This window comes from Haliotis rubra, unplaced genomic scaffold, assembly GCF_003918875.1.
Source record: "Haliotis rubra isolate DU_JTF1 unplaced genomic scaffold, ASM391887v1 Scf101, whole genome shotgun sequence".
Lineage (NCBI taxonomy): Eukaryota > Metazoa > Mollusca > Gastropoda > Lepetellida > Haliotidae > Haliotis > Haliotis rubra.
Window position 1 is genome coordinate 1,934,933 of NW_025764904.1, and position 60,948 is coordinate 1,995,880.

General features: G+C 38.5%; 2 protein-coding genes and 1 long non-coding RNA gene across 4 annotated transcripts in view; 2 read left to right on the plus strand and 1 right to left on the minus strand.

Annotated features, from left to right (window-relative positions):
• The window catches only part of LOC124268896, a 16,814-nt gene extending 4,292 nt beyond the window's left edge, over positions 1-12,522 (minus strand). Inside the window, exons 1-2 of the long non-coding RNA XR_006896368.1 lie at positions 12,508-12,522; positions 6,932-6,936 (exon numbers count right to left, since the gene is read on the minus strand). This is a non-coding gene — a long non-coding RNA (uncharacterized LOC124268896). The remainder of the gene's footprint in view (positions 1-6,931; positions 6,937-12,507) is intronic.
• LOC124268884 (fucolectin-4-like) overlaps positions 1-16,404 on the plus strand; it is a 24,306-nt gene extending 7,902 nt beyond the window's left edge. The window contains exons 3-4 of the mRNA XM_046703912.1: positions 10,429-10,674; positions 16,095-16,404. Coding sequence (XP_046559868.1) covers positions 10,429-10,674; positions 16,095-16,309 — 461 coding nt within the window. The 3' untranslated portion in view covers positions 16,310-16,404. The remainder of the gene's footprint in view (positions 1-10,428; positions 10,675-16,094) is intronic.
• Positions 16,405-32,080: 15,676 nt separating this feature from the next.
• Positions 32,081-60,710, plus strand: LOC124268722 (potassium voltage-gated channel subfamily C member 3-like). 2 transcript variants are annotated; one of them, XM_046703741.1, is made up of 4 exons: positions 32,081-32,282; positions 41,849-41,889; positions 42,857-43,678; positions 59,706-60,710. In XM_046703741.1, the coding sequence occupies exons 3-4, from the start codon at positions 43,238-43,240 to the stop codon at positions 60,594-60,596; spliced, it is 1,332 nt and encodes a 443-aa protein (XP_046559697.1). In that variant the 5' UTR covers positions 32,081-32,282; positions 41,849-41,889; positions 42,857-43,237; the 3' UTR covers positions 60,597-60,710. The 2 variants fall into 2 exon arrangements, with proteins under 2 accessions (XP_046559697.1, XP_046559687.1); XM_046703731.1 differs by lacking the exon at positions 59,706-60,710 and adding an exon at positions 55,576-56,792 and having other exon boundaries at positions 32,083-32,282.
• Positions 60,711-60,948: the final 238 nt, after the last annotated feature.

The window sequence follows — 60,948 nt, forward strand, 5'->3', positions numbered from 1 at the left end:
ATTTGAAGCTAAAGATATTATTAAACATACCAAAGATTACTTTCAGAATCTATATACTAGTAAAGAAATAAAAGTAGAACTTGAAGAACTTTTTTAAAAATTGCACTATACCTAAAATAACTGAAGAAGAATCTCAATGCCTGGAAGGCGAACTACGTATGAAGAAGTCCTTCAATCTATTAAAAATACGAAAAACAATAAAAGTCCTGGACCATCTCGATTTACTGCAGAATTTTACAAATTCTTTTGGCATGATGTTAACAAATATTTGATTAACTCGTTGAATCACGCATTCAAAACAGGTGAACTTTCGGTAAGCCCAAAACAGGGCCTTATAACATGTACATGTATTCCCAAACAAGATAAACCTAAAGACCAATATCACTCCTTAAAGAACCACTAAACTTTGTTTTTTGTTACTCTTTTAACCATTACATATGAAAGATTTGTGGTTAGTCTTATGCGGAACACCAAATTTATTCTTTAAAAACTTGTGGTTAATTAATACCGAGCGATTAAAAGTGGCCAAAAAGTCGCCTGCTTCCCTCTCGCCCGCCAACGAAACCACAGACAGGTTACGTAACTCTGTCGCCAGAGCACTGCAGTGACGTCATATGAGGAACGATTTTCAGTTAGTTGTATAGAAAGTGTGTAGCACGCTCATCATTTTGTTGATTTCTCGACATGAACGACGACATGCCGAATCGTTGCTTTGTCGTCAATTGCTCCTAGGGGTCGGGTGATGGTGTCACCATGCACAGATTTCCACAGGACCCCGCAGTTCGTGCTAAATGGGTTATGTTTGTGAGTGCGAAGCGAGCGTTGTGGAAGCCTGAAACGATATCTTACTTGTGTTCAGATCGCTTCACGGAAGTTAAAGAATCAAAACTACTTACTAGTGATAGTAAAATATGTATATGATTGATGACCATAAAGATTTTCCATAACACAACTTGTAACATAACGATTTCTTCCTCGGAAGTGAGGTTGTGGTCGAAGTAACAATAATATTGTAAGTAGTATTATATTGACACCCACCTCGCTGCCAGGAGAGAAATTGTTATGTTATACGCTATGTCATGCAAAATCCTATTGGCCATCAATAAAATACATATTTTACTACCAGTAGAAAGTAGTTTTGATTTTGTAACTCGGTGAAAACAAACCTAAATAGCATTTATCCACAGACTGGCGGATGTTCCCGACAGGGCGCCGCCATTTTTGAAAATCGTAAAGTCTGTTAGAATTAATGAGATTATAGTTTGTTTTCATCAAGTTAGCAAATCAAAACTTCTTTCTACTCGTAGTTAAATATGTATTGGAATCATAACCAAAAGGATTTTGCATGACACAACTTATAACATAACGATTTCTTCCACGGAAGCGAGGTGGGGGTCGAAGTGACAATACTGCGCGATACATTTCTTGCTACATTCACATGGTTAATGTCCACTCACCAGTATGTAGATACTAGTCAATGTGCGTCTTTATATTTGGTCTTATAATCCTAATTAGTTTATTATCATACTTTTATGCATTTTGAAACTAAATAAAAAGCTGACGATCTGCTGATACTTATAGTGAATTTATAACAGAACTGTAATATCTAGACATTTTATAGTTTGCCAATGTGAATCATAATTCGCACACCCACCCTAGTGTATGTTGTCTGTCTCATTACACTTCACGGCGAAAACAATGATTCTGTTGAATGCTACGACAAATGAATAAAAAACAAAATGCAAATATTAAAATTAAAACAGATTAAAGTTATAGGAACAATATCAGGCCATTACCTTGTTTGAGGAATGTATCCATCAATATCCACAAAACTGTTCCAAATGATGTGTCTTTTAACAGTTTAATATACGAAAAAGTGATAAATCTTTTCAGGTATTGGTGTATAGTCTCATTGGTCACCCAAGATAGCACACCTGGCAACGAATTGCATAATGTCCGCCTTTCATTAAAAACAGTAATTTAGTTAGCCAATAATGGGCAATCAATGTATTGCCGGTTAATCCTTTGAAAGAAGGACGTTGTTTTTACGCAGACACCGACACGGCAGAGTGTATTCAGTATAGATTAGTAAGTCTACATACATAAACACTACCTTTTCACAAATCCGCTGTGTAAGATAAAAGTAATTAATCAATCAGCGTGTTATCGGTTAATCCTTTGATCGATGTTTATAATGTTGAATATTTACTCCAGACACAAGAAATGCCAAATGGGAACCTTTGTCGGGTAATCTAAGTGTGTTACCACTAATTATACCTGTTATAAATTCATTAACTGACCATCAAGTGAATGATGACAAATAACATGTGTAGGTTTATACCACCTAACACGGGTTACAACAAGGGAGTATTAATTGCTGTATTGCATGTGAAAACTTATGGGCCGACACTGTTTTGAGAATACAAACAGATTTTTACATGACATGATTAAATATCGAGGTAAAAAAACACAGAAATGGGATCAATTTAGATCAGTCATTATACAAATAGAGCCTAACGACACCAATCAATTGTGACAGAAGCGTCTATGAAAACAAGTTGTAACTCGGAAACTAGGCAAAGCAGGAGACAAAATTAAATGCCAGTAGATTGTGAGAACATATAGCTTTCATTTTCCACAACAATTGTCACGATTTCAGGTTTATACAAGACTGTAAACAAGATAATTTACCCCTAAAATGTAGATGAATTCTGCATCGGCCCTCAAAGCTATTCCTCATATGACGTCACAGAGTCGCGCCGCTCTGATTGGTTGAAATTTCGTTCGCGGGTGAGAATTGTGCACTGTTGTCAAAAAGGTCGATTTAAGTCAATTAAAGGTCGAAATGAGTAGTTTTAATGACGGGGTTTCATTTATAACGATGCCAGTTAGTGATTTATGTATTTTTAACCCCTAGGGTTTATGTGACCTTTAAAGGTCACATGCAACCAAAAAATCAAACATAATTAAAACACAATTATCACTTATTCATGACATATAATATACATTGCTGGTTATGAAAAAACATATAAACAAAATTATAAGCGTACAATCGCAAATCAAAGTGCAATATTGTGTACTTGGGTTAACTTCCCAAGAAACGAAGCAGCCGGGATACCGAACCCAGTCAGAGCGGGAGGGTGTGCACTCAAGTGTAACGGCTGGTTCATTTGCAGATGCCCTCACGGCTCATTGTGTGTGTATATAGAGATGTTGGGTTTTGTAAATACATGCTCATTTTTTGTGTATAACATTTTGCAATCAACAGACATCATAACATGTCATGTGTTCAAGTATCACACCTGCCTGTCTGTGTAATTACATAATGTGACAGAGACCGAACTCGGGCCATAAATCAATGCGTTTTGTTTATGGTGTATAGCCTGATTGGTGTTAAGTTCAAATTGCATGTGGTCAGTGATCGCAGTTGTGTATTGAATATTGTCATTAGCAGACAGGCAGGCAGACACACAGGTGTCAATAAAACAAGACATTGAGTTTTGTCTGACAACGACATATCTATATCACAGTTAGAAATTCTGTCAACGCTAAATAGTGACATTGCTTTTAAGTATCGAACTGAGAAAGTGACTCGGTAAGAAGAACGTGTGGTGAAATAGACAAATGAAATTATATAAACAGTTTATTTACTGTCATAACATATAAAAAGCTCGCGCCTGTGAAATATCAACAAAACATTAGGAAAATAGCTCACACCAAAGCCTTCACCGAGTATTCACCGGACAGCCCGCTTCCAAGTAGCGCGGACCTATTTCACTGCGCACGTGCTATGAGCGCAGCCCAGCTGTTGAAACCAGTTTTCCCCCCGAAAAGTCAGATTTCGCGGGGTTTTTTTCATCGCGTTATTTTTCAACTTTAAAGGTGAATTTGCATTTTTGATGATTTGTTTCGGTAAGTCCATACCGAAAGGTATCATAATCTGCAAAGTTGTGTTTTACGTTGCATGTGACCTTTAACATATCGTATAAACTAGCCTCGTCTGTAATTTCAGCGCGAATAAATCGTGTACTCCCGAAAATAATAAGCGACGATCAAAAAGGCTTCATGAAAGGTAGATACATTGGCGAATGCACGAGACTGGTCAGTGACATGATGGACTATACAGACTATATGAATATACCAGGATTATTGATAATGATAGACTTTGAAAAAGCTTTCGATTCCGTGGAATGGTCTTTTATTGAGAAATGTCTTAACTTCTTTAATTTTGGACCATCAATCAAACACTGGATTAACAAATTTTACAATAACATAAATTCTAGCGTTTCAATAATGGTTTTGCATCAGGCTTCTTCCACATTACTAGAGGCTGTAGACAAGGTGATCCTCTATCGCAGAAATCCTTGCTCACATGTTACGTCAAAATGACAAAATAAAAGGGATAAAAATGTTTGACTTAGAATATTTGCTAACACAGTTTGCAGACGATACAACTATAATCTTAGACGGGTCTGAACGTTCTTTTCAAACAACATTAGAAGTGCTTAAACAATATGCATCCTTCTCTGGTCTTAAAATAAACATTGATAAAACTAAAGTAGTGTGGATAGGTTCTAAACAATATTCCAGTACACAGTATTGCAGAGACTATAATCTGGACTGGACGCAAAGACCTTTCAAACTGCTAGGTATCATCTTTCAACATAATAAGGCAAAAATGGTGGAAAGAAACTATAAAGATAAACTAAAGAAAATGGATAAATTAATGAAACTTTGGTCACTAAGAGATCTCACACCATTCGGCAGGAGAACTATCCTGAAAAACCTAGTATTGCCCACACTCAATTATCTATTTTCCTCACTACCAAACCCCAAAATGAATACAATTCAAATGATCCAGAAAAAGATCTTCGCATTTATTTGGAGAGGCAAACCAGACAAAATAAAGAGATCTCTGATAATCAGAAATTATAAAAAAGGCGGCTTGAAAGTTCCAGATATACTAGAAACTATAAAATCTAAAAATAATATCATGGATAAGAAGGTTATTTACAACAAACTCTAAATTCAACCATATCTTAAATAACACGGTAAAAAATACAAACCCAATAGAAATGGGCTCAAATTACCTGAAAACACACATCATCCCAAAACTTAAAAACTTTTTCTGAAAAGATGTTCTGAGAGCTTGGGCTGATTTACAAGAACGGTATTCTTACACGAAATCCGACTTTTGCAAACAGTATATTTGGGCAAATAACAATATAAAAATTGGAAACAAATCTATACTATATGAACACTACTTAAAAGCAAATGTAAAATTTATATATGACGTATTAAAAGATGACGAATCCTTTCTGTCTTTCACTGAGTTTAAAGAGATGTATAGAGTAGAGACAAATTTCTTAGAATATGCGGGAATATTATCTTCAATAAAACAATATTCTAAGCAAGAAGCTACGATATTGACAAAGCAAAGACATTTACCCTTTATTCCCCCGAATGTAAAAATACTCTATGGAAACAAGAAAGGCTGCAATAGTTTCTACACAACACTACTAAACAAGGTTAAATCTATTCCAAGTTTAGGATATCAATGTCAATGGGAAAACGACCTTCATCACAATTTTCCACCTGACTTATGGAATACCTGTCATTTTATACCATTCAGAGCTTTTTCATAACACTAAGGAAAGATGGTTTCAATATCGTATTGTCCACAGAATTCTCACGACCAATAAAGACCTATACAACTATAATATATTAGAATCACCACTATGTACGTTTTGCAAGGCTGAAAAGGAAACCATTGTTCATTTGATGTTTGAATGCAGATACGTAAATAGGCTGTGGCAAGACCTTTTAAATTGGATTGAAGATAAAACAGACACTACTATAAACCTGGATCCGAAAACAGTCCTTTTGGGCTTTCATGAAAAACGTAACGATGTTCTGAACTTGATATTTATCATAACAAAGGAATATACATATTCCAGAAAACTAGCAAATATACGTCCAACCCTTGAAAGTCTCAAATCCAAATTAAACCACTGTTACAATCTCCATAAATATAATGCATACTCTGTATGCAAATATAGCAAGTTCACGACTTTCTGGTCATCATACCACAACTTATTTACATAATCTATTCGATCTCACTTATGCTTGTTTTTTAATTGTGCTATGTATTTGGAATAGTGTTGTGTATGAAGGATAAAACTGTACCAGTGCGAAAGAGAAATAAAGTGAAAAAAGAAGAAGTTTAGATCAGTACATCCAGATGAAGCAGCCAAGTCATGCGAAAGTCCACGGAAGCATTGTGAGACTGTGGACACAGGCTTAGTCAGCGAACATTGCCATGTGGCTCTGTATTAGTAAGTGGATCTGAGACAGTAGTTTCCGTTGAAAAAGATAAACGTTATGTTTCCACCACTGATGTTAGCCGAGTTAAGCAACTGCAAACCAAGAAACGGGGGTGCGGCGGGCTAGTTCACTGTATTAGTGTGAGTGAGTGAGTGAGTAAGTTTAGTTTTACCCGCATTAAGCAATATTCCAGCTCTATGGCGGTGGTCTGTAAATAATCGAGTCTGGACCAGACAATCAACAGCATGAGCATCGATCTACGCAACTGGGAATCGTTGACATGTGTCAACCCAGTCAGCGAGCCTGACCACCCGATCCCGTTAGTCGCCTCTTACGACAAGCATTGGTTACTGAAGGTTCATTCTAACCCGAATGGTCACGGGTTCACTGTAGAAGGCTGTACTTTGACAACTGACATGATTCGTGGCTTCTGTCACCAAGTATACGTTTGATTAAGAGGGGGCGGATTAGAATGTCCTAGTGACGTACAACAATGTGACGTAATGCTGAAAGTGTCGGCGTCTTAGAATGTGTCATATCTAAATGGTACCATCTAAATATGCTCACGGATCTTTAAGCAGAAAAAATCAAATACAAAATTAGCAACCCATGCTTGTCGGAAAAGGGGAGTAACAGAATGCGAGAGTCAGGCTCACTTGGTTGGTGTTGTCATTGTATCCTCATTGCGCGGATCGATGATTATGATATGAATCACAGGAATATCTGGTCCAGACACGAGGGATGAGGGACATTGGTGTGTGCGCCAAATAAACACAAATACGAACACAATACGACGTTGCTTGATTCCCCAAATGGGTGCAACGTACACGCACGCCCTCACGCACGCACGAACAATGTGTTATGTTTTCACCTTGGAGATAAGGGGCACGGGGGATATCAATGACAATGTCTTCGTGTCATTTATCACCTTATGCTCTATTTCCTGCTTCACTGTATAGATTTTTCCATCACAAGGATTAAATATTTCAATGTCAAAACATTGAAGGATCTTTTTTATAATGTTAATTATCATTTAATTATTGAATTTTTACACGAAATTGAATTGATTGATAAATTCTGAGAAATATGCTTTGTAGATAGATGAATTTTTATAATCGAAGTTTAAATAAGTAACTGATATTGTTACCCAGATAGCATTGATATGTTGGCCCATAGTTGGCCCATAATCACCGGTTTGGTTGGCCCATGGCTGTCAAACTGACGATGGGCCTACTTGGATATGCTCATCGGCTCCACCGTGGCCCATCATGTTGGCTCGTTGTTGGGCCAACCAATGAAAATTCACACAAAACCATGGCCCATAGTTGGCCCAACGTAGTGATTTTGTTGGCCTTATGTTGGCACCACTGTGTTACAACATTTAGCTCTTTCTTGATCTTTGTACTAAAACATGGCCCAACGATGTGATTAAGTTGGCCTTATGTTTGCACAACTGTATTTCAACATTTAGCTCTTTCCTGACCTCTGCAATCAGAAACATATTTAACAACACAACAAGTTAATCAAGTGAACTATTTAATTCTTTTTTTTTCATTGTTATTTGAACATTATTGTATTCCTTGAAAATATTCTTGTCTTAGGTCTTTTGGCTGTCGCCGCTGACAGGTTTTTCGAAGTGCTCCTGAAGAAAACCCCGAAAAATGTCATGAAACTGTCAGATATCATAATTTTAGACATGAGAACTATCGTAAAAGGACATAGTATTTGACCTTATGTTTTATTTGAAACGTACAACGTAATGATTGAGAACTTCTTGTTTATTGCGCAGAGTGACGTTCGGATTAGATTCTTACACTGTTATCAAGCTAAAACCAAATGATTAGAAGTATATATGCGTAGTATGTTTTGACAATCAGCAGATTGACATTAACAACATGTAATTGAATATCAACTGGTACATTATTGGAAAGGCCAGATGGGGACTAAGAACAACAAATGGAATGGTGATGAAGCCAATAAACAAGGGGAGATTCAGTTGTAACAACAAGCTGATAGGGTGCTTTGATAGAGTCTATAGTTTGATTAGTTCTTCATTGGTCTGTCGTTTTCATGTGACTGCAAAATTTGGTTTTGTTGCAATTACTAGATTTTGTGTTAGTGAGCAATTCATTGGTCTCAAATGAAATCAAACAGACTATGAGTTTGTGGGTTACTGGTTGAGGCTCGTGAAGACATGTTGTAGGTGGTTCCGCTCATGTTCTAGGTCATGGCTGCTGGAGCAAATTTTCTTAGTGTGCTTGATCAGGGTTGAGATGACGCCAAAGTTAGTTTTAGGGGGCTGGTTTGACAAATTCGAAATCTTATCCACCAAGAATCAGGACTTCACAAAAAGAAAACTTTTGGAAGCCATCGAAATCAGCCGCCACAAACCTTTGATCAATAGAGACCAAGGATACTACATACCATTGGGATATGAAGAATTAATCAAAGTAAAGACTCTATCAAATCCCCCTATCAGGTTGTTACAACCTAACACCCCTCCCCCCTCCCTTCCTTGTTAATTGGTTTCATCACTAGATCCATTTGTTGTTCCCAATTATGTTTATTTTACAAAACATACTATGTACATGTATATATACTTCTCATCATTTGGTTGTAGTCACTTTTAGCTTAATAACGGTGTAAGAATCTGCATCGAAACGTCGCTCTATACAATAAACAAGAAGTTGTCATCCATAGAGTTGTATGTTTCATTTTTGACTCACCAACTTCTATACTGCTGTTCAAACAATGTTTTATTTATTTATTTAAATATGACGTGCAACTTCTACAACTGTGACACATACCGGTATATATGATATGATGATGTTTAGCAACTATTGGTTGTAAAGATGAATAATAGAGAGAGTTTTATATGGAAACAGGAGTGTAACTGACAAACACATAATGTTAATAAAGTAAACACAATAAATTTAAATAATTTAAAATGAAATGAGATTTATCAAAGTGGTTAAAACAGGCTACCTAAAGAAAAGAGTCAATTAAATCTTTTATCTACTCAATCAATTGCCTTTCAATACAGTATGTGTCAGTTTCTTTAGCCTAAATGATGATTTAAACCAATTATTTCACAATATATTCGCAATATATACACAGAAATAACAATACATATTTACCAGTTGAAAGCCTCCAGAAATGTAGTGTCGTCTGCTCTTTGAATATCAGGTAAAGCTATCAATGATGACAAGTTTGGCATTCAATTTGGAGAAAACAACGCTGTAAAATTCACTGCATCATAGTTGAAAGACAGGGAAACGGATTCTTTCTTTTTGACTGTGTAATTATGTCAACGTTCATTAAAACATGGCTAAAAATGGCCGCGTGCTCACTCTTTTATTCACAATGTTGGGCCAACGGTGGCCCAACTTTGTGAAATAGGTGTAAGATCAGGGAAAATAGGCAGAGCTTTTCAAATGTTGGCCCACTGTTGGACCAACGTGTCAAAAGCCATGGTTACTTTTAAGTCATTAAGATAACGTTTGGCCAATGTTGTCAAACTGTTGGCCAACCAACCAACCATATACCAACATTGGCCCAACACACCTTTGCTATCTGGATAGTTGCTGTATCCTTAAGGGGCGTTAAAGCATTGTAAAATTATTGTCCTCCTGAGAGGATACGTAAGTCCCAAAACATTCAAAGTCAATTTAATCTCTCCACTCTTTTTTAACCGTAGCATATGTGTGTTTTTAATTTATGGCTACATTTGACTCCATTTACCTTTGGCTGAAGGGATGGTGTAAATCCAGCTAGGTTCCATGCAGGGAGCAAAAGTACTCCCCATGGCCCCTAGCATGGTGATCTACCTTCAGTTGCTGGTGATTACCAGCCTGTTTTTATATTGTATTGTCTGTACTATTTGTGTAATTTTAAAAGTTACTGGCTAGTTTTAATTCACTGTGATAATCTAGTTATCTTACCGTCCTTAGTCAAGAGGTGTTAATATGATTTTATTGCGTTTATTGTTAATTTAAAACTTTCATAGTCACAATATGGCTGAAATATTGCCGATGTGACTATAAATTGTAACTCACTCACTCATACTCTATTTGGTGGATCCAATTGCTATACTTTCTTCTGCAGATGAGAGACTCCGTAACTTTGCAGTCAACCTCTATTCCAACAACCCGGTTACATACCCAGGACAGGCTCCCAAGACATGCTACTACCACGCTGGGCCTGTTGCAAGAGGAGCAACGGTCACTTTGTCCTGCATCAAACCCGTTCGTGGAAGATTTCTGAGGCTGGATGGCGATGCAGGCATTCCCGGTGAAGACAACCAGTTCACAGTGTGTGAAGTGCAGGTCTTTCAGGCTAAATGGTTATCATGTATGTGCATGTACCTGCTCAACTTTTGTGTCGTAATTTTTCCAAAGTGATATCCGTGCATTTTATCAAGGTAGAATTACACTACGCTCGCTTTGTCTTATCTGCAAGAAAATTGTGAAGATCCGGGTAAGACTGTATCATAAGTATCACCATGCTTGTCGCAACGGGGGCGGTGGGGTAGCCTAGTGGTTAAAGCGTTGGCTCGTCACGCCAAAGACCCGGGTTCGAATCCCCACATGGGCACAATGTGTGAAGCCCATTTCTGGTGCCCCCCCCCCGCCGAATATTGCTAAAAGCGGCGTAAAACCAAACTCAGTCAGTCAGTCAGTTGTCGCAACGGGATCGGGTGACGTACAACAGAAAGTGGTGCTTCGTTGTCTTGGTTAACTCATCGTATCCCAATCGGATAGACCGATGTTCTTGCTGTTGATCACTGGCTTGAGCTATTGTACAATTATAACACTGTCATCCCTAGTGTAGTGGCCTCCCTTTGATTGCTGGAGAACAATAACCCATTTTAATAATGTATCGTTATGAGTAGTGCTATTTTAAGGTTAGAAACTGGTTATGAATTATATAACCTGTTGATCAAAAGAAAATATTACATACAAATTCACAAAAATGAAAATGCAGTGATAAAACCATACTGAGCCATGTCATACATGTACAGACCCATCTTTTTCGGGAACACACGGCGAAACAAGTTAACGAATCGCCTACACGTCGCAAAAAATTCAAACCGACCTTTTTCTGAAGTAACACGAAATACACGTGCATATTATTATATTATTATATGATATTTATATAGCGCACATATCCAGGCAACTAGTGCTTGCTCAGGGCGCTGGTATTTTTTCCCTCGATCATTGGTTGTCAGTCTCAACGGCACATGGTGTTATCAATCTCAACTCCCTGGGAATCTTACAACTCTTGCAGCCACTAGGCGCACCGAGTTATTGTGGCCTTCTCATCCTAACGAGGTACCCATTCACAGCTGGGTGGACTGGTACACATAGTCACAGTACTTTGTCAAAGTTCACTGCACGTTGCTGTACCCGCAACTAGGTGTTTGCACGTATTTATGTGGCCACCATGTGGTCATATACCAACGGATTCGTGGGTTCTTTTAAGTGCACAGGGATGTGTACTGTGCACTAGGGGTTGTGCCAACACTGAAAGAGTCTGCACACAAAGTTGACTCCGGGGTCTTTACACCCGGTCACAGATGGGCTCGATCCCGACACCTCAAGCTCGCTGGATCACTAGCCTGGCACCTTAGCCAGCTCGCCCACCGCGCCCACGGTATAAAACATACCGACGGTATGAAACAGCCAATGCGACACGTGAGCAACACAGTAGTAAAAAGAACACAAAAATATGCCACTTTTGAGACTAATCGATCGATACTGAGACAGGCCTAGGAGTGGTCGACCACGCGTGACAACGTCCGGTGATGATCGCCACAACCGGACAATTCATCTGAGAAATAATTTTGTAACGGCGACGTCAACGGCAGCGACGTCACTAGGACACCGCATCAGTCGTACCGGCGAATAAGAGAACATGGTATTCGAGCACGTCGACCCTACCGCGAAGAGCATCTGACTCTTCAAAACCGACGTCGTCGATTGACATGGGCCAGGCGAGCTCGACGGTGGCAGATGCCTGATTGGCGACGTGTGATGTTCACCTACGAGAGTAGGTTTTGTCTGTACAGTAATAAATGTGTGTAAATTTAGGTAAATTTATAGTAGTATAAATTTATAAGCCCAATGTCTCGTATGCATAAAGCCCTACCGTTAAAAATAAGCAACTATGTGAAACCCGGTCTACGTATGCTCCCATAAACAAATCTGTACATTTGTATTTTGCTCTATGTGACTATTGTGATCTTCGTAAGAATAAACCATTGAACGTTTAGCGCCTAATTGCTTTCAGCAAGTCCGACCGTTTGGAGCCGGTAGCGTGATGGCGTGGGGATGGACCTGCGGCGATCTCAAAAAGAGACTATTGTTCATGGCAAGCTGAATACTCGAAGATACAGGGATGAAATTTTGCGACCAGTTCTGTTGCCATTTATCCAGCAACAACTACGATGTATTGTCTACCAACACGATATCTAACGCTCGGCCTCATACACCAAGACTGACAAACGACTTTCTGCATAACACTATCATCGTTGGTTTGCCATGGCCAGCATGTCCTCCCGATATGAATTCGATAGAACACTTATATATGGGACTACCTGGATCGACAAATCAGAAAACTACCAGCGCCACTTGTCACCTCTCAACAACAAAAACAATGTCTCCTACAGGAATGTCAACGGATCATTATATACTCTGATCCATGTTACAGTCACAATATGGCTGAGACATACCGACGTGACTTAAACTTTTTACTCACTCACTCACTGTCAAAAATAACATGAAACATTTGGTTGAAACTTTCAAATGTTTAGGTTAAATGGTTATCATCTATGTACATGTTTATTGGCTCAGTGGTATACTGGAGAAAGCCGTGTGTCCCAGGTAGAATTGACAATGTTCACATAAGTTTGAATACAGGCTGGTAGATTCACCGTCGTAAAAATCCATATATTTGCACTGCTCCAGAACCTTTGCCTTTCAACACCATGTCTCTGTGTAAACGTTAACGACCTGTGTCACATTTGATTTTAGCCCTTAAGAAACTGATATACATGTTGTTCAAAGCAGCGTTATAAAACACTCACGTTAACGTCAACATCCCCTGATGATAATGAACTATCATTCCAGTTCATTTTCACACAGGATCTACAATAACTGCTAATCTCCATGTAAATGTTGCTTGCACCTCTTGTACATATATTTGAGGAGGCGGTATTGTTTTCTAGTACTTAAAGCGTTCGCTCGTCACGCCGAAAACCCGGTTTCGATTCTTCACATGGGTACAATGTTTGAAACCCATTTACCGGTGACTTCCCAGTCAAGCATATACTTGAGCCATAACTCCATGTTATAGAGGTGTGTAACTCGAAGAGAACCATGTCCGTTATAATAAGATCTCTTTACTAAACTGACGTACAAAAGAAAGTGGTGCTTTGAATATTTTGAAAAGTATTTTTATTTACAAGTCACAAGTTGGCAACAAATATACAATGTTAGTGTCTTAAGGCGTTCGCTCGTCACGCTGAAGACACAGTGTCGGCTCCCCACATGGGTACAATGTGTGACGCCCATTTCTGGTGTCCCCCGCCCTGATATTGCCGGAATATTGCTAAAAGCAGCGTAAACCCAACTCACTCACTCGACCACATGAGCATATGTTGATGGATCACTACACATTGTGATGATACTATTGGAGAATGCCTAACACATTGTAGAAACACGATGTGATCCATCATAAACACGTGCAAAGGAGAGTACTTCTTTCACCTAAACGCTATGAGAACATATGATTGCGTTGTATTTTCCATCATAAGGGATACATATTTCAATGTAAAATCTGTAAGGGATCTGTTTAGTAATGTTAATTATCATTTTATTATCCAATTTTTCAAAGAAATAGAACTGATAGATGAATTTTGATTCATATCTTTTGTAGAAAAATGCATTTTTAGCATTGGTGATTTAAATTAGAAACTGAATTTGTGAGTGGCTGTACCTTCGAAGGGGGTCGACGTAGCGTAAAAATATTGTCTTCCTGTGAGGGTACGTAAGTCTCAAAACATTTCAAGTAAATTTAAGTCTACCAGGTTTTTAATCGGAGTTTTTTTTGTCATTTTGATGTATGGCTAAATCTCAGCATAAACGCCAATGGCTGAAGGGATGGTGTAAATCCAGCTAGGGTCCATGCAGGTAGCAAAACCAATGTCCCCATGGCCCCTAGTATGGTGATCTACGTTCAGTTGTTGGCTATCGATAGCTCATTTTTACAATGTATTGTCCAAAATAGTTGTCTACATTTAAAGATATATGCTAGCTAGTTTTAACCCATTTTGTGATAATCTAGTCAATTTACTGTCCTTCGTTGACAGGGTGTTATTAATTATGTTTATTGATCATGAATTTAGAATTTGTTTTAGTAACGATATGGCTGAAAAATTGTCGAAGTGACTTTAAATCTTAACTCAGTCACTATGAGAACATAAACATCAGACAGCATCACACTGATTAGTCAAGTTCGATTAACTGAGTGAATGAGTAAGTATGGTGTTAGGCCGTTTTTAGCAATATTCCAGCAATATCACGAAGGGAGATACCAAAAATGGGCTTCACACATAGTATTGATATGGGGGAATGGAACCCGGGACTTCGGAGTGACGAGCAAACACTTTAACACTAGGCTACCGAACCGCCCCTCCAAATATATGAATAAGAGGTGCAAACAATTCAAAGAGACACATTTAGATGGAGCTTAGCCTCCGGACGTAGGAAGGCGTTTCCTATTCTCCCGGTACTTACGGATATCGGCTGAAAAAATAACACAAACAATTCTTATCGTATGAATGCTTGTTGTTTTTAAATGAAGGGTCTTCTCTTCTATCATCTACATCTATCAGCTGCTAGATCCATCAGGTGAATTACCACTCGTGAGCCCGGTGATAAACAATGCCATCCGCCATTGACGAAACGAGACTTCTCCCATTCTCGCGGTTTTACCAGGAATTAACGTTATTGGGTGTATGTAAGAAAAATCCTGCCGGAAAGGGTGGGAAAAAGTAATGATATGTCCAAGTTGGTATAATCTCCCCAATATTAGTGACACTGCAAGATTTTGATCACTCACAGACTTGGTCCACTTCCTAGTTACCAGTCGGTGATGTAAACAACCGGAAAGTGTCGCGCATCGGCGATTTAGGCAGAAAACATGATTACCGCGAGAATTTTATATCTTATATTGAGTGAAGTGCACCATATTACCAAGGAGGAATAATTGAACAATATTCATGCAGTCTTATGAGGCGTTTAGAAGCTGGTTGAGTGACTGAGTATGGTTTTATCGCTTTTAGAAATATACCAGCAATATAGGGGACACCAGAAATGGGCTTCACACATTGTGCCGATGTCGGGAATCAAACCCGGCTCCTCGGCGTGACGATCGAAGGCTTTAACCACTAGACTACCCCGTCGCCCCCAGAACTGGTTGAGGAACATGAATCGATTGTATATAAGTAACAACCAGTTGATTGTTTCACCAAAAACTACTAACTTGTTCAAGGATAAACAGGGGTGGTAGGGTAGCCTAATGGTTAAAGCGTCCGCTCATCACGTGGAAGGCCCGGGTTCGATTCCCCACATGGGTGCAATGAAAGAAGCCCATTTCTGGTGTCCCCCAGCGTGATATTGCTGGAATATTGCTAAAAGCGGCGCAAAACCAAACTCACTCACTCACTCAAGGATAAACAATGGTGGTGATAAATCAAACCTTCATTTCAGGTTCACGGTTTTCAGCTAACATCAACCAACGCTTCCCAACGGACGTTTCATCAGCTGCGGCTATGCCTCAGTGTGCAAATGATTGCACCCAAAATAACACCTGTATCGGATTCAACTACAAGTCGGCAACAAGCACATGCGAACTTGTTTCCCCATCACCCGCATCTTCCCAAAATGCTACAGGATGGAAACACTTTGAAAGAAATTTCTGTTGAAGTTTTTTCCTCCCTCCTAAACATCCTGCAGGTCGACCCGTGAAGATCCGGGTTAGAATTAGCCTGCAGCAAACACATGCTTGTCGTAAGAGGCGACTTACAGGATTGGGTGGTCAGGCTCGCTGACTTGGTTGACACATGTCATCGTATCCCAATTGCGTAGATCGATGTTCATGCTGTTGTTCACTGGATTGTCTGGTCCACATTCGATTATTTACAGACCGCTGCCATATAGCTGGAATATTGCTGAGTGCGGTGTAAAACTAAACTCACTTACTTCAGTATGTTATCCATATGTTATCATGCAAACAGTGTAAACTAATTGGTTGACAATACGTTCAGCAATATTCATGAAATATCAGTACAAGACTCTCAGAAATAGCTTTCACACTGTACTCATTTGCATTTGTAAAACCTTTTGCTCCGGAGTGAAAGAACTTAAACTGCAAGCATCAGATATCACGACTGACCTGTCCTTTCTTTCCGATATGAAATGTATATGAAAAAACATCTTTAGGTTAAGCCATCAGTATTCGGATTTATTCACTTATTTACATCAGATAATACTGGTTGACAAATAGCTCTAGTCAAGTATGTAACAACTATTTAGGTAAATATTTATGGTTTAACCTCGACTTCTGAACAGTATTTTGTACAAATAATTATGCATCGTAATTATAATTATGTTCATTACGCCAAACAAAATATGTATCTTGTGTTCACGGCCACAGGCCAAGTATGGCTTGAGTCGAAATAGGTTTGAGTTTGATTTTCAGTTGGTCAATACTACTGCTATATCTAAAATGCTAAGCTAATAAGGACACAGTACAGCCATTGTTTTTCAAAGTGTTAAAATTGGTCAAATGTGTTGATGATATTGGTGCTCGATGCATGTATTTGTTCGCAATATTGTAAAGGTTTACCTGAAACAGGCTTTGCACTTAGACTATGCCCCAATGGTAGACCTCTCTCACAAATTCATTTCTAATGTAGACCGCCTCCGTGGTGTAGTGGTTAGAGCGTCCGCCCGGAGAGCGGAAGGTCGCGGGTTCAATCCCCGAACGCGTCATACCAAAAGACGTTAAAACATGGTTATTGTTGGTCCCTGTCTGGCGCTCGGCATTAATGGGTACAACAAGGACTGGTCGGCTCGGAGTCAGTATAATGTGTCTGAGTGGGGTATTCATGCTTCACTGTGGTATGGTATCTCAGTGGGCTAGCACTATAAAACCAGCTTAAGTCTGGGCTAGTACAAGCAGCCACACATACACATACACACGCATGCACGTCGTCATATGAGCGAAATATTCTCAAGCACGACGTAAAACCCAATTTCACCTCACCTCATCTCATTTCCAATGTCTTAAGAGGTCACTGGTAAGTCTCACAACCTTGATCCCACCATTTTGATTTTCAATATGGCCACCACCACAGCAATTAAAAAAAAAAAAATTTCCATGTAACCATATTTTAACCATTTTTCAAATGTAATATCAGACAGACAGACAGATTTTATTCAGTAATATTGGCCAACTGGCCCATTTTATAATTGTTGTTACAACATTTTTTCTGTCACGTGGTAAGAAAATAGAAAAGAAATATTCAATGGAGAATATACATTTCATAAATTTGGCTATTGCTTTAACGGTACATCTATATTGCGAATTGAACAAATTTATCGTTTGGGATTTACATACATATTTGCCATCGAGAAATATTAATTTTTTTATTTTCAAATCAGTATATTCTGGACATTGTAGTAAAATATGAAATTCATCCTGAACTTGTCCGTTGTAACAATGGTTACATAAAGTGTGATGTCTTTCAGCATCCTTGTTTGCATAAAGGACTCAAACGATATGTTAGTTGTCATTGACTTGCTCTTACATTCTCTGACAAAAAACATCCTCGTATTGTAAACATCTCTGAAATTTTCTATTTGAGAAAGCTGAAGTAAAATATTTCTTGTTTTGATGGCATGCTATTCCGTGCAAATATCGATAATTGAGTGAGTGTAAGCTGCTAAATGTCAAGTGTACACAATATACATTTATTTTTACTGAACACCAGTCAGATAGCCATAAAACTGACGTTCTGAGCACATTTTAGTGGACTCCTTTATACGTAACCGTTGTGTCTAATAAACCATTCAGCTCACTTGCAAAGTCTTCATTGTGTGAGGTTCAGGCATCACAGGTCAGTAGAGAGCACAGATAAGTCTTGGTACTTAGCTGATTAATAATGTTCCTTTGCTGTTCCTTCTGTCGTGTGTTTATTAGCAACCGTTGCCAAAGCCACAACTTCGTATTGTCAGCTGAACTCCAAGCCTACCACCTGTTCCATTAAAACAATAATGAGACTGAAAGTACCACGCCGCCTATAAAGTTTCTCTCTATGACGGTTAATTCAGTGAGCTAACACAAAGCGAAAGTTCATTTTATTCTTAACTGGATGTGGAGAATCATTCGTCCCAAAAGGGATACATTATGAAATTCTCTTTTTTGGGGGCTGATTGGGCACGATTCCTTTGCAGTCTCTCTGCAGTGTGAAAGCAACCGTTGTCATTGGTCTAACTTGATATTGTTATATCTATAATTGTATACTTTAAAGACCGTTGTGTCAGTTTTGTATTCAGCATATGTATAACGATGCTATGGATGTAAAAGCATAACGTCACTTTAACAATCTAAACCCAACGCAACTATTGACGGATAGTGTATTAGCAACCGTTATCATAGGTCTAACTTGACATTGATATATCAAACACTGTATATGTCTGTTCCTAGAAGATCTTTGTCTCAGTTTTGCTTTCAGCATATGTATTAAGATTCCACAGATGTAAAACCTTAACGACAATTTAACAATCTAAACCCAACGCAACTTGACAGGTAGTGTTTTTAGCAACTGTTGTCATAGGTCTAACTTGACATTGTTACATCAAAAACAATATATATGTCTGTTTTTAGATGACCGTTGTTTCAGTTTTGCATTCAGCATATGTATTACAATGCCACGGATGTACAAACATAACGACACTTGATAGGTCACATGCAACGTAAAACACAACTTTGCAGATTCTGATACGTTTCGGTATGGACTTACCGAAACAAATCGTCAAAAATGCAAATTCAACTTATAAAGTTGAAAAATAACGCGATGAAAAAAACTGCGCGAAATCGTAGTACAAACGATTCACCAGCTTTTTCCCCAGCGCTTGGGGGAATTGAAGTGGTTTCAACAGCTGGGCTGCGCTCATAGCACATGCGCAGTGAAATAGGTTCGCGGAGCTTGGAAGCGGGTTGTCCTATTTCACAGGCGCGAGCTTTTTATGTTATTACAGTAGATTACCGATTTAACTGTTTATATAATTTCATTTGTCTATTTCACCACACGTTCTTGTTACCGAGTCACTTTCTCAGTTCGATACTTAAAAGCTATGTCATTATTTAGTGTCGACAGAATTTCTAACTGTGATATAGATATGTCGTTGTCACAGACAAAACTCAATGTCTGTTTTATTGACACCTATGTGTCTGCCTGCCCGTCTGCTAATGACAATTTTCAATACACAATTTCAATCACTGACCACATGCAATTTGAACTTAACACCTATCAAGCTATACACCATAAACAAAACGCATTGATTTATGGCCCGGTCTCTGTAACATTATGAAAATTACACAGACAGGCAGGTGTGATACTTGTACACATGACATGTTATGATGTCTGTGAGGGCATCTGCAAATGAACCAGCCGTTACACTTGAGTGCACACCCACCAGCTCTGACTGGGTTCGGTATCCCGGCTGCTTCGTTTCTTGGGAAGTAAACCCAAGTACAAAATATTGCACTTTTGATTTGCGATTGTACGCTTATAATTTTGTTTGTATGTTTTTCCATAACCAGCAATGTATATTATATGTCATGAATAAGTGATAATTGTGTTTTAATTATGTTTGATTGTTTGGTTGCATGTCGACCTTTAACAATCTAAACCCAACGCAACTTGACGGGATGCGAATGGTTAAGATGTTTTTGTTCTGAACACGACTTGCATGGAAATGCACAACTCCCCAACTGTCCAAGACCCCATGACAATGAGTGTATTTGTCGTTTTAAGGGAAATAATGTTGAAACAAGGATAGAGGATGTTAAAGCTTGCCAACGTTGGCCAAAACTGCCTGGAATTTACGATTTGTGTTCACGTTCACATACACGTGACATGCAGCGATATGTATCATTAGTGTGTGATTATTTATGATTAAAAGCTACTTTGGCACTACATATCCTAGGGAGGATTATAAAGGGAAAATCGTGCAGGCAAACGTGGTTTTTTAAAAAAATACCATTGGCTAGACCTAAAATGCTTTCTCCTCTATGCATGGTTATTTACCTGTGTTTATTGACAAGCATACTAACTTGTAGATTATTTACGATAATGTATGTGCATATCAGCATTTGGTGTATTATTTTGTTTCAGTTTCATATTCTCTTACCACGGTAAGCTGACCGTATTTCGCAGGATGAATAAATCGTCATGAATTCTTGTGTCGCCATTTACCCACTTTTAAAAAGATTCGCTAGGTAATGGAAAGTGTACAATAATTTTATGATATATGAAGTTTCCTTATAGCAGTTAAATATTGAAATAGAGAGTAACTTACATGTTATCAAATGCTGAAATGAAAACTATTTAAAATAGTTCATTTCCATGACGTTAGAAGATAGTTGTGTGCACGTGTTATTGTTGTGATTGCGCGAAGTGTTGATGCTTGCTGTACATACTTGCTAGTTTCTGGTTATGCAGCAATACAGCTTTTCCACTGTACAAATGTTATCATTTTGGCATAAACTTACTTACCCCTGTATCGAAAACTTAAAACTGTCACAAATCGTGTATAACTGTATTTTGACCAATCATCAACAGTGTCTAAATGGTTATCCCTGGATACGCTTTATTCAAATTATGCTAACAGTATCGGACTAAGTGAAATATTTGTCGGTCCCTCGCTTTGTTCTACTCCCTGGCTAGTCTCGAGAGCGGGGAAATTCTGTCAGATCAGTTCTGCCAAAAGTGGAGAGAAAACATTGAATCTTTATAAACGTTTAAAAAATCAATACAATTTGTACAATACTTACTATAACCTATTCTAAGATTCCGCACTTCAAACCATAACTTACCCATAGAGACTGGCCGGTGTCAGGGCATTGCGATTGAAGATCGTTTATGAACTTTGCAACCAAAATGTAATGGGAGATGAGTTTCATTACATCTGTAGATGTGAAGCCCTTCTCCCAACCAGGTTATTATATATTCCCAAACTATATTATCAATACCCATTTTGACACCTAAATGTACAAAAGAATTGAAATGCCGGTCTAGATTCACAAATATTTCACAGATCCTGTTAAGAAATAGCCACTAAGACGCATGTATTATCTATAATATATCTGTTTTGTGTTTTGTTTTGGAGTCAATAAAGATCGATTGTGGCACCTTGTGTTTCACTTGTACATGCACAATATTTTCAGTTGTTGAACGTATTTATAAAGTATCTCATTGATAACGTGCCAACTATTCACTGTAAGTGTCGGGCTTAGAGAATTGACTGCACAAATGTCAGTGAAAAGACAATACTCACATGCTTGTCATAGATTTCGATATAGTGAACATAAATGATCTTAGTCAGGAATACTGATCAGCCTTGATTTGACTTTGGCATGACCGTCATATTTGAATGTCAGTAATTCTATGCAGGCTGGGATATTGCTGAGTGCGGCGTTAAACAACAAACAAACAAACAAACAAAACACAACTTCTAAATCAACAGAATGTATGCGGTTTATTTCGTTTTCGTCATGTTTGATAAAAGGTTTTTAGAACCTTTATTGATTCCATTTACTGGTTGAACTTAAGGGTTTAGCCGATCTCTCCTGAATATGATATCACATAGAGAGAGTGGATCTCTGTAGGCAAAGTCATGTATGATATACAGATATCCAGTGATGACTAGGTCGATAAGACCAACGATTCTATTTGTTATATATTCAATACATTTGCATTTTCGTCACCAACCCATCCATTTATCATACAATGGAGACTGTTTAACATGGCACCGATTTACGTTAGTCACACAGTAAACACAAACAAAATCGATCAATCGAACACGAGTTAAACATAACGACCCCACAGGGTGTACATATCCCAGGTGTGCCGCCACTGATATTTAAATGTCTATCGATTATCTGGTGTACGTGTTTATCTTTATAACACGCCTGCTGTTCATGGCCGCTGTAAATTACAGTAATCGTTTACACAAAAGAGTTTGATGTCTGTTATGATAATTATTTTAAATCACTGTTAAATGTGTACAATTAATTACACTCCCCATTCCAGTGCATCTGAGCATATATATGACGTTTCGGTTGAAGCAGGTTTAAACTTGAAGTATTTTTGTTTTGTTTTGTTTTGTTATGTTAATATCTATGTCATGTCTATATCTATATAATGTCCAACAGTGTTTTAGTTAAGTCACCACCTTTTACTTTATGGTAGGAAAATTTCAAAATCTGAAGTGTATATGAATACATTGTTTCTTTTTTTAAATATTCCATAACTGTAAAACCTGAATACATGTCTAGTCACCTTTGTACTGGATTCAAAACTTTGTTCATTTGTGCTTTTTTATTGTTTTATGTTTAACAGCAATATTCCAGCTATATGACTTCGGTCGGTAAATAATCAAATCAGCAGTAGACAATCCAGTGATCAACAGCATAAGCATCGATCTTCGCAATGGGAATACGATAGCATGTTTCAACCAAATCAGCGAGCCTGACCACCCAGTCCCGTTAGTCGACTCTTACGACAAGCATGTGTTACCGAAGACCAATTCTAAACCGGATCTTGACGGGTCCCAAAACTGCTTAAACACCCCTGCAAAGATATACATTCCTGTGTCCACCTTTCTCTCACCATCATTAAAATCAAATGATTGTACATCAAATGAGAATTGTTATTGGTATACAGCTTTTGGGTCAGACAAGAAGTTGGTACAATTCTTTTTAAAGGAGAGTTGTAAGCCGGACTTGACAAATCCCTAGTCCAAAGACCTTAAGACGCTGCGGGTGTTTGACATGACATGATACAAGAGAAGGTCACACTGACTACAACTGTCACACAATTGTCACACTACCAAATGTCATTTTCTGTACCGGACATGAGCCTGTTTACGCTTGTCAGGCCTGACCTCCAGTTTATGAACTATCGTCAAATAACGAGTGGTAATTGCTTAATAATGGACAATATACATCTGCCCTGGTCGTGACATTGACATCCAAATCTACACACACTACACTAAAACCTTTCCTTCCTGACAGCTCGATTATACCACAACGTCCTCTCTCCCACATTTCAAGTTGTCAACTCATCAGCCCAAACATTCCTCTGTGAATTTGTAATTGTATAAAAGCCGTCAGTCCACAACCTAAGACTCTGATACGCACAAGGCCGATTAATTGAAACCATTTAGTTACCGTTCTATAAGAGACTCTGTTACCGTGGAAATGAAACACTTTAAAATATGAAATCACATAATTTTCAAAACTAAAGAGTGTGAGACCAGCCTAAATGCACATCTGTGTCAAACATCCATCAAAATCAGAATCAACAAAGAATATTTTTCTATTAATACAGCTGTACTATGGGCCTATGGCCTCATGTACATGTGCAATAACACTTATCCTGTCCTTTGATAAATACATTGTATCGCTACATGCAAGTCGTACACTGTCATTAGTAAGTGTTAAAGTAAATGTCAAAGAAATGTCAAAGGTTCATAGAATCATAACTACTGTTTACACTGCAAATATGATTTACAAAAAAAATAGTTTATTCCCAGAACTGAAACCGCCACTCGTGGAAAACGTAAAAAGTTAGTGACAGTATGTTATTATTCAGAGCAGTAATTTTGTCTTTATGTTTCATGCTAGGTACTACACGTTCATATGTTTCTCAACTACTTGAAGTATATTAGTCTGTATCATCATGTATGTGTATATAGCTTTTTCCCTTATTTGCTGTGATGGTTTTAGCAACTGAGATGTCCGGGTATTGTCCAGGAGTAACACATGTTATATTTCGGATTACACTTTCGCAGTAAAGTACAGATTGTCAGTAAAGTACAGATACTTTTAATGGGTTGCGTCCCATCCGGGATTCGAACGCACAGACTCTAGGACCTAATCCACAAAAAAATGGAAGTCAACTGGTAGTCTATACCACTGATTTTGTCTAACCTTCTGACAGGTGTAAATTGGTACGGCTCCAAAGTATATCCATTGTCCAGAAGGATGAGACCCGTGAAGGTCCGGGTTAGAATATTGGCCTTCAGTAACCCATGCTTGTCTATTCGGGTGGTCAGGCTCGCTGACTTGGTTGACACAGGTCATCGGTTCCCAAGTGTCAGATCGATGCTCATGCTGTTGATCACTGGATTGCCTGGTCCAGACTCGATTATTTACAGACCGCCGCCATATAGATGGAATATAGCTGAGTGCGGCGTAAAACTAAACTCACTCACTCACAAGAAGGATAAATTACCGAAAAAATAACGTTCTTATATGTGACACATAATTCCTATTATAAATGATGAGGCAACCCAAAATTAGTCGCTAGCATTGAATGCAACCATCAGAACCTACAGTGATGACGTAATTCCTGCTTCGGTATCATGCAGGAAGCTGAGGTACTGGACGTCGACGCGATCCCGAGAGGAGGCCCAACTTTGTTTGCCGTTAGCTTATAACCCGTGTGTTAAATTTTAAATAATATTGCAATATAGAAAAAGTTTTTAAATATAAATTTGTATTTATAAAGAGTGAGATAGTTAAAATGTGAAGTCACTTCGGAAATATTTCATATGTGACTGTAAAAATAGAATACATTTACAAGACATTAATCAGAGTACATGTCAATCAAATCTGTCAAAGGACAGTAAAATGACCAGATATATAATGTGAAAAGTCGTATCTACTCACGAAATATCACTACTCATAACATTATAAAAATAGGATATAGATCTCCAGCAACCAAAGGTAGACCACCATACTGGGGACTTATGCAGACTGTATATGTGTAAACTTGTTTTCATGGCTTTATGGCTGAAATAATGCCGATGCGATGTTAAATGTTAACTCACTCACCCATTAATTACTGCAGTCTCTTGTTGATCAAACAAGGCGAGTGATTAGTCATTGTGTCCAACAACTTAATACCTGCCAGACTTTTCTAAAACCAAGTTGTACATATTTGTAAGGTCAAATTTAATGATATTTAGCTTAAATGTTTTGTACAACACAATAAATAGTAACTGTTCTAAAACTTGAGGAATCACAAAACATGAAGGATATTGAGTTCGCCGTAAATACGTCCAACGTGGATAACTATTTTGATTAGATCGATGCTCGTACCGTTGATCACTAAATTGTCTTTTCTAGACTCGATTATTTACAGACATATGCCCTATAGTCGGGATACTGCTGAGTTAAACAAACAAACAAAAGCGTCAAGAACACGAGAATATAATATTCCATCAATTCCAACACATTGCCTGTTTGTACAAACATATCCTTCTTGACCCGTGTCCAATACCTGAACTATTGTCCAAATATAACATTGCCAGGAAGGTAAGAATTAATATAAAAGATTAATTCTTGGAGCACGCATTAAAGCGATCTTTAGCCAATGCTGCATTACAATTATTATAAATAAGGATGTTATTGTTTGGCAAATAACTGAACTATATTGTTGAAGGATAAAACCTAGATGGAGATAAATACTTGTGCCAATCATTACTCTCAGATTCAAGCTTTGCAGCTAACATCTATCAACGCTTCTTAAGTGATGTGTAACGACGGTAGCTATTCAGTGAGAAAACGACACGGTTCTACTTTCAGTTTATCTTTCTTATGATAACATGCTTGTTTTTAATTAATATCTTATTTATATTTATTTTATATTCTAGAAGTTTTACTTATGTGCTTCGTTGTTGATCATGACTAACCTAGAAATATAATGAACCGAACCGGATGGAACCTACGATCATAGGTACGTAAAGAAAAGCAACTCTGAAAAGCCAACAAATATTATAAATGAAAGATATGATACATGTCATTCAAATAAACAAAAACACAATAAAGACACATTTTATAGTGTCTTTTAAGGTATGGGGTATTGACTACGTTGGGAAATGTGCATTAGGGTAATGTGCATTGGGAGATATTGTCCATATTGGGATAATATCACACATTCACCACCCCACTTTCACCATTTTACTTGATGGCAGGATTTTAAGTAAGATTAAAGAATACCGGATTCCTTCCTAACCCCTAGGGTTAGGGTAAGGTTTAGGATTAGGATTAGGGCAAGGTATAGAGTTAGGGTAATTAAGGTTTAGGGTTCGAGTTAGGGTAAGGTTTAGGTTTAGGATTTAGGGTAAGGTTTAGGGTTCGGGTTAGGGTAAGGTTTAGGGTTAGGGATAGAGTTAGGGTTAGGGTGACGTGTCATTTAACAATATGGTTGGTATGTATCCGGTATTCTGTAAGTGTACCAGATTTTATGTTCCACGTATATCTATTAATAATGTTTATTCGCATGTAGTAAGGATCCAACGACACAAGAAAATCCTGGTTAGAATTGGTCTTCAGTAACCCATGCTTGTCGTGACACACGACTTACCGGATCGCGTGGTCAGGCTCGCTGATTTGGTTGACACATGTCATCCCAAAAGCGTAGATCGACACTCAAGTAATCTTTCAATTGACTGTCATAGTCCAGCTTCGATTATTTACAGACCACCATCATATAGCTCGAATATTGCTGGGGCGGCATTAAACAACGAGCAAAACAACTGTCAAGAACATCAATAGTGGAATACATCTACATTCAACCACCGCATAAGGAGGAGTGAGGAGTAGTATTATTAGCTATTATGTGAGTGAGTGAGTTTAGTTTTCCGCCGTTTTTAGCAATACTCCAACAATATCACGGCGCGGGACACCAGAAATGGGCTTCACATATTGTACCAATGTTGGGAATCGAACCCGGGTCTTCTCCGTGACGAGCGAACGTTTTACCCATTAGGCTACCCCAGCTAATATGCATCAATATGTGACACGTACATAAAGACTGTGTTAATTGGTCTTCGTAAGGCACACGGTTTCTTCTAATGAACACTCTGCCAACAAATTATAACCCAAGTGACGCAAAAGTGTCAAAATGAACACTTTTTATCACACAACAATTTAACTTCTGTCCAGAGAAAGAGTGCAGTAGGATACCGGATCGACATTAAACATACCATAAACACCAGCAGTGTTGAGAAAAGAATCGATCATACCTGTACAAGGTATTCATTAAACTCCACAGGGTGTACTTATCCCAGGTGTGGCGTGAGCAGATATATAAATATATATCGATTATTTGGTATATGTGTTTATCTTTATTGCTCGATCGCTGTTTAAGGCCGTTGCCGGAAAAATATATAACATATGTTATATTTGGGATTACACTTTCTTAGTAAAGTACAGATTCTAGTACTTTTGGGGTTTAGTCCCATCCGGGATTCGAACCTACACCCTCAGAGTCAGGCACCTAATCGCCAGCACACAAAGTCAGACGCCTTTTAAAATATACATTACATCCCCAACCTAAAGACATGTCCATTCCTCCATTCTCCCAAAGCTTAACAAATTTGGCAACATTAGTATGTTCATCGGATTACATGTATAAAAAACAATGTTCTTCACTCAGTCTGGTTGTTAACTGAAATAACTGAAGAAAAAGAACTTTAAAGCACTTTATGTCAGTAAATACTAGTGTTGGGAATTGGTTTAAACCTCATAATTGATGATTGGTTCATTACATCGATCAATCATCGAAAAAAAATGGTTAGCGTCATTGATCAGTTTTTCCTCGTTGTGTTTGGATATGCACAAAAAATAAAAACAAAATCTTTAGTTCTCTCTGGTTTATTTTGCAAATTGCACAAAATGCATTTTGCAAATCTGACATCTTTAAAGGATGACTAGTACGTTAGGAACATAAATTCACTGGAGTCTTTAAGATAAATTCAGTCATGACTTGGAACGAGCTTGTTCCAAAAATGTTTGTGTTCGATTATGAAAAAACATGATCGATTGCTTGGTCGTTTAGTCATTGCGACCAATCTTTGATTAGTTCAATCAATCGGATCACCACTAGTCAATACCTATTCAGAATTATATAATGCTTCGCAAAAGCTTCACACGATGAACAGTGAAATGATGTCTGTGCTGAATGTACGTCAGGGAAAATGACTAATTGAATTGTATATTTATGTGTTATAATTACTGGAGAATTAATGTCTACACAATAACAAATACATTACTTTACACTAAAATATCAATCCAATGGATGTATTCTGCTTTCCTAAAATATATCTGTCTTTATATAAGTAGTTAGGTACATATACTTTCGTTAATGTGTCTGTCCACAAAAGCAGTTGATTTCATTGTACTCAAGCACCTGAGACCTTTCACTACCCTACAAATATTGATGTCTATCATTTTGATGTGCTTGTGAATAGCAACGAGTCAAGGGACAATTCTGACTATATTGTGAGTGAGTGAGTATGCCAATATTCCAGCAATATCACGGCGGGGGACACCAGAAATGGGCTGCACACATAGTACCCATGTAGGGAATTGAATCAGGTCTTCAGCGTAAAAAAGCCGACGCTCGAACCATTTGTGTTTATTTAACGCGGAATGTTGTTACCTTGATCGAACAACTTCTGAGCAAGAGTCGTACAACGCTCTTTGAAATCTTAGTAAAAAGAACATGCTCGATTGTACCATCAGTAGGTCTGGAACAGAACTAACTAAAGCTTGAGCTGATTGAATATTGCTCAGCATGAAGTACAGTTAACCATTGAAGTGTGAAATCAGCCTTTTAGTCATGGAGCCTTTGGGAGACTATGTGCGACGCCGAATCTTTATGCATCGATCTAAATATCAAACAGTTGAGTCGGTGCCTACTTTTTGTCTAAATGTTTTACAAAGATATAATCAACAAGGAAGTCAATGGATACATATATGTACATACAAGCACTGGTAATATTTGTAAAAATGTGGAAATTTTTACCTTATCATCTCGCCTGTTATTTGACGAAACATGCTGTCACACTCGTCTGTGAACATACTTCTGAACCCGTAGGCTATGCAGTTTTGCATGCATTTATTCACATGTGTATGCATATTTTATGCATGTGTATATACATAAATCGCATTACGTACAGGTATATTTACTCTAAGATAAGATTTAGATTTGGAACTTGATGTAAATTTGCTTGTTTGATCATTTGTGTTGTACTCAAGAGACACAAGTGAATCCATATGGCGCATTAGGTAGTCTGTAGTGGTGTATGGGTTCGTCAAAATGAACTGACCCAATCACGTCGTACAGACAAGATATCACGTTACTCACGCAATATACCAGCTATATAGCATTGATCAACAGCATAAGCATCGATCTGCGCAATTGGGAACCGATGACATGTGTCAACCAAGTCAGCGAGCCTGACCACCCGATCCCGTTGGTCGCTGGAGATGTGTATTCTAACCCGGACCTTCACGGGTAGTAAATAGGTTAGCATGACGAGTACACAGACAATGTACTTATATATTTACGCTAATATATCGATTTGCACACAGTTACGCATTAAATGAGGTAAAGGGCTCAACACACAAAGCAAATGCATACCTTTTCAAGAAAACCCCATATTGAGATAAATCTACAAACTCAGCTCACCCTGTGTAACCGTAAAGATCCGGGTTTGAATTGGCAGTCAGCAAACCATGAGAGGCGACTAACGGAATCGGGTGGTCAGAGTTGCTGACTTGATTGACACATGTCATCGAGTCCCAGTTGAGTAGATCGATGCTCATGCTGTTGATCACTGGATGGTCTGTTCCAGACTCGATTATTTACAGCCTGCCACCATGTAACTGAGTCTTACTGTATTGAGGCTACGGATCGAAAGATGGCTACAAATCACAAACTTCATGAACTCCCCAGTCTCTTTCCCACTAAGGTGAGGTGAAATGGGATTTAACGTCAATATTTCGCTCATATGACGATGTGCATGCGTGTGTATGTATAGCTGCTTGAACTCGCCTAGACTTAAACTTGGTTTATAGTGCAACGCTCTAACCACTGCACCACGGAGGCGGGCCTTTCTTACCATGGATGTATACTTTATTAAATCGAAGTAAACTTAAAGGATTTTAGACTTAAAACAAAACTTGTCACGGGTTATGGAAAACAGTATGTCCGCCTTAGGAACACCGAATATAGTTCTTCTCTCTCATATGTCAAGGATATGAACTATTAATTGTCTTGAGTGGTTGATTTTAGTTTCAAGTGACAAGTTGGACTTGTCCTGCGTCCAATGAACGTTTTAATGTCAAACATAACAACCTCCTGACAATGACATTTAACATTTGTTAAAGTCTAGCCTTTAAATCACACTTAACGCATTGCAATTATCTTGTTTAGGAAACACCAGAACGGAAGTTTGTCCCACAGTCGCAATAGGCGCCCTACCAAACAAAGTTTAAACATTAAGCAGTACCATTGTATCCACAGCGGTAGAAGGAAGGTAATGTGTACAAGGATTTACGATGTCGCATTGCAAATTCGCATACTGAAAGCCGTTGTGGTCATTTTTGTCCTACAATCGACTTATAACAAATACAATCAAAGATAACATTTTGTGCCGTATATGCTGGACACAGGAACGTATATCTTTGCAAGGATTCTAGGTAGTTTGGACACTCGTGAAGATCCAGGTTAGAATATTGATCTTCAATAACCCATACTTGTAAGAGGCGACTAACGGGATCGGGTGGTCAGGCCAGCTGACTTGATTGACACATGTCATCGTATCCCAATTGCATAGATCGATGCTCATGATGGTGATCACTGTATTATCTGGTCCAAACTAGACTATTTACCGACCGCTGCCATAAAGCTGGAATATTGGTGAGTGGAGCGTTAAACAACAAACAAACAAACAAACGTGTTGTTTCATTTTTACTTTCCTCTCTTACAAATAGCGTGCCTTTCTATTTTTTCCATTTTTCATATATAAGGATGTGTGTGGGTGAGGAATTAATGGCTGTCATCTCCTCTATAATAAGGAACATAACCTTTCGGTGAAAAATGTTACAGTCAATGTCTACAATCAGGCAATGTGTACAATGACTGAAATAACCAGTCAATGTGTTAAAGCGTTCGCTCGTCACGTCGAAGACCCGGGCTCGATTCCCCACATGGGTACAATGTGTGAAGTCTATTTCTGGTGTCCCCCGCCGTGATATTGCTGGAATATTGCTAGAAGCGGCGTAAAACTAAAATCACTCACTACTCAGGTGTAAACACCAGCTGCATCACTAATCCTCTCACTTACAACCATTATGTGTTCATTTCGTCGGCTATATTGTCCTGATATACATATCTCAAAATTTCCTCCATTACCACGTCAAAGTATGCCCACTCTCCCATGCACTTTTAGAGCGGCATTAATCAGAAAAAGCTGAAAAATATGCCTTTTATTAATCAGGTTTTCCAAAGCCAGAAAGGACCCCATTTGCATATCAAAGGAAAACGAATTGCAGCTGACAAAATTATCCATGAAGAAGGTCACGTGTTGTAGCAGATGTTGTAACCTAGATTTCCTGCGCTTGCTAACAGTCTATATAAGGTTTTATTGTCATGTTTAATGACAGCTGTGAACATAGCTTATACTCCTTCAGTTGAAGGTGTTGAGGAGGGCTGAGACTGCTGGCCACGAGAAGGCAGGATACAGTAGACTGCAGGATCAGTTTCCCGGAGGACGTGTCCGAACAGGCGCCGCTCAACTGTAGAACAAAAGGTATACTGTTTGATATATATAACTTCAGGTTCTGAACACGTTAACATTACACCCTTAACCCCACCTCTCTCTTTCTCTCTCCTCCCTCTCGCGATCTTCTCTCACTTTCTCAGTCCCTCATCTCCCCCTCTCTCTCTCTCTTCTCTCTTTCTTCTCTCGCTCCCCTCCTGCTCTCTGTGTCGATCTGTCTCCCTTCCCTCCTCTCTCGCCTCCTCTCTGTGTCTCTCTTCCCCTCTCTCGTCAGTTGGTTAGTGGGTGTTGTTTGTGAAGAAGAAAAACCTAGACAGTGTTTCATCAGTTCCTTAGTTGTTTTATCTGAATTGCAGAAAACGAAATGTTGTGTAAAATGGTTAAGGAGCGTTGTCAACGTCGTAGAAAACGTTCTTTTGCGTCAGTTGGTTCGTGGGCGGTGTCAGCGTTGCAGAAAATGTCTGGTTTGTGTCAGATGGTTGGTGGGCGTTGACAACGTTGCAGAAAACGTTGTGTTACTGGATGTTGATATAGTAGCAGACTACACAATCAGTGTTGCATTGTCAGGCCGTTACTTGACATTGCTAACGTAGGCAATCGCGTTGTCAGTGTGGTTATCGGGTATTGTCAACGATAGTAGAGCACATGAAAGTAGCTGAGTCAGTTGGTCAATGGCATAGTAAACATAGCAGAACACAACATATATTTTGGTGTAAACATAGTAGAACACAACATGTATGTTGTTTGTCAACATAGTAGAGCACATGTATGTTGTTTGTCAACATGTCAACATAGTAGAACACAACATGTATGTTGTTGTCAACATAATAGAACACAGCATCTATGTTTTTTTGTCAACATAGTAGAACACAGCGTGTATGTTGTTTGTCAACATAGTAGAAAACAACGTGTATGTTGTTTGTCAACATGTCAACATAGTAGAACACAACATGTATGTTATTTGTCAACATAGTAGAATACAACATTATATTGTTGTCACGATAGTAGAACACATAAAAGTAGCAGAGTCAATTGGTCAATGACGTGGTCAACACAGTAGAACACAACATGTATGTTGGTGTCAAGACAGTAGAACACAACATGTATGTTGGTTTCAACATAGAACACAACATGTTTGTGGTTGTCAAGATAGTAGAGCACATGGAAGTAGCTGAGTCAGTTGGCCAATGGCGTGGTCAACACAGTAGAACACAACATGTATGTTGGTGTCAACATAGAACACAACATGTTTGTGGTTGTCAAGATAGTAGAACGCATAAAAGTAGTTGAGTCACTTGGTCAATGGCATGGTCAACATAGTAGAACACAACATGTATGTTGTATGTCAACATAGTAGAACACATGTATGTTGTGTTTGTCAACATGTCAACATAGTAGAACACAAAATGTATGTTGTTGTCAACATAGTAGAACACAACATGTATGTTGTTATCAACATAGTAGAACACAGCATGTATGTTGTTTGTCAACATAGTAGAACACAACATGTATGTTGTTTGTCAACATAGTAGAACACATGTATATTGTTTGTCAACATGTGAACATAGTAGAACACAAATGTATGTGTTGTCAACATAGTAGAACACAACATGTATGTTGTTTGTCAACATAGTGGAACATAACATGTATGTTGTCAACATAGTAGAACACAACATGTATGTTGTTGTCAACATAGTAGGACTCAACGTGTATGCTGTTTGTGAACATAGTAGAACACAGCATGTATGTTGTTTGTGAACATAGTAGAACACAACATGTATGTTGTTTGTCAACATAGTAGAACACAACATGTATGTTGTTTGTCAACATGGTAGAACACACCATGTTTGTTGTTTGTCAATATGTCAACATAGTAGAACACATCATGCATGTTGTTGTCAACATAGTGGAACACAACATGTATGTTGTTTGTCAACATATTTTATACACGTGGTGTGTGCGTACTTGGGTGAGCAAGCATGGGTGATAATCAGAGCGAATCTTGGATTGTGCACCAATGGCTCCTGGCAATTCAGGGGATGCATTAGAAATGCAAGAGGTATTTGGTAATAGACAATTATGGTAACAGATATTGTGGTTATTTGCTTTGCTGTGGTAAGAGTGATGGTATATATACTTTTAACAATATTGTAATTCTAAATCAGTTGTAGGTTTCACTTCTTTGACTTCTATGGTCATTGTATAGACAATGATCTAACAACTTTGGATACCCCGCCGCCCTAAGAACAGCGTAAACACGAACTCCCTCACTATCCGTAATATCATGAATCCTTGTTAGTTAATACAGGCGGATTAATATTGGTCTGACACCTTTTAAGATTATCAGATTACTGGTCCTTATTACTCCCTCTCTTCGCTTTCGGCCCGTGTTGTAGTAAATCGTATTGTTATTACCGATTAATAAATTGTAAATAATATTGTTACAACTCATGTTCTTAATTTAAACAGATAATATTGTGATGTTAAAATGTATATATGAAAACTGGCTCTTGAGTGTAATTGCGTAATTATGGACATGTATACTTGGTCGTCACTATATGGCGGAAACAATTTTTACGTTAAATGTAAACTCACTCACTCATTACTACCTTTTCAATTGTATATACACGTTCCAATCAATAAGGACCCGTGAAGATCCGGGGTAGAATTGGTCTTCAGCAACCCATGCTTGTCGTAAGAGGCGACTAATGGGATCGGGTGGTCAGGCTTGCTGACTTGGTTGACACATGCCATCGGTTTCCAATGTTCATGATGCTGATCACTGGATTGTCTGGTCCAGACTTGATTATTTACAGACCGCCGCCACATAGCTGGAATATTGCTGAGTCCAGCATAAAACTGAACTCAGTCACTCACTTCAATCAATAATCACCCAGAGGTGTTCGTATAAACGAGGTCATGACAAACGATGTTCATTGCAACATTCAGTCTTTGCCAGACCACATGATACGTTTGAATGTTGACTACATGCTGATGTACGAGGCTGCCTCGTAACTGATATGGTTGATATACGAGTATCGATTACGTATATGTAACTGCTGATAAACTGTATTCACAAATATCTATATACACTAATGCACGGATTATTTAAATTTAATGTACATGGTGTATTGCCATGGCTTTCAAGAGACATAGTCTGTGGTGTTGTAGATATCTGTCAGGTGCAACAGCTGTCTTCTCTTCACTGATTGTCATTGATCCGCAAAGGATGTATGCCTCATCCTGCTACACAAGTGATAAATATTCATATATTTGCCATGATAATAGCAACGTGAGCCAAGAAATGTCAATAAAGCGACATACATTTATTTGTTTTTATATTCCCACTTCACTTTTATCTGAAAAATGTTTCCCTAGACTTTCTCTGAACGACCCACTTGGGCCATGAATGTTTCATCAAACGGAATAGTATAACGCTATATAAAATCTTGTAAAATAAAAGATTGTACATGAAATGTTGTGAAATACAGTCATTCTTTCAATGTATTGAGCGGGTGGTGGGGTTGCCTAGTGGTTAAAACGTTTGCCGGGTTCGATTCCCCTGATGGGTTCTATGTACGCCCCCGACCGTGATATTCCTGGAATATTCCTAGAACCATTCTCACTCATTGTAAGAAGGATCATGGGGTACTTGCACTGGAGTCTAGTGTTGGGATTGGTTAAAATCTCATAATTGATGATTGGTTCATTACAACCGATCAATCATCGAAAATAATTGGTTAGCGTCATTTATGAAATTTGTTAATGCACATAAAAATAAGGAAAAGAACAATGTAGTTCTTTGGGGGCTTTTTGGCAAAATTTCACATCTTTAAAGGATGACTAGCATGTTAGGAACATAAATTTCTTGGAGCCTTTAAGATAAATTCAGTCATGACTTGAAACGAGCTTGTAGTGCTTACAAAATGTAACAGTAACCAACCTTGTGAAAAATATTGTTAATGAAAACAAGTGTTCCAAAATTGGTTGTGTTCGATTATGAGAAATTATGATCGATTGCTTTGTCGTTTAGTCACTACGACCAATCTTCGATTATTTCAATTAATCGGACCACCACTACTGGAGTCTGATTTCGCATAGTTAACATTCTTGTGTTATATGTGGCACCAATGCGCGAAACAGTGTGTGTTTCCAAATCTTGCTAGCCAGTCGGGCTAGCTATACCTAAAAGTTACTAGCCCACAAAATAATTCACTAGCCCGAAATTTGAATTTAGAAAACAAGCAACATATTGCAAAAATAAATGACAATTAGATATTGTCGGCAGGACACGGGTTTCGTCATTAAACCGCTAATATTATGAACATTTTTTTTTATCAGGCCATAATCTTTTAAAAGTGTATCCTAACTTAACAAGTCGGAGAGGAGTGGTATATTTACAAAATCACCCTATGAAAATTCACTAGCCAGTCGGGCCAGTGACTGTGGAGATTTACTGGCCGGACTAGATTTTTACTAGTCACTGGCAAATGATGTGTCACTAACAGGTAGTTCTTAGATCAAACAACCCAGTGATACTTACGTATAGTGGCTGTGTCATGTGATACCTTATCAGTAGGAAAAACGACAAACGTTTCATACATCTCGGCAAGATCATACAGGACACCTGTTTGGTTCAGAATGAGTCTATTCCAAATCTATTTCTTCTTGTTCAGTTTGCACATACGTCCAACTACAGCATTACACACCAACTAATCCACCCCGAAAGACACCCAACAGGCTTGTCTTCTCCTTGGGCCTATTAATTTGCATATGCTTCCACAATATCCGCAATAATCTTGAAATTGAGATCCCAACTTATAAAAGGTTTAATATTATTGTCTAAAGTTAAGCTACTGGAAAATATTCTTATAGTCAGCCATAGAAAATTCACCTGTGATTATATGATCAACGAGTTGATGGAGAGACGATGAGCGTTCACAATAGCTTCAGTTTAAAAAGTACACCTGAATAACTTCGTATGGGAATTGTTTGTCTGTTGTCAGTTATTCAAATTTGGTCTGTTTTTGGACATTTAGGAAAACTGATGTTATTAGATAATGTTAATTAAGTTTAAAACAACAATTCGGTGGTTTGATTAGGAGATAAACATACTGTGAGGGAAAATCAGAGGTATATAACGAAATTATGATAGTTCTAACTTTCATTTAAAACCGAACGCGTAGCGTGAGGTTTCAAATGAAAACATTAGAGCTATTATAATTTCGTTATATACCTCTGATTTTCCAACACGGTAGGTTTATCTCCATTCTACCATGACAATTTTACGAACAGTTTCAGTTGGAACTCTTTCTTTATTCGGAAGCAGACGATGTTTTGATCTTGTTCGACTGAATATTTGTTTCTATGCTTTCGAAGTACTTTTGTATGTATAAACACCTATTGCTGTGATTTACGCAAGTAGTGAGTCGAGCCCGTCATCGCTTAATCCATCTTTAAAGACATATGTGTAATTTCCGACAGCAAAATCGCCGTAATTTATCGATGCATCGGTAGGTTGTTTGGTGTCCGCCATGGTGGGCAGACACAAATATAGTGCATTACCGTAAACCATGTATAATTGCGCACGGAAAATCAGAGACCTGTATAACGTGATTATATACCTCTGAATGACTTTAATTAACCAATGACAATCCAGTGTTTACTGAAGTCATGGTAGAATAATTATTAATCCAAGGAAATCCTGGTTTAGTGGCATCGGTTTCTGATTTGGCCAGATATGTCAAAGCAACATCAACACCTATACTCTGTCATCAGTCAGTTTGGCTGTTTGCTGTTTGATAGCACATCCATCAGCACAAAGGTTACCCAAAAGGTCCCAGTATGTGTTGATTGAGGGACAGCCAATCCCCAGAATCAATGGCATTATTTGGTCTTCTCTTTTTCTTGTGGCCATGACTGCCGCACCGCCTAAAGAGTACAGACTCAAACCTATGACAGTGGTGAGGTGAGGTGAAATGGGGTTTAAAATCGTACTTCAGAATATTAAGGGCACGACTGAATACAGGTCGCGTTCGTCAAGTACTCTCCGGAGACAGCGAGATCCAGTCCTCTTTGCAACAAAGTGCCGAATGTCTGTATTAAAGGTGAGGTGAGGTGACATGGGTTTAACGTCGTACTTGAGAATCTTTCGCTCATATGACGACGTGCATGCGTGTGTATGTGTATGTGTGGCTGCTTGTACTAGCCCAGACTTAAGCTGCTTTTATAGTGCCAGCTCACTGAGATACCATGCCGCAGTTAAGCATGAGTACCCCTCTCAGACACATTATACTGACTCCGAGCCGACCAGTCCTTGCTGTACCCATTAATGCCGAATGAGAGGCAGGGATAAAAAAGTACCATATTTTAACGATCGATCTACGCAATTGGAATATGATGACATTTGACAACCAACTCATCTGAAGGGATAGGATGGTCAAGCTCACTGATTTGGTTGATATTACAGTATCTGAATTGCGGAGACCATCGCTTATTGTGCAGAACTGGATTGCCTGAACCAAACTCGATTATCTGCAGACCAGGTCACGTATAGTTGGAATATTGCTGTGTTCAGCGTGAAGCAAGTAAACCAGACACAAATGGACATTATGGAGTCCTACATACAAAGATACTCATGTGGTGGCCCACTGTTGCTATGGCCCACTACACTATTATAGCGAACACCTGTGTCACCATGGACATTTCACGATGGGACACGAGTTATGAAGTTTCGCGTGAGATACTCATCTGGATATCTCTAATTCGCCGATATTGTAATAAATTTTATGAATTTATTGAATTTAGCATTTTTTAATCATTCGAATGCTGCATCAGTTTATCTGGTTTAAAGTGTCACTATAAACTATAATTTGCATCATCATTATAGAAAACTGTCAACATTGTCCTTGACCCGAAATTATTCTTGTGAAAAGGATGAAAGAAATCGCAGCAAAAACATGACTAAGAAGTATTGTTCAGACCACTAAATTTACACTTCAGAGTTGACCATCCTCATTTAAATGATCCGTGTTAGAGTTGGCCCTCAGTAACCTATGCTTGCCGTAAGAGGCGACTAACGGGATCGGGTGGTCAGGCTCGCTGACTTGGTTAACACATGTCATCGTATCCCAATTTGTAGGTCGATGCTTTTGATGCTGATCACTGGACTGTCTGGTCCAGACTCGAATATTTACAGACCGCGGCCATCTAGCTGAGTGCGGCATAAACTCAACTCACTCACTCACTCACTCCAATAAATAATCATCCAGAGGTGTCCTTATAAACGAGGTCATGACAAACGATGTTCATTGCACCATTCAAATTTCGCCAGACCACATGATAGTTTTGAGTGAGTGAGTGAGTTATTGTTTAACGTCACATCGGCAATATTTCAGCCGTATCGTGACGAGAACATATGTGACATTGAAATGGAATAGATGTATATTATAAAAACCTGTCAACGAAGGACAGTAAAACAACTAGAATATCACAATTACAACTAAAACTAATGTGGAAAATTAAAACTAATAGCACTATTTTGACAATACAATATAAAAACCGGCTGATGGTTGATATGTGTACGTTACTATCGATTACGTATATGTAACTGCTGATAAACTGTATTCACAAATATGAATATATACTAATGCATGGATTAAAAGATATTGCTCAGACCACTAAATCTATATCTCAGAGCTTAACATACTCATTTAAGTGCTTCAGAAAATATATTCATGTGGACTTATTCTAAAAACAATATGTTGCAAAGAACACAAAACATTCCTTTATACAACACTGCTCCACACGTCAAATTATCACATTTCTTGATTTATAGGGCTTTTGTCAAAAACATAAAATCAAATGCTGTAGGTTTACTGAGAAAACATTATTTAAAATGACCGTGTTTCGTATAAACAACTTCGATGTGAAGTTTGGAGATGAAACATTTAAGCAAGAAGAAGGCATTCTCATGGATCCGGTTAAAACCTTCTTCCTCTTCATTTCTTTCGTTCAAAGATGGGTAAATGGTCATTTACCTTACCTAAATTGGGGCGGCGGGGTAGCCTCGTGGTCAAAGGGTTCGCTTTGTCACGCTGAAGCACCGGGTTCGATTCCCCACATTTGTACAATGTGTGAAGCCAATGTTTGGTTCCCCCGCCGCGATATTGCTTGGATATTGCTAAAAGTGGCGTAAAACTATACTCATTCACTCACTCACCCTTACATAAATTATACAATATGCATAAAGAGATTCAAAGTGATTCAGAAGAGATCCAACAGAAAGTATGTCAAGAGGGATGACTTTAAATGCCTTATTCCAGTAACTCCAGTCTTTGTTATATTTAATGCCAAACATGTCAGAGTTGCCTTGCCTTTGCATGTGTTTCTTCTTTGAGTGTCATGTGTTTGAGACGGGGGCCCTTGGGCTAGGGTATTCATTTATTATCGCTGGTACCTTATGTTATCACTATTTCAAAATGATTCATTGACATATGCTCATGACAATCGGAATCGTACAATCGACTCTGCTTTAAGCAGAGATTTTTATTCATATAGGCTTTGCTGCTCTTATTACGAATTCAATGGCAACCCTGTTATCTCTAACCCTGAAGACTAAGTATGCCATTGATAACGCAGCAACATCATTGCAGCTGTCGTCTATTGAGTACACAATTGCTGTCTTTAAAAGTTTTTCGCCGCTTTTAGCAACATTCCTGCGGCGGGGGGCACCATAAATGGGCTTCACACATTATACTCATGTGGGGAATCGAACCCGGGTGTTCAGTGTGAGGAGCGAGAGCTTTAACCATTAGGCTACCCCACCGCTCCTTTTGAAATGAAATAGATACTCTCATGTCCATGTCTGTTCAACTTATAAAAGAAATATGAGAAAACCAAGCGAATCCTGAAAGATTTGAGGGCCTATAGTAACATGTGCCCCTAACAAATAACAGTATACTACCCTTTCTTCACTAGACACAAGCGTATAGCTAAGTCAGGTCCGCTGAAAAACGTTATGAAAGTAAAGCCGTGCTTGACGTGAGCGGTTGAAGGTGACCTAAATAAATATATAAATATCGATTGAATCTTGTAGAGCAGCTCTGGTGCATATGGATGAACATCGCTCAGCTTACCGTGTTATAAAGTTGTCATTTATTAGGGCAAAGATGTCATATTTTCTCATTGACATAGAGGTATAACCGTTGATTAATTAAATGAAAATAATTTCTTTCAGTAATGCTATATTTCTGAGTACTGTGTATTTAGTTTTTTGCTTCAGTTTTTGCTTTTTCTTCGGAAAGATTACGCCAACAATTCAACATGATCACATGGTCTCTAGTATGGTGTTCTACCTTTAGTTGTTGGCGATCTATAGCCTGTTTTATCTTGTATTGTTCTCCTTAATAATATCGTTTTACGATAACATGCTTGTTTTACCGTAATATCTGTGATACTCTCGTAGTTTTACTGTTCTTCGACAACAGGTTTTTAATTTCTAATTTTATTTATCTTTAATATAATGATTAAGTTTGGCTGCAATATTGCCCATGTGCTGATAAATATTAACTCAACCTGATCAATTTCTTTTTCAGACACGTACGAAACGAGTTTCCCCACGTACTGGAAACGAACGGTAAGTTGTTTGTTTTTGGAAAAAGAAAATGCAAACATCATTATTGTTAATCGAACATTTCCAGGAAAGAGTAAGAAAAATATGTATCATTATCGCCAGAGAATAACAGTAAATAACTAGTCTCGATTATCTCTCAAAACAGGGTCCATTCGGCGTCAAAGGCGAATTTGGGGTGAATATTACTTAAGATGATTACTGATGATCGGTCACCAGGTGTTCGCGAAAAAAAGATGTTGGAAGAAAGTAAATATATTCTATATAGTGATATAGCTGAAACATTGGTGAGTGCGGCGTTAAACCCCCCAAAAACCAAACTAATGTAATTGGTCGTTCATAAGGAAATCTGGATTATCGAATCAAGAGCACGTAATGCTTGCCTATTAATCATTTGACGGTAATAGTTCGGGATAAGGGTTTTTTCAGAGAGATCCAATCTGTTTATTTGCAGAATAAATTATTGAAAATCAACAATAACAACGACAAAAATCCTGTCTCCTTTCAGTTCAGTGTATATAAGGCGAGAACCGCATTTCAAAACGTGCACACCATGATGTCTAATCTTATGAATAATATTGAAACCTCGATAATCACTACAGATTTGTTTAAACTAATTGTATTAACTTATTTCCGGAGTATAGAAGATGTTCATGGAAATAAGTAAAATATGTAGACGGAGACATTATTAATATTACTGACATGTGCATATAAAAAGGAGTAATAGTAATATATATTTATAAATACTTATACTTTCCTGACAATAGTATCTACATTTTGTGGCTTCTTGATCAAGTAATTCGAAATTTCGGGGTTTCATTCTATAAGGATAACAGCTGCAACACCCCAACCATATCTAAATCGTATTTTCCCACAACGCCACGTTTACACCACAGTTTATGTATAAACGATATTGTTCAAATATCAACCTCCATTGATGTAGTACGCTAATGTTTATTTTCATTCCTTCCAGGCGCAAGGACCGTGGCAAGTCTGGGCAAACATATACTAATCATCTGTCACCATGTGGAGCATATAATTGATTTGTCATTTTCTTGAACGATCAATCATGTGTGCAATTAACTATGAAGCACTGACTACAGTAATATACAGTGGGCGGCTCTAGTCGCCCAGATTTCGAACGGTTTCTCTCACCATTGAAATATTTCCACACTTGCAAAAGGTCTGAAGAGCAGTGTTGCACTCTCATATCTATGGACTCGTAACATAAGCTTACCAATTTGTTCATCATCACGTCAATTCCAGACTGAAACCCACTGAACAGCCAACAGGTTCCATTTGGACGCCCAAATAGCATGTGATGCAAGACGCGACCGGTATTTGTTGATCAGCGATGGATATAGTAAACATAAACGTGTCGGGGAAAAAATTCACAATTCGTAAAAGCGTTCTCCTACGGTTTCCGCAGACAAAGCTTGGACGTCTGACAGAAAAATGGCCAGAATACAATCCGGAAGAAAACGAGTTCTTTTTCGACAGAAACCCCAAAGTGATGCTGTCAATTTTCGACCTGTATCGCACTGGAGAACTACATCTTCCTAAAAATGTTTGCAGTTTTACTGTGAAAACAGAACTGGACTTCTGGCAGATTGACGAATCGTTGATATCGGAATGCTGCTGGAAGACGTACACTACGACACTGAAGGCTAAGGCTGTGATAGACGTGATAGAGAGGTCCCTTAACGAACACCCCTTCGTCAAAACAGAGGAACTGACGACGAGGCAGCACTTTTGGATGACCATGGAGTTCCCCCAACATTCCATAGTTTCCAAGGTAAAACCACGTACATCACAGAATATGTTTCCAATCGCAGAATATATACTACCCATCAAAAGTTAAGACTCACTAGTGTAAATGCAGCCACGTACTTAAGTCAACTGTTCTAAACTAGATTTTGCAAAATTTTCCATACTGTTTAAAGGTACTGTTTACGCATGAACGGATGTATTGTAAAACAGATTAGTAACGTTGAAGAGATTATTGACATGAGTTCAATAAATGATGAAACTGAGTGACAATTGGTGAATTCTTAACAACATTTTACACCACAACGCAGCTGTTCGCATGCACGATATTTGCACATAGTTTTCAGCAATTGATGCATGATCCTCGTGCAATTCATCTGTTAGTGGAGAAATTATAATAGTTAGTGGAGAAATTCGTCTTCGATGTAACCACACATATATGCATAACATATAGTGAGTGCTTTAAGTGAGTCTAAACTTTTGATGGGTAGTATATGTATATTTTAGATAAACAGCAAAAATGGTAAAATCGCTAGCAGTTGAAGGGATGGTATAAATCCAGTTAGGGAACCGTGCAGGAAGCAAAACTATTATAAGTCCCCACGATTCCTGTGTATGGTGGCTTTATTCTGTTGCTAGCGTTCTTTTATAATTTGTATCACGCATGGTTAATTCCGAGTTTATTGTTTTAATTTTTCCTGAGCTAGTTTGCACAGATATGTGATAGTCTAGATATTTTGCTGTTACGTGAAAACAGGATTTCATACGGATTTTACAAATTGAAATTATAGCATTAAAGTAACTATTTAAATTGAATTAAAGTATATTTGTCTCGTCACGATATGGCTGAAATATTGTCGATGTGACGTTAAATTTTAACTGACTCACTCACTCTAAGGTAACGTTTAACATGTATAGTAGTGAAGCCGACAGAGTGAAATATTGCTGATAGTGAATGAGTGAGTGAGTGTGGTTTTACGCCGCTTTTATGACGTTTTACGTAATGACTATTACGGCAGGGGACACTAGAAATGGGCTTCGGACATTTTACCCATGTGGGGGGATCGAACCCGAGTCTTCGGCTACCTCACTGCCCCAGATTTACTGATAAACAAACAGTGCATTTTAATGTGTTTCTTTCATATTATTCATTAAAGAGCTTCGTGAAAGATGCTGAACCACATGCCAAGATACTATCAAAAGTTGAGCTAAACGACGACGGACTCTATAGATATAATCTGCAACCTAAAGATTGATGAATACATGACACGTTAAATGGATAACAGCTTCTTTTTATTCTGTACACGACATTTCCGAGATAATTCTTGTACCTTCATCAGGTGAATGAGCAGGAATTAGCTCTGAAACGTCGTGTAAAGAACAAAACTTAAGTTTTTCTCCATGCTAAGTGCCATGCATTCATGTTCGTCCAACTTCTAAATGCGTTCAAGAACTAAAGATTGATATTTGTCATTCACAATTCGTCTTCATGTTGCTGACGTATTGCTGAATTTAGCGTTTAACAACGAACCACCAAAGGGAAAGACCTCTCAACGACTAGATTCGTAAGGACGGGAAAGCCGCAATAACTCGGTGCGCCTTGTGGCAGCAAGAGTTGTATGATCCCCAGGGAGTTGAGATTGATATTAAGATATGCCGTTGAGATTGACATCCAATGATGGAGGTAAAAATACCAGCGCCTTGAGCATGCACTAGTGCTTGGATATGTGCGCTGTCTAAAATATCCAATAATAATAATAATAGGCTACCCTGTATAGAGTCGCTCCTGTATGCGAAGGAAAAATTATAACTTGTAGAGTAGAATCCCTCTCTCTCCAACTTGATTTATATGCTATTAGTAACTGGAATAACGTCAAACTTTGATTATGTTCGAATATTTAGATGGGCCTTGATAGGAGTGTGATTTTTCTGTGTATATATCATTGTTAAGTTTGAGTCGCAGCGGTGGCGTGGCCTGATGGCTCAAGAGTTCGGTCAATGTTTCGATTCAATGAATACAATTTCTGAAGGACGTTTATGTTGTCCATTGGCATGATATTACAGGAATGTTCCTAAAGCGCACATAACACGACTCTAAAAACTCTCATGGTGCTTAGGGAACTTCTATTCATGACATGTCTGAATCTTATGCCTGTATTCCTCCAAATAAATAAAATACGCATAATGTGTTTATGAGTTTATGCAACAAGGACACTTCATACCATCATAGCTAGGCCATTCCATTTAATAATTCGTATAACATGCTTATGCCATGCTTAGTTACGCATGTTTCTATCGTTTGTTTATACTCTCCTATCATGGTCTTTACGCCCCCCCCCCCCTACCCCATTTACACGGGTACGGTAAAACACTTCGTGTTTGTTACTATAGTCCTTAACATAGGTTCCTTTTAATGATAATAATAATTCATTTATATAGCGCCTAGTATCCATCTGACTAGTTGCTCACTGGACTCTGTAATCCAAATCTGGTTATTATTACCCCGGATAACCCAAGCTGCCTGTGAGGCGCTAGAAGGTTAATAGTCACATGACTTATCTCACCGGGTACCCATTTTGTGCTGGGTAAACAGAGGCAAGTTTGAACAAACTCACTTGGCCAAGGTGAAACCACATGTATCACATGTGCTTCGTTGTGGGGCAGGACTGAAGTCCTAGAAACTCTCAGGAGTCAAGCTTCCAAACACGGTCACTAATCCAAGGACTCTCAGCGCTGGACGTAGCTTAACGTCAACTGATTTGTGACCTGAGCTCTACGCACAGGACCACACACCACATATTACTTTGCATAACAAAGTACTTCCATTTATAAATAAGTATAAAGTAATCTACATCATACATTTATATTATCAAACAGTCCTACCCACAGTACTTTGCCAAGCTACCCACAATGCTTTTCGGTTCCGCCATAATGAATTCGGCTTCAGATTTGATATTTTTGTATTGCGCAACATCGCTTATTTTCTTATTTCTAATCGAATATACATTTTTAACTGTTAATGTTATCAACAAACATTTAAACCAGACAGGCGTGCGTAATAATACCCAATTAATTTGCGCCTTGAAATAATTGTAAAAAAATTATCAGCATGAAACATTATATCAAGCTTGCAGGTTTAACTCCTGTGGGTATTTATCTAAAACTTTCCAATATCGATATCGAATGTAGTCCTATTTTAATCTCCAACTGTTCCGCCAAGGACAGGCGATATTGTATACTGATCAATATGTCAGAAGATATACGTAAATAGCCTTGAAATCCACAAGTGGAGGTTGATTTTTTCCAATTGCAACAATAGCTAATGCTCCCACATGTTCTGAATACACATTGTAAAATCGATCACAGCGTGAATAATCTTTAAGCGAGCTATCGTGGCATTTTCAAAAACTAAGTTTGTTCCTTACGTCAATTTTAGACTTGATTTGCAGTGGACAAGCGTAGTGGATAAGTGAACAAGCGTCATGTTTTCGAATTAGGAAAAGAAAATTCTAGAACGGTGACCACAAATGAGGTCTTGATGAGCGTGTAGGTTCATCACGATCCAATGTTGGTTACACATGTGCTGTGAGAACGGCTTGATGGGGGTTCAGGTTTGTCCTCCTCCACTGTTTCTTACACATGGACTGTGAGAAGGTCTTGATGGGCGTGTAGGTAATCATACTTCCCTGTAGGTATCACATGGACTGTGAGAAGGTCTTGATGGGCGTGTAGGTAATCATACTTCCCTGTAGGTATCACATGGACTGTGAGAAGGTCTTGATGGGCGTGTAGGTAAATCATCATCAACTGTTGGTTACACATGGACTGTGAGAAGGTCTTGATAGGCGTGTAGGTAATCATCATCAACTGTTGGTTACACGTGGGATGAGAGAAGATCTTGATGTGCGTTCAGGTTAATTATCCTGCCCTGTAGGTATCACATGGACTGTGAGAAGGTCTTGATATGCGTGTAGGTAAATCATCATCAACTGTTGGTTACACATGGACTGTGAGAAGGTCTTGATGGGCGTGTAGGTAAATCATCATCAACTGTTGGTTACACATGACAGTGAGAAGGTCTTGATGGGCGTTCAGGTTAATTATCCTGCCCTGTAGGTATCACATGGACTGTGAGAAGGTCTTGATAGGCGTGTAGGTAAATCATCATCAACAGTTGGTTACACGTGCGATGTGAGAAGGTCTTGATGGGCGTTCAGGTGAATTTTCCTGCCCTGTAGGTATCACATGGACTGTGAGAAGGTCTTGATGGGCGTGTAGGTTAATCATCATCAACTGTTGGTTACACATGGACTGTGAGAAAGTCTTGATATGCGTGTAGGTAAATCATTATTAACTGTTGGTTACACGTGGACTGTGAGAAGGTCTTGATGGGCGTTCAGGTTAATTATCCTGCCCTGTAGGTATCACATGGACTGTGAGAAGGTCTTGATAGGCGTGTAGATAAATCATCATCAACTGTTTCTTACATATGGACTGTGAGAAGGTCTTGATATGCGTGTAGGTAAATCATCATTAACTGTTGGTTACACGTGGGCTATGAGAAGGTCTTGATGGGCGTGCAGGTTAATTATCCTGCCCTGTAGGTATCACATGGACTGTGAGAAGGTCTTGATAGGCGTGTAGGTAAATCATCATCAACTGTTTGTTACAAATGGACTGTGAAAACGTCTTGACGGGCGTTCAAGTTAATCCTCCACTGCTGGTAACACATGGACTATGAAAAGTCCTTGATGGACGTGCATGTGCATCATTCTCCCCCTTTGTTACATTTGGACTATGAGAAGTCCATGATGGACGTGTAGGAACATTTTCCCAACTGTTGGTTACACATAGACTACATGTACGAGAAGGCCATGATGGGCCTACGGGTGCATATGTCTCTCCTGATTGTAGCATCTGGACGGCCTTGACAATAATGTTCAGGGGCGATGGGCGGGAAGGAATGAACACCGTCGTGTCGATAACATCTGATGGATGATCAGGTGTCGCCTCCCATTTCGACAACACATACCATGAGAAGTTCCTCTTGGCGAGCAGGCACCACCTCACATGTCAGCAACACAGTCACGGGAAGGTCCACTTTGTCGAGCTTGCACCACCTCACATGCCAGCAACACACAGTCATGGGAAGGTCCACTTTGTCAAGCTTGCACCACCTCCAATGTCAGCAACACACAGTCATGGGAAGGTTAACTTTGTCGAGCTTGCACCACTTCCCATGTCAGCTACACATTGTCATGGGAAGGTCCAATTTGTCCAGCTTGCAACACCTCCCACGTCAGCTAGACATTTGTGTTGAATATGTATTCTCTATGAAAAATATGTAGTGCATGCTTTTCATTTACAACGAGGCTTTTGACCTCCAAGCCATTGCCTATTGTCAAAGTTCACATGATTTTGATATCCTTTGTAGGTATTGTATTGTCAATTCAGGGTTGACAAATTTAATCTGCTATATTAAAAAACGTATTGAAAAGATATTATACTGTCACTTAGTTAAATATTACATACAAATATGCATGAATACACATAGCTGACACGACGATACAGGATATCAGGTTGATGTGACAGATGTTATATCTTTAAGAGAAGATATTATACTTATTGCGTTAGCAATACACAGGATAATATTAATAATGTTAATAGTAATTGAATGATAATTAATATGATAAATTTGATTAAAACTGTCAATCACAGTACTGAAAATAATAGTTAAAATGATACCGACACTATCAAAACATATGTTGATGAAACACTTGCTATAGCTAGTAGTGATGATACGAGGTGTCTGCAAAACGATGAGCATATCCTACCTCACAACCTCGTCACATGCAAAGGCAAGCCGTCGTAGCAAACAAGGCAAACAGGGACTTCCTGGTCAAATGCTCTAAACAATGTCAGACTCAAATCTGATATCAAAGAATCATCCACTGACAATATTCAGTTGATCATAGTCGTTCCATCATCAGACTAGTAAATCACTAACAATGGACATACATACAGACCCGTGCCAAAAGTATTCGGACATTTGACGTAATTTCCATAGACTTACATGTTATTTCAGTGCAGCATAAATAATTTTCATGAAGTGAGTTTAGGATGGGTCTTTGTAAAAATTGACAGGCAAATTTGAAATCATCTCTGCTCTGCGCACATAATTTCAGTTCAATTTTCCGATCACTATTTAACGAATGACATCACATTTATCAGCTTACGTATGGTTCCACAATGGACAATCCCATAGGCCGCCATGTTAAAGGGGTTCACCGAACTGTACATATGTTGATTAAATTGTTGCCATTCGAAAAATAAGCAATGGAAAATTAAACAGAAATTATGTGATTGTAGGTAAGATGATTCCTCACAAATGTGCACAATTTGACTTGGATCTTACGAAAATTAAATTCATGAAAATTATTAATGCTACACTAAATTAACATGTAAGTCTATGGGAATTACGTCAAGTGTCCGAATTTCCTTGCACAATTCTGACTAAAATAAGCTTTTTAAATGTAGATTTACAGTATCAACAATGATATATCATGAGAATTATAGATTATGTCCTGTTCACAATGGTCTTTTAGATGTCCTTGCTATGATGACGTAATGGTATAATGACGCATTTGTTCATCCTCTCTTGACCTGACAAAGTTGGAAAGAGTGAGTGAGTTTAGTTTTAGGCTTCTTTTAGCAATGCACCAGCAATATCACGGCGGAGGACACCAGAAATGGCTTCACACATTGTACCCGTGTGGAGAATCGAACCCGGGCCCTCGGCCTGACGAACGAACGAACGAACGAACGCTTTAACCACTAGGCTACCCCACTGTCCCAATTGGAAAGATATCAAGGGCATCAATACTCAGGGATGTAGTACATATAGAACACGTTAACCTGTCTGGAGAAAACACATAATAGATTCAACAGCTGTGACCAGGCTTGTATTGACGAGGCCATAACAACAATGCCGTTTAATGAATATGTATCAACTAATCTAACACCTATAAATAATTTGAAGAGCGTTTTAAGTAGGGAGACACAGCTTTCCCTTTTACCATTGCTGTATAATAATGCAGGCACAAATACCGCATTTACGAGTGCAGGTTCCTTTGTGTCCCGAGTTGTTAGGCACTGTGACTTGGTTCAATCCCAAATGCGTGGATCGATGTTCAGTCACTGGAGTGTTTGGTCTACACATGGTTATTTACAGACCGCTGTCATACAGCTGGGCAACATGCTGCGAGTACCTGTACACAACTGGACCCATATTCTCGAAACGTTCGTAGCCCTAAGAATTCGTAACTTTGATCGTGGCCAATGTGTTAAGAATGGGCTTAAGAAGTTCGTAGGGCTACGAACGTTTCGAGAATAGCTAGCCTGGTCTAGATGGTTTCCTTCTGGTGGCGAAAAAACATAACGCCTGCTTGCCAGTTCTTGTTGTGAAGAGGGGCGGTGGGGTAGCCTAGTGGTTAAAGCGGTCGCTCGTCACGCCGAGGACCCGGGTTCGATTCCCCACATTTGTACGATGTGTGAAGCTCATTTCTGGTCTGATATTGCTGGAATATTCCTAAAAGCGGTGTAAAACCAAATTCACTCACCTTCTGAGAAGAGGATGAAATCTGTTAAATACGGAGTATTTCCATGACGTCATAGCAGTTCATGCATTGCAGATATTGCAGAAAAAACGCTTTCATTTGCCAAAAAACACCAGCAAAATATTGGCCATTTATGGTCTAACATTTTGGTTTGTAGTTCACCGGAAGGTTTGTTTTGCAATCTAAATCATCCTCGATAATCTCCATGGTATACGTTACGATAAATCTCCACTATACCCTGGATGCATCTACGGCTCGGCCAGATGATTTTATTACCTCCCTTGGCTGGCTTTATATCCAATCAGGTGTCTACGCTGGGAAGTTTCACTTTCGCTTCTTAAATTGTCAAACCGATTAAACTTTGCAACACAATTGAGGCAGAGGTACTCTGAAAGAGGTAGAAGGAGTTCTTGCATATATTTTTTTAAAGTCTCAGACCTGTCAATTTGTCTGTATGATCTATCCAAAAATCTCAACGCTATTTTTGTTGAGACTGGCAAGTCCGTTGTAACGGCGGCTTAGCTGATTGGCTACTGTGAGAATGCGGAGCCAACAAAGGGAGATAATATAATTATCGGGCCGAGTCAAAGATGCATCCAGGGGACTTGTGGAGATTGATCGTAACGTATACCCTGGAGATTATCGAGGGTGGAACTAAATATGAAACAGATGAGTGAGTCTTATTGGTTTCCTTCATTTTTTTTTCAACTGGTTAAATCGGTGGAAGCGAATTAGCTTTTTGATGGTTATAGAGTTATAAGATCCTCGATATATCTGAAGTTCAGGTTTATATTTCTGGGACGGAATACCCTGTTTTGAGTTATTCCGAGCAAAAACTCCAATTCAACAAATCCGCAAGAAAGAGGTGAGACATTACTGATGAACCCGATTCAAGCTATGAAGGTTTCCCTTAAGATTGCCTTGTGAGATAGTGGTATACAGAGTTGAAAAATGAAATGATTCAATAGAATTGGCCATTTTCTTCAAGATTTTGAGTCAGATGTTGCAGTTATGTTGAATTGTCGGGCAGACATTTTCCTCATCAAATTTAATAGTCTTCTATGTAGCATCATTTACCAGGTTCTTTTCTGAAACAAATAAATTACTAAATATAGCCGCAAGCAGCGATGTAGGCTCCATGGACCTTTTGGTTGTTTCCCCAATAACTCAATAAGCCATTTTTTTTGTCGAAATTGGACGGTTAGTTTCAAAGTTACAGATGTTTGAAGTGTATTTGAGCTCAAGAAATCGCCGAAAACACACAGAAAACGTTTTTGACACGCGAGCGGATCCCAGAAATTTTAAATAGTTCTCGAGAAGAAATAGTTCCCTCTTTAACAGGCAGTTGGTCTTGGGTCTACAGTCAAATCAATTAGTGTTCTGCAATCGTCAGGACCTCCGCTATCAGACACATACAATGGTTTCTAAGAAGTTCCTTTTAGTTTTCACCTAGTAAGTTTGCTTTTGTAAAAATCGTGAAGAAATCGTGGAAATTGTTTGAAGGGAACTTTGGCCCCGAAGTAGCACTCAATATGGCGGCCATCGAAGGCACATCCTGGCACTTTCTGTGCACAATTTGTACAATGGTTACTAGACATTAATTATTGAAAGTTTGGAAGCTCTGGAGCTGATCGTTCGAGCTCAGCACGTTTTGGAGGCAAAACATGGCCAAAAACTGAAAACAAAAATAACTGCTGACCGGTACATTTTAGCGACTTGACCCGTCCAGGCAAATTCTTGTGAATTCGATTGCACATCTGTACAAAAGATTTTGGAAATGTTGGAACAATTAGTTCTTGAGATATTTGCTGTCAAACTTTGAACTTTTGGAATTAATATTGGATTATTTGCTCTTTTATATTGGGCCTAGAGCCTAAAGATTTTTAAGGGGAATATCTTCACCTCGGTGAACATCTGGGTGATTTGTTTGTAAGCGATTCGGAACATTGGTTTAGGAAGTATGTTTGGTACTAAAATCGGAGGAATGATAAATAATAATAATAATCCGAACGAATACAATAGTTCTCCTTGCCTGGAGGCATGGAGCCCTAATCATTACATTGAGAGGTTGTGTTTTTCAGGCTTTCTCGGTGAAAACTTCCAGCTTACTATGTAAAGTACTCAGAACTTGGATATACTCTAACATGACCGTATCCACCACCCTGTTGTTCTCCGTGGTTGGTATACATTATCCTGGATATATCTATATTATCTATTTTTAGGCACCTTCCATCCAGATTCACCATATATCATAACATTGATTAAGTGTGCAGTATATGAAGCCGAAAATTTTTTACATGCGAATTATGTGTAGGTTTTCACTGTGGCAGACGTTTCCGAATCATCAACGAATCCAGGAATCGTAGCAAGCATAAATGCTAGTATTACTTCGCTAATATGTAATACGGTTTGTTTTTTATTTATATTACCATCGAGTATGGGATTGCGAAATGAGCATATTCTCATGTTGCAATTAGTCTTACTTTATTACCAAATGTTTACACAAAAACACAATGAGTTTAGTTATGTTAAACGAAAGGTCAAATTTCCATGCGATTAACGGAAGCGAAACACTGCTGAGGACGGCTGATCATTCATAACTAATTGCCCAATTGTAGAAAGTTACCCTCATTAGTGGTAGACGTTGGGATTTCCTGTGTGACTTGTGCAATAAGGAACAGAGTAGTCACACATGCATATAGCAGTGTAATTAGCGGGGTGTTATTACGTTCAAACATCTGTCAGAGTGAGTTTAGTTTTACGCCGCACAGAGCAATAATCCAGATATATTCGTCGGCCTGTAAATAATCGAGTCTTGACCAGACAACCAGTGATCAACATTATGAGCATCGATCTACGCAACTGGGATAAGATGATTTGATTACGTTTTGATTTGATGACAACTTGATTACGTAAAATGTAAAATAGTCTAGTATATTTAATGAACGTATCACTACAAGTCACAGCTGACAAAAGGTGTTCGTGAAAAGGATCAACGTGTTTTGTACCACCTGCAATAACTCTCTTCAAAATTTTCATAAAAGAGCAAGTGTTCTTTTAATTCAGCAATGCACCTATAACGTGGCGGCATGCAAATAACTGAATCTGGACCAACCATATTAGTAACCAAACTGCCCGACCTGTCCACCCGATCAATGAAAGTACGCGCTGGTGGGTACAGAGTGAAAACTCATGAACAGGCTACAGATAATAAGTTCACGGCCAAGAACATGTACATGGAATTTCTTTCAATGTTTGCCATGAAACGAGAATGAAAATATACACATGGAACAAAGTATAGCAACACCTTTTTCCATAGTTCGAATATGTTACCATAAACAGTAGCAAAGGCACTTACCCAAACCTCAGTTTAACTTAATATCTGGATATTCAAGGAACAATGACATGGCAAATTTAAAGAAAAAGAGCGACAAACTTTACTTTATTCAGAGAAGTAAACATGACAAAATTGACTCATTTGCTGCAGTTCAAAATTGTTCGTATGACGTTAACTATTTTAAGTTTTGTCATTTTCAGGATTCTGTCATACAGTCCTCAAGAAATCACATAGGTATCAATAACCAGGCACAAGTACAATATCTGGTGAAAAACAACACTGCAGAGTATGTCATTGATGAGCCGTTGTCAATTTAGATTTTGTCTTAGCGTCAGAAGGTCAAGTTTTCAGCCACGTGAGAGCCCCCCATAAATATCATTAACCCCCGTCAAAATGAAAACCGAAACTTGATATTAGCTTAATACACGGATCTATGTGTGATGCTGGCCTTTGATCGTAGCACGTGCATATCTAAATTCAATGTATGAAGCGCATAATTATCAAACGAATATAAGGGATTATATTGGGGTTAAAATAATAGGTGTTGCTACAATATTCCTTCGTATATAAACTTCAATCAACGCGTGTCTTTGCATGAAATTTGAATATGTATGTATACGCAAATTAACACGGAAAAATACTGTCAGTTGACGTTTTAATCAAGAATAAAAATACATGTAGATCTATATGTATGGTGCATAGTCTCTCTTTAATCAGTGGTAGAAACTTAATATCATATTGAAATCTTGCTGATATGAAAAGTTCCTAAGAGGGTAAGAGAATTATTTATTCATTTCTATTTTGTTTTATTTATTCACTTATTATTATACTATTATTTTTATATTTTGGCATCGGGATGGGGTGATGTGGACGTTCTCATATGAACATCTTTGCTTCTCTTTTCTTAACAATTCAAAATTTTACAAAGATCATTTCCATGTTGCGTCTATAACAATCCTCATGTATGTACAGATATGGTTCACGGTCTACATGCTCTTCGTGTCAATGGTCGTCGTCATCGCCTGTCTGTACACAATACCACAACTACGGGAACCTTTGAGGGAGGAGGACTCCCATCTTGAAAGCGACTCCATCCTGGAAATGCTGTTGAAGTCTGAGATGAAAGGCACCATCTACAGCCTGGATCTTGCCTGCCTAGTCTTCTTCACTGTAGAGATCCTCACCAAGTTTGTCATTTGCCCCGAAAAGAAACGATTTTTTACGTTCGGTCTGAACAATCTTGACATGATATTGACATCAATTATGTGGATTGCAGTCATTTTAGATCAAATACCTGCAGTTGAACACGTCCATACTGCTCATACTGTACTACGGGCCATGTTCTGTTTAAACGTGCTGCGTATATTCCACCTTGGAAAGTCGTCCAATGTTATGAAATTGTTGCTATTCACAATGAAAGCGAGTTTAAGTGCGTTTGGTCTGCTTTTGGTTACGTTAACGATGGCCGTTGTCATATATGCCACTCTTGCTTACTTTGCAGAGGTAGCTACCAAAGCAGATACATTCAGTAACATTCCGTATGCAATATGGTGGACCATTATTACCATGACCACGGTTGGTTATGGAGACTTTTTTCCACAATCCTGGGCAGGATATGTGGTTGGAGTTATCTGCTCTTTGTCTGGAATTTTACTGATTGCTATGCCTATTGCCATTATCGCGTCCAATTTTGATGCTTTTTATTCAAACATGCCAGCTGCCGAACAGCGAATTCGAAGAAAACGTCTCAACGATATCGAGGCTGAAAGGTTGAAATTAAGCTACAATACTGACGCAGGTCCTCATTCCTTAACACTGAAAACAGGCCAATATAATCCACCGAGTTATACTCCAACTGATTGACATCTCTGTTCTTGTGTCAGGAAGTGACTACCAGATATCTTTGAGGTGCAGGGGCTGAGTACTTGAGTCAATGCTTTTCTAATAATCCAACTTGCATCTGATGGAATATTTGACGCATTATGAAAACGTTTTGGATTTCATTTAAAATCGAACATTCAACTGTTTAACGTTGCTTTGAACAGTATGCCATTATATCACAGCGTGTCACGTTGGTGTGGGAGAAAAGCCAGATGGGATACATGCCTCAAATATTAACCACTCTGTTGGTGGGCGGTGGGGTGGCCTAGTGGTTAAAGCGTGCGCTCGTCACGCCGAAGATCCGGGTTCGATTCTCCGCATGGGTACAATGTGTGAAACCCATTTCTGGTGTCCCCCGCCGTGATGCATCAAACATAGATATAAATGAGGCTATTAGAACAATATCTGCTTTAGTTCTTGAGGCCATTTTAAAAATGCTGTGCAATGACGACAGCAGTTTAAGCAACAACGGTTTCTATGAGCAGGTTTTGAAACGCAATCCGTGTATGATTTTGTTTCATAAAAATCCGAACAGATTGCAGTTATACCCATTTGTCCAGACAAGACAGTGCCGGACTAAGTTGATGTACAAACAGATATATCAGTCAGAAAAGCCCATTATGAAATCACAGGTGTATAGTTCCGTAGTAAAGTGTTTCTATCGATCGCAGCACTAGCACGAATATACACGCTTGTAAATGCCACATATCACCCTTGATATACACTGTAAATGTATTAAGTTGCATGTTTATTGACCACAGTGTACCATACTTATCCCATGCATACTACACATTGACACAGTCTACAGTGGAAGACGGGATAGGTGTTAGTTTCCTGAGTGTATTTGGTCCTGTGAAAGTTCAAAATGACGTTTCAAGGATTGCGTCTTCGAGTGACATTTTAAACTTTGGGAAGTAAACTATTGACGTCGCACTCACGAAAAAAAAGGAAATTGCTTTCCATAAATTTTGTCAATATTGAAGTTTCAAGGGATTTCCCATTTTAACATTAACTAACAAGTGCAATTTGTAGATTTTTGCTCTCTCGGAAGATGTTTATGAAAATGATTTCCTATTTATCATGATGCTAACATTATTTCATTCTACTTTGTTCGTGTCAACAATTAGATCTTTTCTCATTAGTTGGTTCCATTTTCGACGTTTTTCCCAATAACAATTTGGAATCGGTTGTTGAAAAGGGACAAAGGAAACACATTCTAAATTTTTATTGTGATTTGTATAACCATGGTCAGTGGGTATTCAAAAAGATGTCATAACTCACAGTTAACGATAGCCAAGACCCTGAAGAATTACTTTAACACTCCATTTGAGGTGGGTTTACCCTCGTGTGTGCCTGAAAACAGTTTGTGATACAACGTATTGCCTAATGGAGTTTTGAAACATCTCAACTGAGCTATATTTTTCTCTCTACTTTGCTTATATTTATGCTTGGCGTATCCAGAAATCAGATAATTTACCACCAATGCCTGGGTTAGTGGAAATCATACACTATGGCCCCACTCATATGGAGCTAAAGAGGTTTCCTATAATCTTGTACAATTATGGTAAAGCCATACACTCACTACGTACATGTGGAGTGGTAAAGCTCTGCACCGAATGTAAAGGTTGCACTAAATACTTTTAGCATGCATATTATGAGGTCATCTTTGTTGGCGATGTTTACTGAAAGGCTCACAATCAGGTCAATGTTATCTGAAATTAAATCAGTTAATTTTTGCAAATGATTTCAGCAAAAACGTTGAGGATAATGATGATTTGTGGGGATTTTATGAAATTGTGTGCTTAGTTTTCACTACAGAAAAATAACCAAAGGAATCATAACAAGTTGAACCTTACTAGTTTGTTCAGTGTTTCAATTATAGATAACTATATTTTCCACCAGTCATGTACATAAACGAATCTTTTCATGGTCACACGCATTTACATTAACAATAATGTAACATCACGTTTCCACGTTATGTTATATTTGTTCATTGTTTGTCAGCGAATTTTCAGTTTGTTATCACTTACCGATTGATGTGTGATGCATGCAGTGTGGTCACATTACTGTATCCATATAAGTAATAAACATTGTTACAAGAACACATATAGCACGAGTGTTATTTTCAAAACCAAAACGTATTCGTTGTTATAATGTAAACAGTATGCGAATCATCATTGGCGTGGTCTTGGTCCAGTGAATGTGTTTGGTATAAGGTAGCTTTGAATGTTCTGCCAGTTATTGTGTGGAAAGCCTGGAGTGATGCATGTATTACGTTTACCACTTTGGTGGTATAATCAGCAGTGTTATATGCCATCAGGATGCAACGCCATTCTATTAACCAGATCGCCAAGTCTGCACATGCTATCTATTAAAGTAAGTGCCAGCGGATATCATGTGAAAACTCCATGCAAAGGTCACAGTACATAATATTTTATTATTATTATTACAGCATATTTATATAGCGCACATATCCACGCAACTAGTACATGCTCAAGGCGCTGATTTTTCCCTCAGTCATTGGATGTCAATCTCAATGGCACATCGTATTATCAATCTCAACTCCCTGGGGACCATACAACTCTTGCAGCCACTAGGCCCACCGAGTTATTGCAATTTTTTACCATCATTACGAGGTACCCATTTTTCATAGCTGGGTTGATTGGGACACATAGTCACAGTACTTTGTCCAAGTTTACTGCACGTCGGTGTTTGCATGTATTCATGTGGCCGCCATCTGGTCATATACAAACGGATTCGTGGGTTCTTTTGAGTGCACAGGGTTGTGTACTGTCCTCTACATATGAGACAGTATTGAACATTATGTTCATGAACACGGAGCTATAGTTATTGGGTTCCTTATAATGTATAGCGTTTAATTTCTCTTCTTTTTTTGTGGTGAATTGGTGATAAAAAATACAAGCTCTTAGCTTCGTGTCCTAATAGATTTTAACAAGGTAAATTCTCTGAAAGTCCCCAACATAATGTCTTACGTTCATCATCTAGTTTTACGTCCATCTTTTACCCTCCATCCAAATATAATACCATATTCGAAAGTGATTAAATATGTTGAAAGTTTCAACGAGGTAAACAGATTCGTTAAAACAATTGTGAACCTGTTTGCATACTTATATTCAACAATTCAAAGGATTTAAAAGATCGCGTAATCCACGTTCTTTTTCAAGCACCTTTGACTTTTATCTGTCCTTATCTGTCAACAGATTTGGTTCACAATCTACATGCTCTTCGTGTCAATGGTCGTCGTCATCGCCTGTCTGTACACAATACCACAACTACGGGAACCTTTGAGGGAAGAGGATTCCCATCTTGAAAGCGACTCCATCCTGGAAATGCTGTTGAAGTCTGAGATGAAAGGCACCATCTACAGCCTGGATCTTGCCTGCCTAGTCTTCTTCACTGTAGAGCTCCTCACCAAGTTTGTCACCTGTCCTGAAAAGAAACGATTTTTTACGTTCGGTCTGAACAATATGGATACGATATTGGCATTAGTTATGTGGGCTGCAGTCATTCTAGATCACATACCTGCAGTTGAACACGTCCATACTGCTCATACTGTATTGCGGGCCATGTTCTGTTTAAACGTGCTGCGTATATTCCACCTTGGAAAGTCGTCCAATGTTATGAAATTGTTGCTATTCACAATGAAAGCGAGTTTAAGTGCTTTTTGTCTGCTTTTGGTTACGTTAACGATGGCCGTTGTCATATATGCCACTCTTGTTTACTTTGCAGAGGTAGCTACCAAAGCAGATACATTCAGTAACATTCCGTATGCAATATGGTGGACCATTATTACCATGACCACGGTTGGTTATGGAGATTTCTGCCCCACTTCCTGGGCAGGATATGTGGTTGGAGTTATCTGCTCTTTGTCTGGCATTTTACTAATTGCTATGCCTATTGCCATTATCGCGTCCAATTTTGATGCTTTTTATTCAAACATGCCAGCTGCCGAACAGCGAATTCGAAGAAAACGTCTCAACGATATCGAGGCTGAAAGGTTGAAATTAAGCTACAATACTGATGCAGGTCCCCATTCCTTAACACTGAAAACAGGCCAATATAATCCACCGAATTATGCTCCTACTCATTAAGTCTTGATTTCTCAGTTCCTGTTGTACATGAAGAATTGACTACTAGATATCTTAGAGTTGCAGGATCTGAGTACTTTGAGTCAATGTTTTTTACAAATCTAACTTCCATCTTATGGAATATTTGATGCATTATGAAACTGTTTTGTTTTGTAATTCGTTTGATATCGAACATATAGGAGTGAGGTGAGGTGGTGAGGTGAGGTGAGGTGAAATTGGGTTTAATGTCGTGATTGAGAATATTTCGCTCATATGACGACGTGCATGCGTGTGTATGTGTATGTGCGGTTGCTTGTACTATCCCAGACTTAAGCTGGTTTTATAGTGCTAGCCCACTGAGATACCATGCCGCAGT

Coding starts and splice junctions, on each gene's coding strand:
- LOC124268722 (XM_046703741.1), top strand. CDS start 43,238: ATGGATATAGTAAACATAAACGTGTCGGGGAAAAAATTCACAATTCGT. Junction 43,679..59,705: donor AACATTCCATAGTTTCCAAG/GTAAAACCACGT, acceptor ATCTGTCAACAG/ATTTGGTTCACAATCTACAT.